At 44.6% G+C, this 72,089-nt stretch overlaps 2 protein-coding genes across 4 annotated transcripts in view; both read right to left on the bottom strand.

Moving 5' to 3' along the window:
• nbl1 (NBL1, DAN family BMP antagonist) overlaps positions 1–2,309 on the bottom strand; it is a 29,133-nt gene extending 26,824 nt beyond the window's left edge. The window contains exon 1 of one of the 3 annotated variants that reach the window (XM_070860952.1): positions 2,186–2,309. The gene's annotated coding sequence lies outside the window, so the exon portion shown is untranslated. Of the gene's footprint in view, positions 23–1,490; positions 2,112–2,185 lie in introns of those variants that run through there. The other 2 variants (XM_070860948.1, XM_070860955.1) reach the window with 2 other exon arrangements.
• Positions 2,310–31,208: 28,899 nt separating this feature from the next.
• micos10 (mitochondrial contact site and cristae organizing system subunit 10) lies at positions 31,209–60,040 on the bottom strand. Its single transcript, XM_070860947.1, has 4 exons — positions 59,932–60,040; positions 33,435–33,482; positions 32,620–32,729; positions 31,209–31,377 (listed from the first exon to the last, which is right to left on the bottom strand). The coding sequence occupies exons 1-4, from the start codon at positions 59,993–59,995 to the stop codon at positions 31,363–31,365; spliced, it is 237 nt and encodes a 78-aa protein (XP_070717048.1). The 5' UTR covers positions 59,996–60,040; the 3' UTR covers positions 31,209–31,362.
• Positions 60,041–72,089: the final 12,049 nt, after the last annotated feature.

Raw genomic sequence — 72,089 nt, 5'->3', positions numbered from 1 at the left:
GGATCGCCCTTATTACAGGTGGGGGGGAAGCTCCTTCGGATATAGAGGCTGTTTGTACTGAAAGTGGCAGAGCAGGAACCCGCTGCTCTCAATCTCAGATTCAAGCTAGAAAATCGGTATAAAGTTTTTCCCTAAAATTAAGGAGGCGAGGGCTGGGAGCCGCGCTCTCCAATGGGGACACAAGCTACCCAAAGTCAGGGGGCAGTCACTCCCTCCCTGCCCTGTACCTGGGCTGGGGAAGGCACGGTGATAGTGTGTCGGACACCTACATTTAACCCTAGCCTCCCCCGCCCTCAAACAGATTCTCTGCTTTTCAGCAGGTTAATGATGCCCTTTGGCCAAGTTCGCTTCAGGCGGGATCTCTCAGCCAGTGCCCACTGCGAACCATTATGGAATCGGGCTGGGCACGGAGGGGAATCGCCGGCTGAATCAAACACGGCGCAGTTTACAAAGCCGAATGGGCAGAGGTGGCTCAGGCTGTTGCAGCGGCCACGGGAAGCGATACGAAGCAGGGTGCGAGGCCGCGATTTCTGAGCGGGTGGGTTCCCAATCTCCGTCGTGCCATCACCGACAGATTCAGTGGGAAAGAACACCGAGCAGGTCACCCAGGCCACATGTTCCTGCAGCCTTGTGACCAGGAGTTGCTGGCAGGCTCCTGACCAGGGCATTTCTCAGCTGGGCCGGGGGCGGTGGGAGACGACAAAACAATCATTGAATGGATTCATAACAACCGCTTAAATTCACATTTTAAGTTCAGTCAACTATTATATTCATCAAAGTGAGGGATGTCAGTGCTGGGGAATGGGCCGTTTTCTATATCTGGGACCAGTGCCAGTATCGGGCACTCCCAAATGAGGTCCAGAGTAAAGCTTTCTCGACACAGCCCCATCAAGCATTCTGTGGTGAGGCGCAGAGTGGGTTAAATGCATTGTAACGCTCCCTGTACACTACCCCATCAAGCATTAACAAGTAAGGGGCAGCATGGGTTAGATGCAGAGTAAAGCTCCCTGTACATTGCCCCATCGATGTGCCTCAGCCCCAATCTCAAAGGTGTACTCTAATGTATCAACTTGACGATTTCTAGTTCCGACACTAATCCTGCTAGATTGCCCGTTAACATTGAATTAGCTTCAGTTTTGTGTTGTGGGCCCATATCCACTAGAATTGGGCTGAGAAGAGGTAGGACCCTTAAAGCCAGCCGCAGATAGAGCGGGCTTTCATCCTGTAACTCTAGGCTGTATTTGAAGCCAAGTGCCAGAGATGTGAGGAGCTACTGTTACTGCTCAGGGATTTTGCTCACTAAACAATGGGATAAGTTCCACAGGTCAGAATGATTTAACATGCTGCAGTTAGCAAAATTAAATATGAAGACAAATGAAAGTAGAACATCACTGCTGTGCATTTAACTCCCGACTGACAGGAATCTGTAGATTGCAGCTCGCTCAGAGAGTCCTTATTTAAAGTCAAATTGTAAAATGTATTCCACTTACCAAAGTTAATGCTCTTGAATCTAGTACAAAATTGCACTCGACTTAACAGGAATTCAAATATGGCTTTTCTCCTTTTTCAGTTTTTCCCTCACTGAGAGTGTTGATTTTTCTGCTGTCAGATGCCCTTTAGTACTTCGACCAAGTGACCATTCGACATACGTGTGCCTGGACAGTGGGCGTCAATAGGCTATTAGACTATAGAGGACACAACAGCAGAATCCAATCCGCTCCTCGCCCTATAAGCACACCCCACACTTCCAGCAGCAGTCACGGGTTGGCGGTCTGGAGTGGGAACCCTGCTCTGCACCCAGGGCTCGGAGACTAGTTGTAGCATTCCTCCTGACAACCGAGTTCGATCAGCTAACTCAGAACCTGGAGCCTGTCTCGTCTGTATGTTCTACCATAAATAGTGGGGGTAATATTCAACTTCGCCGCCTGGGCAGTAATAGAGCGATCGGATCGCTCACCCATTGCAGAACACATTCATTCCATTGATTCTATAGAACGAAACTCAGACGGGTTCTACAACAGGAGGTGAATGACTATATCAGGTTAAGCGAATTTGAAAATCACAACCAGTATTAACTGGATACTGATGGAGTCCATAATCGGAGTGTTAAAAAAAACTCACAAACATTTATAAGGTAAATTATTGCTTCTTGTAGAATCAATCCGTGGTTCTCAGATTCGATTACCTTCCAGTACTGATGATTCTTAAAGCCCATCGGCCTTTACTGCAAGAAACTGCTCTGCATTTCCCCGTCCGTATGGAGTGAGATTACAATAACATTTGATAATTTCTGCCGCCTTCGGTCTGCTCTGGTTTCTTTGCAACCTATTAGAAAGCAACCTATAGATGTAAGCGCCAAGTCTACGACATGTGAGCAGAACCGGATTAAGAGTTCTTGGCGCTCTAGTGGGTGGTATTACAATTCACTAAAGGGTGGGGGAACGAGCCAGTGTTCCCATTCCTGACCACTGGAGAATGACTCCTGCTGGAAACCGTGCATAAGTGGGAGTTGGATGAGGACAGGATTGGGCGCAGTTGTGACGCCCCTCCCAGTTGAATACCCTGCTGGAACTCACCGGCTCGGCTCGCGGATGAAGACGAGTTATTCGGCCAGTCGCTGTTGATCCCAGAGGCCGCACTGCAAGAGGAAGGGCAAGAATCTAGCAAAAAGAAGCAAGCGGTTAGACTGGGAATGTGAAGAGGCTGCATGTATCTCCGGTTGAGGGAAACACTTGATCCTTCTTTGCTTGGAACCAACACAGCGCTGAATAATTTCTCCTCCAAAACGCATCAATGTGTTTCCAGATTGCTTGAATTAAATCGTTTTCTGGGGCTGGGGGCTGCGGTTGAGATTCCTCCAGTTTAGTGCGTTGTATAATCCAGAATCACTGTTAATATATATAACACGGAATCATCACTCTAACAGCGCAGTGTAACTGGGATACATTCTTACATTCTGCTGCAGCCCATCTGGTCTTATTCCTAAAACCCACTTGCAGTGGGCGGTGCTGAAAGTTACTTTGTGACAGATGTAACAAGTCTGAGAGTCCTCTGGTATTACCAATCCCTGATGTGATGCCCCCCTCCGCCCCTCGGGACTGTGTACAACCTGAATGGATTTGTCAAAGGAGGACGGATAATTAAAAGTGCAACAGCTGCAAGGAGCGGAAACGCGCCCTGGAGGAAATGCAAGGTCCGGGACCAGTCCTGATCCTCGCGGTTGGAATGTGCACTAGAGCCTGCTGCTTTGATATCAGCTCCTGGCCTAATCCTCACCACCGCCTTAATGCAGCCTCCGTCTACATGTCATCCAGAAAGTTAATGGCTTTAACATTTCTCAACTTGATCTTACAGGAAGAATCGCTGTTTAACGACCGATGTGGTTTGTTACATTGTTTTCCGACAAAAATGCTCCAATAATGCATGTTAACCACATTCTAGCTTTAGCGAGACCACCAGAAAATACCACTGGGAATGTAACATTCCTTCTTTTAAAATAACGTTTTGTGTTTAGCAAGAGGAGATTTGTTAGTGGTGGGTAATGGAACTATGTTTCATTTCAGGTAGCCAGCAAGCTCTCCCAGGTAAAGCAGGAGTTAGATACAGAGTAAAGCTCCCTCTGCACTCCCACATCAAGCACTTTCATATCATGTACTTGGTGTTGTGCCTAGGCCCCAGTCTGCCTGTTTAGGTAGATGTTAAAGATCCCATGGTACTATTCTGAAGAGCAAGGAATTCTCCAGTATGTTGGATAACATTCCTTCCTCAGTCAAAACAGATTAACTGGTCATTTAACAACATGAACTCATTGAATGGTGGTGCAGGCTAGAAGGGCCGAATGGCCTACTCCTGCACCTATTTTCTATGTTTCTATGTTTCTGATAACAAATTGCATTCACATAGCACCTTCAACAAATAAGAAAATGTCCTGCGGTGCTTCACAAACGGGTGTAATCAAAGAGAGCTGAGCTGGAAGGGAGAGCTTAGCAGGGGCGACCATAAGCTTAGTCAAAGAAATGGGTCTTGAGGATGTTTTTGCAGGTGGACAGAAAGGTGAAAAGATTTAGAAAGGGCGTCGAATAGAACAAAGGTGACTGAATGCTTGGCTGTGAATGGCTAGGCAAAGGGAGAGGGGATGCATATAAATCTGGAATCAGAGGATAGGGCAATTTTAAGAGGATTATGGGACTGGAGGAGATTGCACAGATAAGGTCAGCAAGGTTTTATTAATCAGGACAAGAACTTTAAATGTGATACATTGGGGGATACTGAGTGCAGGGCCAGCAAGGACTATATGATGGGCACAAGGCATTTCAGGTGGGACAGAATGTGTGTGGAAGAGCTGGAGATAGGAGGTTAGTGAGTGGAGTATTGGAATAGTCAAGTCTGGAGGTGAGAAAGGGTCTCAGCAGTGGAAGGGCTGAGATAGGTGGTGAACGTGGGCAATGATGTTCAAGTGGATGTGAGCAGTCTTGGTGATGGATAACTGTGATGCCTGAAGCTCAAGCCTGGGTTGAACAGAATGCTGAGATTATGAATGGTCTGATTCGGCCTGAGAGAGTGGCCAGGGAAGGGAGTGGAGTTTATGACGGAGGTCGAAGAAGATGGCTTTGATTTTCTGTTGTTGAGCTGGACCAGGGTCAAGCAGGGCTGCATCATCGTCCCAACCCTCTTTTCAATCTTTCTCGCTGCCATGCTCCACCTCACAGTTGATAAGCTCCCCGCTGGAGCGGACCTAAACTACTGAATCAGTGGGAAGCTGTTCAACCTTCGCCAACTCCAGGCCAGGTCCAAGACCACTCCAACCTCTGTCGTCGAGCTACAGTACACGTCTGCGTCTGTGCACACACAGAGGCTGAACTCCAGGATATAGTCGACGTATTTACCAAGGCGTATGAAAGCATGGGCCTTACGCTAAACATTATTAAGACAAAGGTCCTCCACCAGCCTGTCCTCCCCACACAGCACTGCCCCCCAGACATCAAGATCCACAGCGTGGCTCTGGACAATGTGGACCGCTTCCCATATATCGGGAGCCTCCTATAAACAAGAGCAGGCATTGACGACGAGATCCAACACTGCCTCCAGTACGCCAGTGCAGCCTTCGGCTGCCTGAGGAAAAGAGTGTTTGAAGACCAGTCCCTCAAAACTGTCATCAAGCTCATGGTCTACAGGGCCATAGTAATACCCGCCCTCCTGTATGGCTCAGAGACGTGGACCATGTACAGTAGACACCTCAAGTCACTGGAGAAACACCATCAGCGATGTCTCCACAAGATCCTGCAAATTCCCTGGGAGGACAGACTCTCAAACATTAGCGTCCTCATCCAGGCCAACATCCCCAGCATTGAAGCACTGACCACATTTGATCAGCTCCGCTGGGCAGGCCACATTGTTCGCATACCAGACACGAGACTCCCAAAGCAAGCGCTTTACTCGGAACTCGTCCACGGCAAACGAGCCAAAGGCGGGTAGAGGAAACGTTACCAGGACACCCTCAAAGCCTCCCTGATAAGGTGCGACATCCTCACTGACACCTGGGAGTCCCTGGCTATAGACCGCCCTAAGTGGAGGAATGCATTCGGGAGGGCGCTGAGCTCCTCGAGTATCGTCGGCGAGAGCATGCAGAAATCAAACGCAGGCAGCGGGAAGGAGCATGCAGCAAACCAGACTCCCTGCCCACCCTTTCCCTCAACGACTATCTGTCCCACCTGTGACAGAGACTGGAGTTCTCGTATTGGACTGTACAGCCACCTAAGAACTCATGTGCTAAGAGTGGAAATAAGTCTTCCTCAATTCCAAGGGACTGCCTATGATGATGATGATGTTGAGCTGGAGGAAGTTATGACTTATCCAAGATGCTGCCAGACAGGAAGTGTTACACCATTGAGGTAGTCAAGGGATCCAGAGAAGTGACGGAGAAATGGAGCTGAGTATTATTTGCATACATGTGAAAACACACCATGTGCTTACAGATAAAGTTGCTGAGGGACAAAATATAGATGAGGAGGTAGGGGACACTCTTTGGGGGATTGCGGTAGTGATAACCTCATTGCTATTTGAGAGTTCTGTATTGTATAGGGTTAATCACATAGGGTTAATTCTGATATTCTGACATTTACAGTGTGTTTTCTGCTTCATGCCTCGTGGAATGTTGTTGATGCAGAGAGAGAGAGAGAGAGAGAGAGAACTTGAGGCGCACACCATCTTGTTTATGGGACAGTCGGTGCCTCGAGGTCTCATGCTTTGTGGAAGAACAGCTGGGGCCTTACAGATTAGGAGTTGGCCATAAGCCACATGCACCCATGTTTGTTCAATAGTATAAAGGAACGGAACTGTCCAGTAGTTCTTTGAACTTCACCTTGGACCGTGATTCGCGAGCGGTGTCGGGACCCCCAAGGCTCCTGACCAGCCATCGTTGTGGAGTTCCCGACGGGCCGAAGGCTGTGAGCTTTGTTGCATCTTATCATACTTCTCTTTTCTTCGTAAATTGTATTATGTTTCTTTTCTCTCAGTAAACGGTGTTTTATCTTTACTTCATTTGTCTTGTCTCTTATTTAACATTCATCCAGATCCCGAACCTGGATCTATTATTATCGATCCTAAACATTTTGGCGTAGTCGGCAGGGTCTGGTAAAATGTTTAAGAGAAAAGACAAGAAGCAGTCTCCTCCTGCGGGAGAGAAGTATAGAATACCAGGATGGAGCACAATGGATGAGGGTTTTGGCTCTCTTGCCAATGTGCTAGCCCGGTTTGGACCCCCGCAACATTGGGATACGCAGTTATTGGAACAGAGCAAAGATAGATCCGTACCCCACGCGGTACTGTCTCTCCTGGAGGAAGCAGGCTTCCCACAGGAGAAAAGTAGTCCCCCACAAATGGGATGGATTTTGTTGACAGCATTAAATGCAATGTGTAAACAACTGAAGGAAAGTGAGGCAGAAAACCTACAGTTAAAAAAAGCTGTTAAGGTCTTGGAAAGTCAAAACTCGACTCTGACTGAAGCAGTCCGCACTGCACAAGAACGGGCGGATAAAGCCAATGAACAATTAGAAACTTGAATATGCCGTCTGGCGACAATACAAAATAAAACGAAAGCCAGACGACGGAAATTACAGATGGATGGGTCAAAGGTACATGCATTGGTAGCTGGACCCACTTGGGATCCGGCTCGTTGGGACGGAGACATCTGGTACTCCTCTGACTCAGAATATGAGTGGACAGATGGAGAGGGGGGGAACGGGAGGAAACTAAAGTCCCTCCCCCATACGCTCCGAGCACGGAAGCTAGACCCCTTATGACAAATAAGACGAAACAGCAAGCTGGGGAACAGCCGGTAACCACTAGAGGGGTGCGTGACTTCACCACTAGTGAGTTACAAGAAATAGGGTCTCGATTTCACCAAAAACCCGGGGAATCATTGTCAGAATGGCTAACCCAGATTTGGGATCAGGGAACATCAGGCGTAATACTGAACCCCGAAGAGTTAACAAAAATACGGGCCACCACATCACAGCAGTGCTACGGAATGTCCAGGGCACAGGTTCGCTATGGGACGTGGTTACTATAGGGGTCCGGCAAAAATATCCCTCTGCCGTTGATTGGGAAGGGGAGGTAAAACCTTGGAATACTATAGCGGAGGGTGCAATACAGTTGCGCAACATGGCAACACAGGGAGGATTATATCACCAACCATATGGGGGCCAGATCAGGAGCTCTTTACGGCAGGAATGCGGAGCAGGCTGATGAAGTGTGGCCCTCCTATGATGAGGGGTGCGCTACTCGCATTATTGGGACCAGCCCAAGGGCAGCGGGTGGGGCACGCTTGCCTATTGTTAGGACAGTTAGAGGATGTAGAAGATAGTGTGCGAGAGTCGAGAACGGCCAATGTAGAGGGGGATCGGGATCAGCGACAAGGTTCGACCTCTGGGAAAGGTACAGGATCAGGAAAGACAAAAAAAGAATTACGCGGAGGGACATGTTCGCAGCTTTACTGAAGGCAGGGGTCCCCAAGGAAAAAATTGATGGAATCTCAACAGGAGCGATGTAACCTATGTGGAAGCAACGCTGTGTCCCGGGAACAGGGAAGGGTGAAAGGAGGGAGGTAAGGGAGACTAAGTCGGATAGTGATAAGTCTGCGGATGTGGAGAAACACCTCCCGCTAGCCTATACCCCAACGTAGAAGAGCTGTGGAAGGCTAGTAATCCCCTTGACTAGAAGTGTGGCCGGGATCCGGGAGTACTCCCCGTTAGAACCACATCAACCCAAGCTCCCGGGGACCTGAGGTCACACATTCCGATTACGATACATTGGCGGGGGGGGGGGGGGAACATACAAAGAGATGTTGCTTTACTAGGTACAGGGGCAGAAGTTACTATTATCCATGAAAATCCTAAGAAACACACAGGGACCCGTATGATGATCAATGGGTTCGGAGGGACAGAAACGTCCGCTGTCCGAACAACTATCAGGATGGCGTTGGGAAATGGGCCTCCGCGCTGGGTAACGGTCTTAATATCGGCAGCAAAGGAACATATTATTGGGATGGACCTTTTAAAGGGAACCACACACAACACCTCGTTCGGGCGATTCTCATTCGGGATACGGGCGATCACTGTGATTGCAGGGGAAGCAAAGTGGGAACCAGTGGTGATACCACGGCCATCGCGTATAGTGACTATGAAACGGTATTGAATACCTGGGGGACACAAAGAAATAGGGGAAACCATACAAGGGCTCTTGGAGGCTGTAATCATTAGACATGCGGTGTCCCCCTACAATAGCCCTGTTTGGCCTGTGCAAAAACCCGACAAAAGTTGGAGGATAACTGTGGACTACCGACAACTGAACAAATTTGCCCCTCCCCTGGCAACCGCTGTCCCAGATGTAGTAACTATAACAGAGCGGCTGTCTGAAGAAGGTGCGGAGTGGTATGCGGTAATCGACCTGGCCAATGCCTTTTTCTCTATTCCAATGGCGGAAGAATCCCAGGACCAGTTTGCATTCACTTGGGAAAGGAGGCAATACACGTTTAAACGCCTACCTCAAGGTTACCTACATAGTACATCCCTGTCTGAAGTAAAATTAAAACGGAAGATGGCTCAACCATGGCTAACAAGGGAAATTAAGGATAGTGTTAAAGCCAAAGAAGAGGCATATAATTTGGCTAGAAAAAGCAACAAACCTGACAACTGGGAGAAATTTAGAATTCAACAGAGGAAGACTAAGGGTTGAATTAAGAGGGGGGGAAATAGAGTACGAGAGGAAGCTTGCAGGAAACATAAAAGCTGACTGCAAAAGCTTCTATAAATACGTGAAGAAAGATTAGTAAAGACAGACGTAGGTCCCTTGCAGTTGGATTCGGGTGAATTTATAATGGGGAATAAAGAAATGGCAGACCAATTGAATAAATACATTGGTTCTGTCTTCACGAAGGAAGACACAAATAACCTTCCGATTGTACTAGGGGACAATAGGTCTAGTGAGAAGGAGGAACTGAAGGATATCCTTATTAGGCGGGAAATTGTATTAAGGAAACTGATGGGATTGAAGGCCGACAAATCCCCGGGGCCTGATAGTTTGCATCTCAGAGTGCTTAAGGAAGTGGCCCTAGAAATAGTGGATGCATTGGTGATCATTTTCCAACAGTCTATCAACTCTGGATCAGTTCCTATAGACTGGAGGGTAGCTAATGTAACACCACTTTTTAAAAAGGGAGGGAGAAAGCAAGTGGGTAATTATAGACCGGTTAGCATGACATCAGCAGTGGGGAAAATGTTGGAATCAATCATTAAGGATGAAATAGCAGCGCATTTGGAAAGCAGTGACAGGATTGGGCCAAGTCAGCATGGATTTACGAAAGGGAAATCATGTTTGACGAATCTTCTGGAATTTTTTGAGGATGTAACTAGCAGAGTGGACAAGGGAGAACCAGTGGATATGGTGTATTTGGACTTTCAAAAGGCTTTTGACAAGGTCCCGTACAAGAGATTGGTGTGCAAAATCAAAGCGCATGGTATTAGGGGTAATGTACTGACGTGGATAGAGAACTGGTTGGCAGACAGGAAGCAGAGAGTAGGGATAAACGGGTCCTTTTTAGAATGGCAGGCAGTGACTAGTGGAGTGCTGCAGGGCTCAGTGCTGGGACCCCAGCTCTTTACAATATACATTAACGATTTAGATGAAGGAATTGAGTGTAATATCTCCAAGTTTGCGGATGACACTAAACTGGTGGCGGTGTAAGCTGTGAGGAGGATGCTAAGAGACTGCAGGGTGACTTGGACAGGTTAGGTGAGTGGGCAAATGCATGGCAGATGCAGTATAATGTGGATAAATGTGAGGTTATCCATTTTGGTGGCAAAAACACGAAGGCAGAATATTATCTGGATGGCGACAGATTAGGAAAAGGGGAGGTGCAACGAGACCTGGGTGTCATGGTTCATCAGTCACTGAAAGTGGGCATGCAGGTACAGCAGGCGTTGAAGAAGGCAAATGGTATGTTGGCCTTCATAGCTAGGGGATTTGAGTATAGGAGCAGGGAGGTTTTATTACAGTTGTACAGGGCCTTAGTGAGGTCTCACCTGGAATATTGTGTACAGTTTTGGTCTCCTAATCTGAGGAAGGACGTTCTTGCTATTGAGGGAGTGCAGCGAAGGTTCACCAGACTGATTCCCAGGATGGCGGGACTGTCATATGAGGAGAGACTGGATCAACTGGGCCTTTATTCACTGGAGTTTAGAAGGATGAGAGGGGATCTCATAGAAATGTTTAAGATTCTGACGGGACTGGACAGGTTAGATGTGGGAAGAATGTTCCCGATGTTGGGGAAGTCCAGAACCAGGGGACATAGTCTTGGGATAAGGAGTAGGCCATTTAGGACTGAGATGAGGAGAAACTTCTTCACTCAGAGAGTTGTTAACCAATGGAATTCCCTGCCGCAGAGAGTTGTTGATGCTAGTTTGTTGGATATATTCAAGAGAGAGATAGATATGGCCCTTACAGCTAAGGGGATCAAGGGGTATGGAGAGAAAGCAGGAAAGGGCTACTGAGGGAATGATCAGCCATGATTGTATTGAATGGCGGTACAGGCTCGAAGGGCCGAATGGCCTACTCCTGCATCTATTTTCTATGTTTCTGTAGCCCTACCCTATGCCACGGATTGGTGACCCGGGACCTGGACATGTGCACATTGGCTCCTAATGTCTCACTGGCACACTACATCGATGATGTACCAATAAGGGGTCCCACCGAGGCAGTGGTGTCAGAAGCCCTAGTTACTTTAGTCCAACACATGCGAGACAGGGGCTGGGAGATAAATCCGAAGAAGGTGCAGGGCCCTAGCCAGACTGTCCAGTTTCTGGGGATCCAATGGTCTCGGGGTGAGCGCATTATACCCGAGCCTGTGAAGAATAAAATTCAAGAAATGGCCACCCCCACGAATAAAACTGAGACACAACGGTTTGTGGGACTACTGGGTTACTGCAGGAGACACATACCTCACCTCACGATGTTATTAAAACCGCTGTATGCCGTACCACGAAAAAAGGCCCACTTCGAGTGGGGAAAGGAACAGCAGGTGGCTTTTGATGCAGCCAAAGAAGCCGTAGCTCAAGCTTTACCCCTAGCCCCGCGAGTGCCTGGGCAGCCTTTTGAGCTACAGGTATCTGTTACCAATGATACTGCAGTATGGAGTTTGTGGCAGGTTCAACATGGCACTCGTATACCGTTAGGGTTCTGATCTAGAAAATTGACAGATGCTGCTACTCGTTACACTCCATTTGAGAAACAATTATTATCATGTTATTGGGCCCTAACAGAAACAGAAGGACAGACAGGGGACGACAAAATCAGTTTAAGACCAGACCTACCAATATTATCCTGGGTTCTCTCAGAAAATGAGACACACAAGGTCGGGCGAGCGCAGCAAAGCTCCATAGTGCGCTGGAAATGGTATATCGCAGACAGAGCAAGTAAAGTCCTGACCCTGCAGTACAGACTTACACGAGGCACATGCTGAAGTCAAGGTCACTCTGGACCTGCACCTTTATTTCACAGCTCTCGAGTGCCTCACTTGCCTGAGACCTGCCTTTATATACCTGTGTGGTACAGGTATGCAGTGTCTCCTGCAAGTGCACCCCTGGTGATAAAGTATGCTTGTGGTTACAGGTCATATCTAATTATAGTCATGTATAGCATGGTAAGATACAGTTATATACAGTAGTGTGAGATACATGACATCACCCTCCCCCAAGGTCTTATTGTCTTTGTAGATTCAGTCTCTCAGGTGGTCTACGCTCTCGCGTGGAGCGTCTTAGTTGTGGTTCAGTTGTTTGCCTTGGTGCCTGTTTTTCTTTCGGTGTGATTGCTGGTATCTCGCCTGGGCTGTCTGTTTCGTTCAGTATGATTGCTGGTATCTCGCCTGGGCTGTCTGTTGAGACTACCCTTTCCTCAGGTTGTTCCCTCTGTCTAGCCACCAGGTGTGGTGTGAGTTCCACATCGTAGTCTGCCTTTGGTTCTGCAGTGTTGTTGGTGAATCTACTTTTTACTTGGTCTACATGCCTCCGGCAGGTTTGGCCATTGTCTGGCAGGTTTCCTTCCTTGCCTGTTACTGTCCCTGCAAGCCATTTGGGACCCCTGCCATAGTTTAGCACAAACACTTTGTCCCCTATCTCATTCCACCTCCCCCTCGAATTTCAGTCGTGGTACTCAGTTAGCTTCCGGCACTTTGCCTCAACAATTTCATGCATGTCTGGGAGGATTAACGAGAGCCTAGTCTTTAAGGTCCGTTTCATCAATAGTTGCGCGGGGGGAACCCCAGTCAACGAATGTGGATGAGATCTGTATGCCAGCAGCAGTCGCGACAGGTGGCTCTGCAGCGTGGGACCTTGGATTTTTAGCATGCCTTGTTTAACGATTTGCACTGCTCGCTCCGCCTGGCCATTGGAGGCCGGCTTGAATGGTGCCATCTTAATGTGATTTATGCTGTGGTCAACTATAAAATCTTGAAATTCTGTGCTGGTGAAGCACGGACAATTATCACTGACCAATATGTCAAGAATTCCGTGCGTTGCAAACATGGTTCTAAGGCTCTCCACAGTGGTGGAGGTGGTGCTCGAGTTTAAAATGGTGCACTCAATCCACTTTGAAAATGCATCGACGACTACGAGGAACATTTTTCCCATGAATGGGCCCACATAGTCTACATGCACCCGCGACCACGGTTTGGTGGGCCAGGGCCAAGGGCTTAGGGGGGCCTCCCTGGGGGGCATTACTGAGTTGGGCACAAATGGTGCACCGTCGGACACAGAGCTCCAAGTCTGTGTCAATGCCAGGCCACCAGATGTGGGATCTGGCTATGGCCTTCATAAGGATGATCCCCGGGTGCTCGCGGTGGAGCTCCCGGACAAACGCCTCTCTGCCTCGCAAAGGCATAACTACTCGGCTGCCCCACATCAGGCAGTCTGCCTGTAGTGATGGTTCATGCATGCGCCTATGGAAAGGTTTGATCTCCTCGGGACAGGCATCGCGGGCCTCTGCCCAGTCACCAGTTAAAACACATCTTTTGATTAAGGATAACGTGGGGTCGCTGGTCATCCAGGCTCTGATTTGGCGAGCCGTCATGGGCGAACCTGTGGATTCAAAGGCATTGATTGCCATGGCCATCTCACAGTCCTGTTCGTCAGATCCTTCCGTGGTCGCCAGGGGTAGCCTGCTAAGCGCGTCGGCACAGTTGTCTGTGCCTGGTCTGTGCCTTATTGTGTAGTCGTAAGATGCCAGCATGAGTGTCCACCGCTGAATGTGCGCCGAGGCGTTGGCGTTTATTGCCTTGCACTCGGATAGCAGGGACGTGAGGGGTTTGTGTTCGGTTTCTAATGCGAACTTGGCCCGAAAAGGTATTGGTGCATCTTTTTGATGCCGTACACGCACTCGAGCGCCTCCTTCTCAACCATACCGTACCCGCGCTCCGCCCGCGAAAGTGACCTGGAGGCATAAGCAATGGGTTGTAATTTACCCGCATCATTGACATGCTGTAAAACGCACCCGACCCCGTATGCTGACGCATCACATGTAAGAACTAGCTTTTGACCTGGGTCAAAAAAGGCTAAAACACTCTTGGAACATAGGAGGTTGCGTGCCTTATTGAAGGCGTGTTCTTGGGTGTTCCCCCAAAACCAATCGCACCCCTTTCTGAGTAGCACGTGGAGAGGCTCCAGCAGCGTGCTCACGTTCTGCATAAAGTTCCCAAAGTAATTGAGTAACTCAAGAAAGGCGCACAGTTCCGAGACATTCCGGGGCCTGGTTTTGATTCTGTTGGGCGGATTCCATCAGCGGCAATCCTTCTGCCCAAAAATTCAACCTCGGGCGCGAGAAACAGACACTTGGATTTCTTAACACTAAGGCCTACCCGATCCAATCGACTTAGTACTTCCTCCAAATTGCGGAGATGGGAGTCGGTGTCCCTGCCCGTGATGAGTATGTCATCTTGAAACACAACTGTCCCCAGGATGGACTTGAGCAGACTCTCCATGTTGCGCTGGAATATAGCAGCTGCCGACCTGATGCCGAATGGGCATCGATTGTACATAAAAAGGCCTCGATATGTGTCGATGGTGGTGAGTAGCTTAGACTCTTCGGTCAGTTCTTGCGTCGTATACGCAGATGTGAGATCTAGTTTCGAGAAACGTTTTCCTCCAGCCAATGTGGCAAATAGGTCCTCCGCTCTGGGCAGCGGGTATTGGTCCTGTAGGGAGACTCTGTTTATGGTATCCCCACAGATTCGTACAGATCCATCAGGCTTCATGACGGGGACGATGGGACTTGCCCAGATGCTAAATTCCACGGGTGAGATAATGCCTTCCCGCAGAAGCCGGTCCAGTTCGTGTTCAATCTTTTCCCTCATCACATAAGGCACAGCTCTAGCCTTGTGATGGACCGGTCTGGCATCCTGTGTGATGTAGATTTTAACTTTAGCCCCTTTGAAAGTGCCCACACCTGGCTGAAAGAGATGTTCAAAACGACTTAGAACTGTTGAGCAGGAGGTCCGTTCCTCTTACGACATGGCGTGAACATCATCCCATTTCCAATTTAATTTTGCCAGCCAGCTTCTCCCCAACAGTGCTGGGAGATCTTCGGGGACAATCCACAGAGGAAGTCGGTTCACCGTCCCTTTGTGTGTGACTGAGAGTATGGCGCTGCCAAGGACTGGGACGATTTCTTTGGTATAGGTCCTTAGTTTGGTGTCGATCCTTGTGAGTTTTGGTCTGTTGCTTTTGTGCGGCCACAGCTGTTCAAATTGTTGGAAGCTCATGAGAGATTGACTAGCTCCCGTGTCCAGTTCCATGTTGATGGGTATCCCGTTGAGTAGGACCCTCATCTTTATTGGAGGCGTCTTGTTGTAAGAACAGTGGACATTGATCGGGTTGACCCACTGTGCCTCGGCATCCCGTGCAATGTTCCAACCGTCTTCTGGTCCGCTTTCCGACCCTTCCGATTCTTATACCAGCCGAGCTGCTGTTTTTCTGCACATGCAAGCCAGATGCCCTGTATAGTTGCAGTTTCTGCAAACAGCATGCTGAAATCGACACCCCCTTGTTGAGTGCCTTCCCCCACATCTCCAGTACAGACCGCTTCCATTGTTTCCGAAGGATGAGCTGTGTCTAGCTGATTTCTCTTGAGCTTCTCTCAGTCTGTAGTTGATTGCTCGCATTGTGGGTTGATGAGGTGTGAACGGCCATTCATGTGGCTCTTGATGGCTTCTGGTGCCACTGCCTGCTGTTGAAAGCCTGCTCTCCTGCCTATGTCTGTATGTGGGGGTAGCGGCTCATTTCACGCTGTGAACCCCTTGTTCCGATATTTCGTTAGTTGTCATACCCGCAGTATAGATCAACCTCGTTTCTTCTTCTCCTGCCAAGAATGTCTGTGCGACCAGTGCTGCTGCCTCTAGGGTCAAGTTCTTGGTCTCAATAAGCTTTCGGAATATGCCTGCGTGGCCTATTCCTTCAATAAAAAAGTCTCTCAGTACTTCTCTCCTTAGTTCATCGGAGTACTCACATAAACTAGCCAGCCTCCGAAGTTCCGCCATAAAGTCGGGTATGCTCTCGCCCACACAGCGTCTGTAGTTGTAGAACCTGTGTCTGGCCATGTGTAGGCTGCTTGCTGGCTTCAGGTGGTCTCTCACCAGTGTGCTCAATTCCTCAAACGACTTGCTTTCTGGTTTCTCGGGTGCCAGCAGGTCCTTCATTAAGGCGTATGTTTTCGAGCCACAGCTGATCAAGAGATGGGCTCTTCTCTTGTCTGCCTTAGCGTTGTCCAACCAATCTTTGGTTACAAAGCTTTGCTGGAGCCTTTCTATAAAGTCCTCCCAATTGTCTCCAGCATTGTACTTCTCATCTGAGCCATTGATAGCCATTCTGTGGATTCTGTGATCCCGTAACTCGTCGCCACTGTAAAGTCCTGTCCCCTCAGTACAGACTTACATGAGGCACATGCTGTAGTCAAGGTCACTCTGGACCTGCACCTTTATTTCACAGCTCTGGAATGCTGCACTTGCCCAAGACCTGCCTTTATATACCTGTGTGGAACAGGTATGCAGTGTCTCCTGCAAGTGCACCCCTGGTGGTAAAGTATGCTTGTGGTTACAGGTCATATCTAGTTACAGTCATGTATAGCATGGTAAGAAACAGTTATATACAGTAGTGTGAGATACATGACAGAGCAAGTAAAGGAAAAGAAGGAATCACCCGACTACATGAGCATGTGGCTGAATATCCACAAACAGCTGAGAGTGAACTTACGCAGCCGTCTGTCAGTTTAACCAAAGAGTCACCGATCTCCTGGGGCGTGTCTTTTGAACAGTTAACACCTGAAGAACGTAGCGATGCCTGGTTCACAGATGGCTCAGCGGTCTGGCGAAACGGCTTTCGGCAATGGCAAGCCGCTGCCTTCAATCCAAAAACCCAGACAATTGTGCATGATAAGGGCATGGGAAGCTCCAGCCAGCTAGCAGAACTAGCAGCTGTAGTCCTTGCGTTAGAAGAGGAACAGCAACAAGTACACATATATACTGACTCATGGGCAGTAGCCAATGGCATGGCGAGCTGGATGGAAAACTGGCATCAACATAACTGGCAAATAACTGGGAAAGACTTGTGGGGAAAGCACCTATGGGAACAAATATGGTCCAAAGCCCAGAAGATGAAAATAACTGTATATCATGTGGACGCTCACATGAAAAACACTTCAAAGACCTCTGAACATAATAACACCGTTGATTATATAGCCCGGGTACAGGCTGTCAAAGAGGCGGAAGAGGAAGAATATGGTATAGGCAAGTGGGCCCACCACAAATCTGGACATTTGGGCATTCAGAGTACAATACAATGGGCACAAAATAGGGGGTTACATTTGACTACGGACGGTGTTAAACAGATCATAAACACCTGTGAAATTTGTCAAAAGGTGAAGCATTTTCCCTTACAACGACAACCTGGTGCCCATATTAAGAGAGGGACTCAACCAGCACAAATATGGCAAGTTGATTATGTAGGACCTTTACCATTGCAACAACGGTTCCAATATTTGCTCACTGCTGTTGATACCTATTCTGGACTTTTGATAGCTTATCCAGTGACTAAAGCAAATCAACAAAGTACGATTAAAGGACTGGAGAATTTAATCACATACTACGGTGAGCCAGCAGAAGTACAGTCCGATAATGGGTCGCACTTCACAGGTCAAACAGTGCAACAGTGAGCGGTAGACAACGGGATCTATTGGATGTTTCACATACCTTACTACCGCAAGCTGCAGGATTAATAGAACATATGAATGGACTACTTAAGCAACAGATTAAAATATTAACTCCCACTAACATATTGCAAGGGTGGTTAAAGGTCTTACCACAAGCAGTGCACAATCTGAATCACCGACCATTGCGGGGGGTGGGGGGGGGGGATGGGGGGAACTTCCATAAGCCACATGTTAGGCAAAGTTAGTGTCCCTACTATTGAAAAAGAAAATCAGACTCAGGACACTGTTTGTGAAGGAGGAAAAATGTGGGTGCAGTACCCCCAGAAACCCTTACAAGCAGGGGAAATCTTAGCGAAAGGAGAAGGAAACAATTATTGGGTGCTCCTGACTGGTCAATATATTCCTCTCTGTGTTGACAAGGGTAAATTGACTAAACGGGGCTGAATTAATATACTTATGCTTCCTCCAACAGGAATTCTGCCCAAAATGGCGACTTACCAACTTGTGCTGGCAAGTCTCTGTGTCTCGTTATCTGTGACTGTGCTTCTTCCATCCTCAAACACAGCATGGGATGGCCGTATAGGGTGACGGTTAGCTAACACTGATCGTACGCAAGACAATTTTACCTGTCCTTCCGGTCAAGCCTGCACTATAGGACACTGGAGCATCACTTGTGACACATGCAGGTGCTGGGGAGGCCCAGGACAGGTGATATTAACAGTAAGCACGGGGGCCAACATCACGTTATCAATCAAGTGGCAAAAAGATATGACAATGATATGCAATGTGCACTCCAATGTGTCGTTATTGCACAAAGTCACATGGTTAAGGAGTTGGGCCCGCAACATTACGTCAAGCAATGACACTATGTCAAGCGAATTTAAGTTAAATGCGTCTCTATGGTATGGATGTACAAATGCCTCCGTAATCACTGGTAGGGGGATAATGGGTCACTTTTGGTCAATGCATGTAGTTAAGCATTCTAAGAGCCCCATGGATCATTTGCAACGACTACACTCTACATGTACACCTGTGCTTACATCCCCACCCATATTAAATCGCACACTACAAGTCCGGTATGTGGACAAGCTGTCTGACACTTGTAATATAACAACAATTAAAGCAAATCTGAAAACGTCAGTGAGACAAAGGCGTGATTTTTAGCCACAATATTAGGAGGCGTAGGAACAGGAATAGGAGCATTAAACTCTATGGATATCGAGACCTTACAAAACAAAATACAAAAGGTAGGGAGACTCACTGGAGATGCAATTCGATTGCGAAATGCATGGGACAGAGGTCTCACTGAACAGATGTTTTCTAGATGGCTGTCGGACGTAATGCGGTGGGAACACATAAATAAAACTACTCAAGAGATACGGAGTGTCACCGGGCGGCAACAAGAATTAGATCATCACACACAATGCATGTTTGAAGAAGTAACCCGGCAACTATTAAGAGCCGAGTTAGAACGTATTGCCATGTCAGGGCATGCAAATAGTTGGAGCAAAATATTCCACTTCGGCAATAGAAATCTAGGGGTAAAACCTGATATGCAACATACACATTGTGATGACCAGTGGTGTAACTTTACTATGAGAGTAGTCAATTATCACAAAAACCAACATTTGGTGCCAGTTTATAGTGCTTCCCCACCTCTATGGCCAAAATCTGTGGGTACCCGAGTTCAAGGGTGGATGGATTGATGCTAGCAATAGAACTCACCAAGCTCAAGATTGTCAAATATGGCCTTTTGGTATGGTGTGTCCTTTGCACACACCTGTGTTTGAACCTTGCTCCCGACAGCATACAGCGGGAATATGTATTTGGACACTTGTACCATACAATGATACAATTTTACATGAAATCGGACAGAATCATGTTTGTATTACTAGTGTCTATCCCATTTATCTTGACGGCGCCCGTAAAGATCCTCCTCTAAATGCTTGCTTTAAAGATGTGTATACCATATATGACCTTCATTCTAATAGGTCATATCGATTGGGACGATGGAAAAATGTTGTGTGACATCGCACCATCCTAGGCATTACTAACCTTCCTCCCACTGTAGACCTAGCTTGTTTAGCTCAATTTCTAAAAGATAACCAAAAGGTCACTGACGAATTGAGCAAACGAGGGCATACTCTTCATACTCTGCAAGTTGCTATGAGTTACAGTGAAGGCGCCTTGGTCAGAGTTGCGACAACAGTCACTGACCTTACGGTACACCATTGGTGGGACACCTTTTACGGATGGTCCCCAAAAACATCTGCCGCTTTGAAGCTGTTAATACATCCTATCGTTGTTTTACTCATCGCGTTATTACTGATATTACTGCTCGTATGTATTCTTTGGTGTAGATTGCGGGCGGTGCTTGCGCATACTCAACGTGTAATTGATGCATTACGCCTTCAACTCGATTATATTACATAGAATGTCTAAATATCAAGGGCTGAATGGCCTACTCCTGCACCTATTTTCTATGTCTAAGTCTATGTCTAACAACCACTGCACTTCAAATAATTAATTGTATGTGAAACATTTTGGGACATTTCTGAGACTTGATAAGTTCAAATCTTTCTTTCATGAAATATATTTTATATTTCACCGAGATTATGTGACAATTGAAAACAGACAGCACTTAAAAATATATTTAATCAGTGTGAGTCTGCACACATCACATTATATTCAGCTGTCGAACACTAACCAATGACTCCTGATAAAAAAAGTACACATATGGACATTGGACTAGGGCAGATTTTGGCTAAACTGTACTGCCATCCACAGTCAAACAGGCTGCCCAGTGAAAAAATGGCACTTAGGTTAGATCTGGACCAGCACCTATGGAACTGTACCCACCCCTTAGAAGAGGAGGGAGAATTGGACCCAAAAATTGGAGTTAGCCTTTATTACAAAAGGATTGGAGTATAAGAGTAAGGAAGTCTTACTGCAATTATATGGGGCCTTGGAGAGACCATGACTGGAGTATGGTGTGCAGTTTTGGTCTCCTTACCTAAGGAAGGATTTACTTGCCATAGAGGAAGTGCAACAAAGGGTTGCCAAGCTATTTCCTGGGATGGGGGGGATTGTCCTATGAGGAGAGATTGAGTAGACTAGGCCTATAATTCCCTGGAATTTAGGTGATCTCATTGAAACACATTATATTCTTAAGGAGCTTGACAGGGTAGATGCAGGGAGGATGTTTCCCTTGGCTGGGGAGTCTAAAACTAGGGGAGGTCACAGTCTCAGAATAAGGGGTCGGCCAATTAATACTGAGATAAGGAGAAAGGGCCCTAGTTACGCCCGTTTTTCACGCTCGAAAGTGCGCCGAAAAAAAACTCCGGTATTCTCCGGCTCCTCGCAGGTCTTCAGCAGCTTGGCGCGGCGCGCACAGAACAGTGGGGGGCGGAGCCAGACACTCGCACCGATTCTACAAGCAGTGGGGGGTGGGCCTAATTTAAATAAGGCAACGTCGTGCCGGCAACCCTGCGCATGCGCGTTGGAGCGTGCGCACACGCGCATTGGGAAATAAACATTGGCACGCGACCATTTTTAAAGGGACTAGAGGAAAAGTGAAGATTTGTCTCGTGGACCCCTGGAAAGGCTTGTGATTTAATTTTAGTGATTTTTTTGTGTGTGAAGGAGTGCTTTTAGCAGCACTGTTGAATAAATCACCTGCTGAAATCAGTGAGTGCAGCTTTTCACTGCTAAACTTGCAGAACAGGTGCTGCATTGGTGCATGCAAATTAAGGACTGTGTGTTTTGAGAAATAAGAGTGTCAATTCAACTTTGCAATGGATCAACGTCCACCAAGAATAAAGAATTTCTTTCATGAGGAAGTGGAGATATTAGTCAACGTCATTGAGCAGAGATGGCAGGGGCTGGATACCAGCAACAGAGGTCGCATAAAAGTGCCACCAAAAGAAATGAAGAAACGCTGGAACTAAGTTGCAGAAGATTACTGCGCAGTGGTGCATACCATGAGTTCTGGAAGCCAGTGTAAAAAGAAATGGCACGACCTTGGTCAAGTAGTGAGTGTAAATAATATTTTGCCATTTTTTAATGTAATCGTAATTGTAACATGACTATCTGTATGTCCCACCTCCCACTCTGTAAAAAGTTATATTTTACTCTTTGCAAAAGAAATTAGCCCACAACAAAAGGGAAGCAACTCGGACAGGAGGAGGCATGCCCAATCTGCATCCACTGACACCCTTGGAACAAAGGGTAGCTGCCATGATGAGTCGTACATGGAGAAAAGCAATCAGTACAGCACAAGCTGGGCCCGCACGCAAGGAAGAGGGTAAGTCCTGAAAATGCATCGTGGCCCTTTAAATCAACCTGCTGCCTAGCCTGCTATGTGTGAAAGTACTCATGCCACCCATCCGGCCCCCTCCCTTGCTGTTAAACATTTGACTGTTCTGATATATTTTGCAGAACATGATGATGATGATGATGATGACGATGCTGCTGCTGCCAACCCTGAGGATCCTGAGGATACAGAACAAGAACCAGTACAACCAGATGCGGACGAACCAGACTGGATGATGGCAGCGATGACTGAAATGTCTGCAGGGGAGAGCTTCCAAATTAATGTTTATGAGCCCCCATCAAGGGGCATCAGAGTTTCAACCCTTAGCATAGGTTCTGGTTCTACCTTCTATGGTTTTGATTCCAATGTTGCAGGTCCCAGTGGTGCTGCTGGTATAATGCAGCATTCTACAGTCAGTGCACTACCGTCCGAGCCCGCGCCTTCCACTTGCATAATTTCTGGTTCTACCTTCTATGGTTTTGATTCCGACGTTGCGGGTCCCAGTGCTGCTGCTAATATCATGGAGCAGTTTACACCCATTCACCCATCATCCCAGCCCACGGCTCACACTCGAGTGCTGTCATTTGGACCACCGAGCGTCCCACCGTCCCAGCCCGAGCCTCTCTCTCTAGTTCTGCCATCTGGAACACAGAGCGTCCTACAGTCCCAGCCCGCGCCTCCCTGTGTAGTGGTGCCGCTTGCAACACCGAGCGTCCCACCGTCCGTGCCCGCGCCTCCCAGTGTAGTGGTGCCACAAGGCAGACCCAGGCAGTGGAGAAGGAGATTGGAGACACGCTCTCCTGAGATGCAGCATGCAACAGATGCGGCTCAGGTTGTGGCATTGGGTATGGAGACCAATGAGCTTACCCGATCACTCATCGGTGGCGTCAGTGCAGTGGGTGAAGAGTTGACGGTCCTGACGGGAGAAATAGCAGTAATGACACGGGAACTTAGGGAGGGAATGTCCGAGGGAGTGCAATCGACGGCACAGGCCGTCAGGGAGGGCATGCAAGTGTTGGCAAAGGCCGCCCGGGAGGGCCTGGTTGAGGTAGCTGCTGCAATAATAAGGGCACACAGCCCGGCCAATCAAATGACACCCCCATGAAGAAGTGAACATTCACTGAGATATGGATGAGACATGGTTGCAGCCTTTCTTTGCTGCTTTTGTTCTTGTTCTTGATGTAGCTGCAGTAGCGTTTTTCACATTGAAACTGTTTTGTAAGTTTTGTAACTTTACAACTTGTAAGTGATCTTAGGGTTTTTAAGTGATCTTATAGTGTAAATGCTCTCACATTTTGTATCTTATTTAATTTTGCACCTAAAAAGTGATCCTGAAGTTTGTGTATTCTTGAGGGTGTAAGATTTTTCACATTGAAACTGTTTTGTAAGTTTTATAACTTTACAAATTATAAGTGATCTCAGGGTTTTTAAGTGATCTTATAGTGTAAATGCTCTCACATTCTGTAACTTATTTAATTTTGCATCTAAAAAGTGATCTTGAAGTTTAAGTGATCTTAAGAGTGTAAGATTTTTCACATTTAAATTGTTTTGTAACTTTTGTAACTTTACAAGTTTATAAGTGATCTTAAAGTTTTTAAGTGATCTTCAAGAGTCATATTAAAAAGTATAGTTTGATACAACAAATATTTTATTACAGTGATGTTAACTTTTCAATAAAATATTTTTTCATTAAAACTGTTTCATGTTCCATTAACACACCACAACGTAGGAACAACTGCAAAGAATAAACATGTCCATGCGCAACAGTGGTCGCAGAGCCCTCAGGCATCAGTAGTTGAAGCGTTCACGGATGAGCTGCTGGCGCAAGGCTTGAGCAATCGTTAAAGGGGCACGATGGATGGCCCTCCTCCGACCTCGTGCTCCGGCATCAGGCACTTGAATGCTTTCCTGATCGTCGTCATCATCCACATCCTGCTGTTCCGTAATATTATCATCATGCACTGGACCCTCACGTGGGTCTTCGGGTTCCACTACCAGCTCCTGCTGCCTCATGATGGCTAAGTTATGAAGCATGCAGCACACAACAGTGAAGTGACCGACAATCTGAGGAGAGTATAGCAAGTGTCCTCCAGAATCGGAATCGCTGTTTCAATATGCCAATGGTCCTCTCAATGATGATGTGCGTCGCAATGTGCGCCATATTGTATTGACGGTCAGTTTCCGTCCGTGTCATGTGTAGGGGCGTCATGAGCCAGGTGGTCAGACCGTACCCTTTGTCTCCCAGTAGCCAGCTCTGCCCTTCTGGCTGTTGCTCAAACATGTCAGATAGAATGCTGTCGCGTAGGATGAACGCATCGTGGGTGCTGCCAGGGTATCTCACATCGACTGACATGATGCGCTGCTTGTCGTCACACTCGAGCTGCACATTGATGGAGTGGAAACCTTTCCTATTTCGGTACTGCTCAGAATCCTCCACAGGTGCTCGCAAGGCTATGTGGGTACAATCAATGCAGCCTGTACCTTTGGGAAGCCGGCAATCCTGAAGAAGCCCACAGCCCTCTCATGGATCGCTTGTGCGGTCATTGGGAAATTGATGAAGTCATTCCTTCACGCATACAGTGCAGTCGTGACCTGGTAAACGCAGCCATGTATTTGCACGTTGAGAAATGGCACACACATCTCCAGTTGTAGCCTGAAACGATCCCGAGGCATAGAAAGAAAGTGCAGCTGTTACCTTCACTGCAACAGACAGGGCAGTTGGCGTTTTGCTTCTGGGCTGCAAATCTGCTCTCAGCATATCACAGATCTCAGCGACAACTTCTCTACGGAAACGCAGCCTTTTGACACAATCAGCCTCGCTCATGTCCAGGTACGAGCACCTGGCTCGATATTGTCAATGTGGGTAAGGTCTCCTGCCCATCAACCTACGGGCTATGACGTTCCTGTTGCCGTGAGCTCTAATCAATTCTCTCCAATGCAGTGAATTGATGGCGAACCATTGCATAATACGTGGTGTTGACAATGCAGCACACATTCTGCAAATTTAAGTTTAAAAGTGTCTATGTGGCTGCCTCTCCCTGTCCCTGGCCTACGGGCCTAAGTCTCCCTTGCAGCTCGAAGGCTGCTTGATTGCTGTGTCTTTGGCTGCCGTCCAGTCACTGACAATGCCCCTATCCCGTGGCCAAATGGCCTCAGTCTCCCTCACAGCTCAAAGGCTGCTTGATTGCTGTATCTTCGGCTGCCGGCCAGCCACTGACGCCGCCCCTATCGCGTGGCTGAATGGCCTTAGTCCCCTTCGCAGCTCGAAGGCTGCTTGCTGTATCTTCTGCTGCCGTCAAGCCACCGACGCCGCCTCTATCGCGTGGCTGAATGGCCTTAATCCCCTTCGCAGCTCGAAGGCTGCTTGTTGTTTCTTCAGCTGCCGTCCAGCCACTGATGGAAGGAAGGCAGGCCTGCCTGAAGCACCGCAGCTTGAAGGCTGCTTGCTGCTGCTGTTGGGCTGCCGTCGAGACACTGACGCCACCCCTATCTCCAACAAAGTGAAACTGTTCTAACTGACTAGAACTGGAGCAAACTAAATGCCGAGAATTGCAATTTCTAAGATACTCCATTCTAAACCAGTTGCTCCAAAAAAACAGGAGCAACTCAGGCCGAAACTTGGGCCCAGAGTGGTGAATCTTTGAAATTATCTACCCCCCCGAGAGCTGTGGATGTTCAGTAGGAATATATTCAAGAGAGAGAGATCGATACATTTTTGGGTGGAGTTGATGTAGATCAGCCATGATTTTATTGAATGGTGGAGCGGACTCAAAGTGCCGAATGGCCTACTACTGCTCCTATTTCTTATGTAAAAATATATTCTGAAAATAGGGATATATTCTGAAAATACTTTAGGTTTGTTAGTGTCCCTCTACTTGGGGGGTGGGGAAGAGGGCAGAGGGAAGGAGTTTTTCTGAAGTCCAATCCACTGTTGTCTAATCCTGTGTTGATGCGATGGGTCATATGGTAAAACTTCTGATGCCACCAACTCAACATTTTCAGCTCTCTTCTGCCCACATTTCATTTGCTATACACCAACTCATCCCCTTTCTCTCACATGTACTGGATATGGCCAGACCCTGTAACCGTCCGTTGCTTGAGAAGGTGTTGGCAGGAGGTGGGCAAAGCTGTTGTGCAGACACCGATACTAGTTCAGGAGCTGGGAGAATCCGAGAGGCACAGTTGAATCCACATTTATACCTTTATTTCAGTAAACACAGTACCATGCTCATTGTGAATGGATAACAGTATCGATTTTTTCTCTTGAAAAAACATGTTACTCAATGTCATTAATAAACATACCAAAACATGTTGGATTTACCAGTCAGGTAGAAATCTCCAACCAACATTACCTGGTTCCTGAACATGAAATGGGCAGAGTTCCAAACCTGCATATGCTTAAAATAAAACCCCATTTACTGAGGCAATTTTATGTCAGTTTTTAAAATCGATTATTTAAAAAAATAATCGAGTGTTGAGTGTCACAAGCTGATAGGTCCGAGCCCAGAATAAGTCGGGGGTTCACTCATTCATATTCTCCGTGTCTAGGAAGCTCTATTTCCAAACAGTTTCTAAACTCACAAAGTTACATTGCCAAGATTTCTCTTCCATTATGACAGCACAGTAATGTATTCAATCGGGTGTGTGGTTACAGTAACAAGAGTCTGGTATAAGGGAGATCTTATGACTAACAATTATGATCATTTCAAATAGTTTAATTTAAGTTTACTTTTTTAATATAAACTGGAAAACACAAAACATAACCAGAAAAAAATATGTTGATGGCCTCAAAGAAAATAGGCAGAAAGCGAGGAAGGGGCAGATAGCAGTGTATCTATGTATCTGGACTTTGCTTTCCACAGAAAAGCAAAAGAAAGCTCCCCAATTGATCAATTGGCAGCAAATTCTACGCATGACTGGAAGGAAAGATATGCAAGAATGAGATTAAGGATAGTAGCATTTTCCGACGTATATGCATACTGCCTAAAAATATCCTTTACAACATCACATATGCTGCCATTGCAACTCTAACTGGATCGCAGCAAGGTCATATCGATTTATTTAAAGGGGCACGTCTGCATATTGTTCTTACAGAAAATAGAAAAGAATCGGACTTAGTGATGGAAAGTGTGTGAGAACCATAGCTAAAGAGGCAGAAACAATGAGAGCAGGAGGCAACTCAAGATACAAACTTAAAACAAAAAACTTTTGTCCTTAAGCCATGTTATGGCGAATCAATTAGTATTTCCAAAAATCTACAGTGTGACGTAAATGTTGAAATCACATTCACAGACAAGTGTCATTTGATTTCATTAGTCATGTGGACCAATCACAGCACAGCTTCCTATTCTCATGTATCTCAATGTTAATGAATTATATTATGAAATGTGATGAGCACAAGTCAAAAATTGAAACATAACCTCAAGCTCCCCCTTTACCTTACAGATTTTAGAATCCCAATATTTAATTCACTTTTTTTCCCCATATGTAGTCCTTTTAAAAAAGCCACGGTTAGGAAGAGCAATTATGAATACCTATTTTTTCAATTTTGTTTTTAATGGGAGATGTTCCCTAGCATTGCTCACAGTAAATCAGAGCGTGCACTGTTTAAGGACACAATGTATTTTAAATTTATTATTCCACTGCTAAAGTGCAGCTGTATGTAATTGGGTATCCTTTTAAGACTACAAGGTCGAATTGTTATGCCTAGCTGTGATCTTTTTAGAGGCTAATTACTCCTGGGCAGAGCCCGAGGTAATTTTCACCCCCATTCATTTCAGAATATGGTGAGGCTGGCAAGGCCTCATTTATTGCTCATTCCTAGTACCTAAAAGGTAGAGACATGTAGGATTTGAACTGTCTCTTATGTGCTAGTCTAGGATCAGAACCACTACATTGCTCTATCTCAATAAGAGTTTTTCTGGAGAAATAATTCCTTTGTTTCTCTTTTTAAAACTTTCTATTTTAAAAGTGTTGCCTAAATTTGCATGTTTAGCACTTGAAGGTCACAATTCAAAACTTTGTATATATAGTTTTCGGTTTTAAATTGTGAGGGATGGGGTGGGGGCTTAATTCAGAATTGTATGGTAGCTGAATTAACATACGAAATAAGACTTAAAAACACAGGATATATCAGCAATCTGAGCATTTGCACTCAGTCTTTAGAATTTCTGCAAGGCAGTTGCTTTAATGAAATACCAGTATGAGTTAATCAAATTATAAACCGAACAAAGTACAAAACCAAAATTATATTGAATTGTCATAATTCTAAGTAACCATTGATTTTCTGTGTAGAAGGGGTGAAAATTTAACAGTTCTGACTCTCCATGGGTAAAGTTGCATAGATGACATTAGCCATCTGGTATCTCACCAAAATAGCCATTATTAAGGTGTGATCCGACGGTGAGCTTCAGCAAGTTATTTCACTATGCAGAGCATCAGAACTGAGCTTAACCTGGTCCTCAGCTACTCACATGCACTTTCCAATAGGATAGCTGGTAGCGGTCTGAATTAGAAATACTGGATTAGTTTTCTCTTAACCCAATAGTAGTACCTGCAGTGCAGCCTTAGCCAAGATCAGCCAACTCAGCAGAGACCAGGATTGGAATCTAGGACCTTCCAGTAGAACTTGGTATCACCCTCAGCAAGCAGCTTAATTTATCAAGTGGATACTTCCTCATTTATTATTGATGCTGCTTTGATTTAAGTTCAGCAGTTTGTAATGTCAGTCAACCTACTCTATTGATAATAAATAGCTGATGTGAATAATCCTGTGCCAGCAATTTCCCTTTCAAAATTGCTTTATAAAAGGGCCCTTGCAATCAGCTCACAGCTTATAGGTAACTCTCATTCACTTTCATCTCTAATTGAGTGTTTTTGTAGTGACTCACAGGCTCTCCATTGCCACGCAGCACCAATCTCAACTAATAAGGCTTGCTGAGGAATGGAAGACTTCCTATTTTGTACATCCGTTACCCAGTCAGTTAAAGGAAAAGGGCAGTATGAAGGTGGATGAGGAGACCTCAGCAGCAAAATATATATTCAGAAGTCTGTTTCAGCAACCATTTACTTCAACTACCTGCTCTGTACAGACATACACCTCAGGAAAATAGCACAGGAATTCATGGTTCCCATAATAAATATTCAAAATCATTTTTTTTTGGTTGCATGTACAATCCTGTAAGCTAGTCAATAATTTTGCTTCTAATAGTGCAATGTAATTCTACGAAAGCTTGGGGTGAATGAAAATGGAAATCTTTACGTAGTTTATGAAGGATTTGCATCTCTAAAGCTAGTGTCTGTGATTGTCCTGCTAAAAGCCCGCATCATCCCGTATGTGTTAAGAAACACACCGTAACAAAAAAGAACTTAAAATCAAACTAAAAGTTTGCAGTAATTCTGCGGGACAACAGCTAGGCAGTGCATTATCCTGGGGTTTAACTCCGAATCACTATCCAGCTCAAAAGCGAGCTTCTGGAGGCAGGGCCGGGCTTGGCAGTGATGCATCCCCTCCAGCAAACAGCCTCCCAACACTCACTGTCTGGCTCCCACAAAAAATGACCCTTCGTCTGAGGTACCAAAGAGCAACTGAGTAAAATTAAAATTAAATGAATTAAAGCACCGGTTAAATCACAAAGGCATCCCTGGAACCTGCATCTGCAACAAGTTACTGAAATATAATTTTTTCTCCAGATTTAAAAGGATACTCTGAAAGTTTAATTTTGCTGTTGTTTCCAAACATTGCTCTGTATAATCATATTCAGTGGCTTTTGAGTATTATTGCTGTTCTAAGCTATTTTCAGGCTCATGGAAACATGCTGTTTCTCACTGCTCCCAATTTTCCAAAGATGTGCATGGTCCTCAGACATCTGGAGCAGCTTGGAAGAGAGGGCCGAGGAGGGAAGATCATTACTGTCTTGGTACTGCTGCATACTTATGCAATAGAGGGTTTTCTGGGGTCTTGCAACTCAGGCTGGTCCAAGTTCCCAGTGAATTCAATAGTATTACTCCAGGAAAAATGAGACACACATCCCTATAACGCACCTCAGGAAAATGGTTCTGGAAGATCTTAAATGACACAATCTCTTAGCCTGAAAATACCCTGTAAAATTGACAGTTACAGATAGGTGTGAGGGATGGTGTATAACATACTTGGAGAGTCAGGGAAAGTGCACTGAAAATGTTTTTCCCCCGTTCTCCACTTCCCTTCTTTAATAACAGAACATCCCTTTAACAGCTATACAAAAATAAAAAAGTTAAAAGACCACAGGCTTATGCAATCTTTGGACAATTTAATTTAACCCTATATGTCGACCGGGGTTTGTTCTAGTAAAAGTGTTAACCAACAAATCATACTTATTAACATACAGGTAATTTATAGACTGGGGAATCCACATGCATGTGGACAGGACACTCAGCAAGAATTATTTGAAAATGTACCGTTAACATTTGACTTATAGCAGGCTGCCTATTACAGAGGTGACTATATAATTTCACTGCAGTAAATCTGCAGTGAACCTTTGCGATTTTGCTCTCCAGTGCAAAGCATTAATTGAGCTGATTTACTACCAGCCTGGACTGCATTTAGCAGCAATACATTATCACACTGTAATTTATTGTTAGCTACACAGTGGTTCTAGATTCCAGAGATTGCAGAGAGGGAACATTCCAAACCAGGAGCTCAGCTTATAGTCTGACTATAAACACAGGAGTGATTTAAAATGCCCTCCAGGGGAAGGCTGTTGTGGGGAGCAGAGGCCGTGTGCTGCACTGCTCCTGCTTCACAAGAAAGCAAGAGCTAGCCTTTCTTTTAATAACTCCAGCTGTGGGTGTGCTCTCCTTCGCTCAGCTCCTGTGTAACAAGTAAAAGGATAGGCTTCCTTAGAAAAAGATTCCTACGACCACAACACTGCCACAAAACAGACAAGAATGTTTCAACAAATGTCCATTTATGGAGATGATCAAATTAAAAAAAAATGTAATTGGATGTTTGATAATTTAACAACTTATTTTCAGAACTCCACCTCACTTGCTCATGCCACCAATGACCATATTTTGAATGATTTCCCAGATGTGGCCATCTGTTAGTCCTTAGTCCTATACCCTTTCTCATTTATATGCACAAATGGATCAAGCTGGGCACAATAAATAGGAGTAGTTAGCTCTTTTTATTAATGACTAGTGTACAAGTTTGAGGAGTGAAATTAAATACAGCACAACAAAAAGAGTCTCTATTATAAGCACAGACAGAATTGATCCACGGGAAACGTACTGTACAGTAAGCACAGTCGGAGAAAATCATCCTAATTTGACTGGTCCTGTAAAAAACCAAAAATGTCCAAAATTAGTGTAATTCTGCAAAATTGAAGGAATAGTGATAATATTTCATTACAATTAATAAAGAAACAGTTATATCTATCTAGTGCTATTCACAAACACCAATCACAATATAGTTTATTCAGGATAAAAAAAACACACCTGATCCAAATGTTGCATTTTAATGTACAAACCACATTCCATGTATTATTGTATAGCTTGATTCGAGAATAAAACATTCAACTGTTCAATTTTTAAAAAATTGACATTTTAAAAACATGCATTGAAACACAGTTCTCAGTTTTAAAAATTAATCAATTTAATGTAAAACACGATTTTAGTTTGGACCCAATTAGTGAAAGAATTAACCAGCCTGTGTTAGAAAAACTTGTAAAATTACTACCACTTGAAATTTGCTGAAACTTACTCATAAAACCCTGGTATTTTGCTAAACACATTTTATGAAGATTCAACTACAGAAGCATGGTTTCACATGGATGCAGTAGGAAAACAACAAGTGGCCTCACTGCCCCTAGGTCTGGGGTGAGAAAAGAGAACTGATCACTATTCAGCAACCCCTTCTGCAGAGCGCATGTGTGTGACCATCAGGTAATGACGAGTAGGTCCGCTTCCAATGATCCCCATCGTTAAATACATCTTTCCTAAGGGACACAGATCTAAAAAGTATGGTTCTGTGGTAGGATGTCCTGCACCTACAGTAAGCAAGGCCCGTAAGGTGCTCCTTCCTGTAAATATTCTACAAACATGGGAGTCAAGGGAAATGGGGGATAACACATGCCCAAGAAAAGGAGATGCCATCTATCCTTCGGGCTAACTGGTCAATGATCCTGGAGCAGAAACGGAGGAGTTGGTCATTGTCCATGACACAAATATGAATTGCAATAGCCGCCACTGAAAGTTGGAGGCAAGTCAGCTAATGGAGCAAGATTCCCCAGGGCACTGGCATCCAGTGCAGAATAGACGGTACAGATAGGATTGTGAGCTGCCTTCCCCATAATCTGGAGCGGTGGCACCCCATGCTGATCAAACCCTATCCAGTAAAATTCATGACAGGAGTCAATCCTGAAATATTAGTGCCTAATTGACAATATAGAAGTTTGGCAGAGATGCAGTGAACTAGTTGGACCAGAAGGAACTGTGGAGATTGTTTGATTACACAGTATTGTCTGTCCTGTAATATTGATCAAACTCAATGAAAATTAAAATTCAGTATCTGTACTCACTTTGACAAACTTTCCATGCAGAAGATATGGAAACTGGAAATCATTCTGGCAGTTAGCATAGGCCATTCCTATACCCATTCCTGCCCCAAATGTAATAGGCCATACGCGCCCTAAACACACAAAACAACATTAGGCTAGTTGTAAATATCTAGAACATGGAGATGCTTAAATACATTTTTACAATCCATTTACTCTGAACTTCTACAACAAACTCATTTGATTTTTATGTAATACCCTCTTCTTCTAAAAGGCACAAACTCATGCTGGGGTACAGTTCCATCCATAGCCACAGACCGCCAGTGGGCAACTCACTCAAGTGACCATTCTTCACATGCGCGATTAGACAGCAAGTGTCAGTACACTATTCAACCATGGGAGGCAAGGTAGCCCAGCCTGATCCTTACATCACCCAGCATTAGCTTGCCAGCAGGGGGTCACTGGATAGTGTTCAGGAGGTATAACCCTGGCAGAATTTTGCCCCTTAGTTGCACTGACATGCCTACCACCACCGAGATTAGCAAACGCAACATAGACCAGGGATTGCAACTGGGTTGCAGGTCTGTATTGCTCAGTTACATAATAGTCAATGCATTTAACTGAGTTATTTGGGGAGCGTACGAGTTAATCATTTTCATGAACGTATCAAATCATTGTTTTGCTTTTCCTGGGCCATAATAGCAGCACATCCCATAATGTTGCTATGTGTCATTTCTTAGGACCCCATCCTCCTGTCTATATCCTCCCTGGATTTTTCTCTCTCAATTATGTCAATCATTTACTGTTCCATACATGCTCCAAAAACAGTAAATACTTACGCTTAAAAGCGATGACAGAAAATACAATTCCTAAGCCAAGGCCAACACCTGAAAATATAACAAAATAGAAGTTAAAAAATTGCATGAAATTTAACTTTCAAAAGCCATAAGCTAAAGTGAACCAGTCCTAAAAACTGCTTGAATCATTGGCATTGCAGCATTTAATATTTCTGTACACTGAACTCAAGTCATTTAAGTTGGTTTTGTAGCTTTTTTCTAATAATCTGGTATCTACCCAATCAATACTGGACTAGTCTATAGACCTCTCCTCTCACTGGCCTCAAAACTCAGGGTGGGGGAGGAGCTGGTGGTAAGTAAGTTTTGGCTTTTCATCTTGAAAGAGAATCTTCCTTAGGGGCAACTAACACAATTACAACTTGGAGTCAAGTCATGGTGTTCAACAAATTGCAGGAACTACTGCAGGGGAAAAAACATCCGCCCGCACAACTGTGAATTTCAGCTTGTCTGGCACTATTAGTCTCAACAGATTGATTGTATAAAGAAAGACAGGTCCCTAACTAAGCCAAACTAATAAATGAACACACTTCAACTCGGTGCTAATTAGCTCCACGTCAAAGACTTTAAGACCAGACCTACCCGCTCCAAAAAAAGTTTACAGTTTTTGTATTTTTATATCAAGGGCTCCCTGATGGCTTGATGAGCTTATCAGGGATGTAGCCGAGACATACAAACTAGGAGGTCTCAGATTCAATCCTTGGTCTATGCAGAGTCAGCTGATCCAGGGCAATGCTCCAGAGAAAGGGAAAGCAGAGCAGAGGGGTCAGGTTTTCCACTTCTGGTCATTATGGAGTGAGAGTCACTGGAAGTGGACAGTGACTTAGGACAGAACCAGGCCGAGCTGGGATGTCACTCGTAGACGAGTGGCCAGCTGAAACTCTCAGTCTATGCTCACACATGAATAATGTGCACTTGGATGAGGTACTGGAGAGCAACCAAACCCATGGTACTGGACCCAGCAAGCAGTCAGAGCCTTCAGGAGGAGGGCAGAAAATTTGACAAGAAAAGGGAGGGAAGAGACTGAGAGAGTAGAAATTAGTTTTCTAATCAGTTACTAGCTAAAAAGGATTTTGAAAACATAATGCACATACAACAATCTCACATCAGACTCTACCACAAGTTTATAGCATAGAATTAGTAATAATATTTCAGTTTCTTAAATTCAACATTTATTTTGTGAAACATGCTGGCCATTTTCAAGCCAGAGTTTAAAAAAAACTCAATATTTATGAATTGAGTACTAAATAGCAGAGAATTTATCACAATCTTTCAATCCTCATTGGATATAGGAGCAATGCCGGAGAACTGGAGGGTTGCTAATGTTATGTCACTATTCAAGAAAGGAGAAGAGAGATAAACCAGTAAACTACAGGCCAGTCAGTCTATCAGTAGTGAAGTTATTGGAAACCATCATCAGGGACAAAATAAACTTCCATTTGGAATGTTATGGGTTAATCAAGGAGAGCCAGTATGGATTTGTCAAAGGCAAATCGTGTCTGACATAACTTCACTGAATTCTTTGATGAGGTAACAGAAGGTTGATGAAGGTAGTGCAGCAGATGTTGTATATATGGGCTTTCGGTAGACATTCAACAAAATGCCACATAGGCTTAATAAGATGAAAGCCCATAGTATTCAGGGGAAAATAGCAGTATGGATACAAAATTGGCTGTGTCAGGAAGCAAAAGGTGGTGGTGGATGTTTCTCAGACTGGGAGGTGGTTTGCAGTGGTGTTCCCCAAGGGTCAGTTCTGGGTCCATTACTCTTTGCCAAGTTTGCATCATCTGAAAACTTTATAATGCTGCTCCCTACACCAGAGTCTAGGTTGTTTATAAAAATTGCAAAGTACAGGAAGTAGATAGTGATGATAATTATAGGCTTCAGGATGACAGACAGGATGGTGAAATGGACAGAAGCAATGCGGAGAAGTGTGAAGTGATGAACTTTGGAGTACTAATATGGAAAGCAGACATTGATGAGGAGATTCAACACCACCTCCAGTGCGCCAGCGCAGCTTTCGGCCGCCTGAGGAAAAGTATGTTTGAAGACCAGGCCCACAAATCTACCACCAAGCTCATGGTCTACAGGGATGTAATAATACCTGCCCTCCTGTACGGCTCAGAGACATGGACGATGTACAGTAGACACCTCAAGTTGCTGGAGAAATACCACCAACGATGCCTCCGCAAGATCCTACAAATCAACTGGGAGGACAGACGCACCAACATTAGTGTCCTCGACCAGGCCAACATCCCCAGCGGTTGAGGCTGGCTCATTGAATATATTCAAATCACAGAGATAGATAGATTTTTAACCAATGGGGGAATTGGGAGTTGTGGGGAGCGGGCGGTTGGGTGGGGCTGGGTTCGCGGCCGGATCGGCCGTGGTCTTGTTGGGTGGCGGTGCGGGCTCGGGGGGCTAGGTGGTCTACTCCTGTTCCTGGTTCTTGTGTTCTTATGTTCTTATTAATGTTGAGGAAGTCCAGAACCAGGGGTCACAGTCTAAGGATAAGGGGTAAGCCATTTAGGACCGAGATGAGGAGAAACTTTTTCACCCAGAGAGTGGTGAATCTGTGGAATTCTCTACCACAGAAAGTTGTTGAGGCCAATTAGACTAAATATATTCAGAAAGGAGTTAGATGTAGTCCTTACTACTAGGGGGATCAAGGGGTATGGCGAGAAAGCAGGAATGTGATACTGAAGTTGCATGTTCAGCCATGAACTCATTGAATGGCGGTGCAGGCTCGAAGGGTCGAATGGCCTACTCCTGCACCTATTTTCTACGTTTCTATGAAGCACTAACCACACTTGATCAGCTCCGCTGGGCAGGACACATTGTCTGCATGTCAGACACGAGACTCCCACAGCAAGCGCTCTACTCGGAACTCCTTCATGGCAATTGAGCCAAAAGGTGGACAGAGGAAACGTTACAAGGACACTCTCAAAGCTTCCCTGATAAAGTGCAACATCCCCACCGACACCTGGGAGTCCCTGGCCAAAGCCCGCTCTAAGTGGAGGAAGCGCATCCGGGAGGGCGCTGAGCACCGAGTCTCATCGCCAAGTGCATGCAGAAAACAAGCGCAGGCAGTGGAAAGAACATGCGGCAAACCTGTCCCACCCTCAACAACTGTCTGTCTGTCTGTCTGTCCCACCTATGGCTCTCGTATTGGACTGCTCAGCCACCCAAGGACTCATTTTAAGAGTGGAAGTAAGTCTTCCTCGATTCCGAGGGACTGCCTATGATGATGATGGAAAGACAGAATATAAATGCCTCAATCCTGAAAAGTGTAGTTGAGCAAAGAGTCCTTGGTTTCTATATACACAAATTCTTAAAAGGTGGCAGGGGAAGTTGATAATGTGGTTAAAAAAGCATATGGGTTACCTGGGTTTATAAATAGACAAAAAGAGACTATAAAAGCAAAAGAGATCATGCTCTAACTTTATAAATCACTGGTTAGGCCTCAGCTGGAGTATTGTGGACAATTCTGGGCACCACAGTTCAGGAAAGTTGTCAAGGGCTTGAAAGGGTAGAGGAGGTTTACTAAGATGTTACCAGGGATGAGGGACTTCAGTTATGAGAGGTTAGAAAAGTTAGGCCTGTTCTCTTTGGAACAGAGAAGGTCAAGAGGTGACCTAATCGAGGTTTTCAAGATGATGAGAGGTTTTGATAGATTGGATAGAGAAACATTATTCCCTCTAGCAAGTGGATCAATAACTAGAGGTCACAGATTCAAAATCATTGGCAAAAGATCGAGGGGGGGGGGGGGATTGAGGAGAGTTGAAACGCTCTACTTGAAAAGATGTTGGAAGCCGATTCCATAAATAATTTTAAAAGGGAGTTGAACAGGTACTTGAGGATGAGGAACTTAAGTGTTACGGACAAAAAAAGTGGGGAATATGGGACTAAGCACGACTGCTCTTTCAAAGAGTCAGCACAGGGCCTCCTTCTGTGCTGTAAGTTTCTCTGATTCTATGAATATTTAATTTGCTAATAAAGTTTAAGACTGTTAGCCAAGTTTATGTGCAGTAATGTTGCAGCTACAAACAAGCCAATTTGCAGCTTCCACTGGAGATTTTGGGCCATTAAATTAGTGAGAATTTGAGAACTTGTTTAACTTTTTTTGTTCCAAGCATTTTTGAACCTCAAAGCCCACTACAATTAACAATTTCCTAAAATACCGTGCACAGAAATTATACCCAACTAGTACAGGTTAACCATCAACAAGAATGTACAAAATAGGGAAACATTTCAACCTTTAACCTTCATCTCTGCTGCACACCACCTGTCTCCCAGACAGGAGATGCATTAAGGTCTTTTTCTGTTGCCCTTAACCCTAGGGCTGGGGCCCACAAGAAGGGACTTTATAAAGAGGTCAAGTCTGCATTTTGCAACACATCTTTGTATATATTCATTCTCCTCTATTGGAAACTGACTTTTACTCTAAATATTTAAACAGCATTATGAAGTTTAGAAACTTTACTAAATTAATATTTGTACAAGGGGTTGTTTAATCAGGAAAAAGGCAACCCAGGTATGCAGTCAGTGTGGCAGTTGGCTAATTTTATTTATGTAGTATTCACATTTGGATTGTGAAGCCATTTAAGTACGGGAGTGGAATCCTATAGAAGTGCACTTCAAATATTCTAAAAGGAAAGGGGATGAAAGTCTGTACTAGCTGGTTAAATATGTTTCAAGGATGGGGCTTGGTTTAATCTTTAATTCAGAGAAACACATTACAATGTGTATGCTCCTGAATAAGGTAGACTGAAAGATTCCAAAATCTCAAAACTCTGCCATCAAGGGGCCTTAGAACAGAATTCAGAGCAGTCCCATGATCTATAACTAAATTTATCAATTCTAAAGTGCTTTAATCTGATTTGCACAAGTAGATTATGCCCTTGGCAAAGTGACTGAGACTCTGATTAGATGAGTGGGCACCACACTACTATTGGTGGATCCTAAACGGCAACTCTACATTATATGCAGCACAGACACAAGGCTGGTAGACAAGGAGAAAATAACTCCAGGCTAATCAGCAAAGACAAAGATCAGAGATTTCAGAGGCTAGTCTGTAAAGCTCAATTGTTTAGAAAAAAAGTTAAATATAAAAATATTTGTGCTGTAGTCTTGAGTGGTGCTTGATCCCTTAATTTTCTGTCTCAGAGATGACAGCTGAACCAAGCTAATACATTTTGAAGTTATATGCCCAAGATAGTAACAATTTTTGATCTGTCTAATCCTCTAGCTCCAGCCCCCAAACTCTGTTCCTCAATGTTTTAGTAGTAGGAATACATGACGGCAGTCTCGGGCTTCAGGTCCTGCTTCTTGGCACCATGTGGAATTATTTGACCGGTGGGGGGGGGGGGGGGGCTTGACAGAGACAACATATGGGGGTGGGGGGCACAAAAGTGCAGTACAAATAGTTATATCCTTATAAAATTGATATGGTGACAGCCAATTTGCACAGCAAGCTCACCAGGACACAGGGGTGAGCTCCCCTGCTCCATCAAATAGTACATTACATTGCATCTGCCATGTGTCTGCCCACATCCAGTTTGGCCCTGTCCTCCTGAGGTTTTCAGCTATCCTCCTCATGGTTTATACTATATTTATGAATTGTGTGTAATTTGAAAACTTTGAAATTATGCCCTGTATACCCAAGTCCACGTGATTAATGCACATTAAAGAGCAGTGGTCCCAACACCAATCCCTGGGGAAGCCACTGCATGCTTCCCTTCAGTCTGAAAAACAACCGCTAACCGCTATTCTTTGCTTTTTTTTTAAATCCAGAGACAAAGCCCCTTTAATCCCATGGGCTTCAAATGTTGCTAACCAGTCTATTATGTGGTACCTTATCAAATGCCTTTTGAAAGTCCATATACACAACATCAACCTCACTACCCTGCATCAACCCTCTCCATTACTTAAAATCGGGAGCTACAGCGGCCTCCCACCCCATTAACTGCTCAGGACAAACACAGCATCACTGTGACCAGCAGCCCATCAATAAGTGCACCTTACCCCCAAACATCAGTAACATCCCATGCATAATGGTATAGTGGAATTAATACTTTCAATCAAGACAGTCATATTGAGACAATCTATCGCAAGTAACAGGCACCCGAAAGAGGGAAATCAGGATATGTGCACCAGAGAAGGTTTCAGGTAAACAATATCAATGCACTAAAAAGGAAGTTTGCCAGGAAGTCAGGAGATTCCAAGCCTACTGATCAAATGGGGAATATTAGGAAATTCCCTCCTTAATCACAACAGTCTTTGCAACCCCCAAATGGCTGCACTGCACCCCACCATAGACAATGCAAACATCTCTGTGATTGCTATCTGATCAGCAGCAGTCCAACAAATGATCGTGCACACAGTTAGTTCTGGGGAACCGAGATTAGTAGAGGATTGCTGTCATCTCGGAGGGAAGGCAAGTGAAATAAACCAAGATGGTCATTCAAATATCCCAGAAGCCACCTGAACAGCACTGAGACACACAAGGTTAGTAAGGAAAGAGATATGTTGCTTTGTGTGTGTCTTCCAAAGCAGTCTTTATAGAGATCTGTATTAGGTCAACTGCAGTACTTGGAGAGTAAAATTATAATTGATATTTATATGACTACTTTCTGAGCCATATTTAAAGTAACCAGTGCCAATCCCTATGTGGAAAATAGGAAATCAATTATAGAACACTGGTGATTGTAGGTTCCTGTACTGGTCTCCAATTCAGCCTGCGCATAGACAAACTAGTCTCCATAGCGGTTAATTAAATAGGTTATATTCTAAACAGTTTCTGTTCAATATAATAAATAGGAGCTTCGATTTGCAAGCAGTGAAAGGGAAATGAGCATTAAGAGCTGCAAAAAAATTTTTTTTAAATTGACTGAAGATTCACCCATTTTAGGATGCAGTTCACTTTTACCATCAGTAACATCTATCAATAGCACAGCAGGACACTCCCAACAACAACATTTTTATTTCTGGATAACTCCACTTAAGAATTATTTTAGAAGCACGACTGCTTCAGTCGATTGCAGAATTATCTTTCGGGAAGCGCGGAAATTCAGTCGCACAATCTGGTTCATCCTTCACCAGAGTATTATCAAATATATGAGCAAGGTCACAGAGAGTGGTCTCGGTAACAGCTTTCATATTTACAGGTCTACCAGGTTCCGGCTTTTACATACTCAAATTCCATTATATGGTAACACATTGCCTAAAATACTGTCCACACGAGCAAGATATAATTAATTACACCACGGCCCTACAGATGGTTTTACTGTGATCTTGCTTCCAAGTCAAGCTTCAACTCCCTAGCAGTCACACAATAAAGGTTAAATTGGCAATAAAATACAAATGATTGGGTTTTGTTTTGGTTTAGAATGTTGGCAGCATTTTGTGCAATGTTTCTCTAAGAAAATACCTACATGAAAAGCCATACAAATAATTTAACGACTGGACACTTTGAGCTCAACAAATTTCCCCGGAAATCTGTAGTGACATGCTCTTTGGAAACAAGATACAAATTTTCAACAGTGCCCAAATCAGTGCTTTTCTGTAGAGTGCAGAGTGCTGGAAGGGTCTGAAAGAACTTGAGAACATCCAAAGGGTCAAAATCTAATGTTGAAGACGAGCAGCAATGAGTGGTTGAAGAAGAGACTCCAATCATAACTTTATGGTCATGTACCTAGCTAACCAAGGCTTGGTTGAGCAATCCCAGGAAAGAAGGTGGCATGCCAGATCGTGAGACGAATGACGTATGAAAAATAATCAGAATCTCAGTGCAAATGAAACGTCAAGAACACCGCAGGGTTGAAATGGATGGTGTCAACTTAACGCTGTCCCACAGATCATCTGAAGCTGAGGAAGGCTAAGCAAAGTTGAAGTATATTTCATTAAAGCCACTTCACTTAAATTTTAGGGAAATAACCTAAACTATTTCAAATACCATAAGAACTAAATTAGAAGGGGCACTTCCAAGACAAATTACTTTGAACAGAAACTAACAAACTCCCTTAATAGTTCACATTCTGTACTTCAATTCATGACTTATGAATCAAAAGCACACACCTCAAATGACTGACCAAAATACCTCTAGGACAGCTACATTCAATTCTTTTGTCTCGTTAAGTTGCATTTCTGTGAAATTCTATAACCGAGTAGCACATGAAACACATGTACATCAACAGACTTAAGCAAGCATTGTCTATTTTGTTCTGTGGGCCCACACCCAGTAGAAATTGGATATAGACTGCCAAAACTAATCCCCCAACCCCGGCTTCCTAAGCAAATCCTAGTTGTTGGGTGGGGTGGGGGGACGAGAAAGAGAGAGAGAAATGTACACATATGCACACAGAGGCAGGCACCACAGACACACAGAGGCATGTTAGGGAGAGGATGAGTGATCAGGAGAGATCAAATAGACAGTGCTCACAACAGACAGCTGAACAACATCTTCTTGCATTTATGTAGTGTCTTTAATGTAGTAAAACGTCACATTCAATGTTCCCAGGGGTTCCACGCAGCTAGTGAGTCGGCTTTTAAATTAAAAATTGTCAAAAGGATGGCGACTGGGAATGGGTGGGAGACGACTGAGGGGGAAGGAGGGGTCAGAGACAGAAAAGGAACGATGGTGAGGAATAAGGACCAGGAAAAGTGGGAGGGGTAGGAGTGGAGAAGGGGAAGAGAGAGCATGAGCGAACGTGCATAAAAAGGAGTTAAGATGTTTACAATACATTCTTTTATTCACTAGTTTAACAGCCATTAACCCAGGAGTTTGATGTAAACGCATTAACCAGCACGTTAGATGGTGCATGAAGAAATTTAAACCATTAGTTCTGAGGGTTGATGAGAGTACTTACCCCATTAAATCTGCCATTCCCCTATGACATGGTTTTAAAATAAAAATATATAGTATAGTGGATTTGGACCTCAATTTCATCAGACTCAGCTGGACTAACATTCCAAGCTAAGCTCTGCCAAGTATAGCAACAGAACAGTGCATTAGATACAGCTACCAGGTCAACAAGGAAACTGGGTCAGTAATAAAGTGACCTGCAACATATTTGAGATAAGCACTCTATTCCTCCCCCCCTCACTCCATTTACGCTGACTTTGATGCAGTTTTATTTACTTAATTTTTTTTCTTACCAAACATCGGCCTTCATGTAGGTATGGCAGAGTCACAATATCCAACCTAGTTTCTTTTTAAATTGACATTTGACATGCATTTCCTTTACTGAGCTGCAATCAATGCCGATTTAATTAAAATTGACCACCAGCATGCCTGGTGTACTGGAGCTATCAGTCTGCCAATGGACTCTCACCTTCATACTTGATTGGCACCCCATCCACCACCTTAAACATTCACTCCCTCCACCACCGGCGCACTGTGGCTGCAGTGTGTACCATCTACAAGATGAACTGCAGCAACTTACCATGGCTTCTTTGACAGCACCTCCCAAACCTGCGACATCTACCACCTAGAAGGACAAGGACTGCAGGCGCATGGGAGCATCATCACCTCCAAGTACTCCAAATGGCATACTATCCTGACTTGGAAATATATCGCCGTTCCTTCATTGCCACTAGGTCAAAACCCTCCCTAACAGCACTATGGGAGTACCTTCGCCGCATGGACTGCAGCGGTTCAAGAAGGCAGCTCACCATCACCTTCGAGGGCAATTAGGGATGGGCAATAAATGCTGGCCTTGCCAGCAACGCTCACATCCCAGGAATGAATAAAAATAAAAAAGGTACAGAATACAAACTGAGAATGATCACCATCATGCTACCTCAATATCGTGAATGGTGTACAGCTCAAACGATTCAACGCATCTTGTAGAATATTTCTGAAGCCCATATCTAGTGACCCGGCTTTCACTGAAACTTCTGACCCATTTCACTGCACAAAGTTGCCAGATGGTTCTTAGGATTTAAATTGTTTTTATAATTTGATACTGATTGATGGAAACAAGTATCACATTAAATTAAATAGTACACGAGCAATTAGCCTGCCCAATAGCCTTAAATGTAAAAGTGGTTTCAAAATGGAACAGAAGGTCTTATTGTGCTCCAAAACATTAATATGCTGTTGAGTGCTCCCACAATATCTGTATTATTTATGAAGTACGCTAATGGTAGTTCTGTGCTGTGGATCAGATTCTATTGGGACTTGATGGAGGATGCCAAAACTCATTTAAAGTGTGACCTTTAGAACCCTTCAGTAAGAGGTGACCTTCATTATCCATTCCCAGGCTGAATTTGAGCTTGCTGCTCCAAACCAACAATGTGCTTATTAAAATACCTTGATAAATATCAAATTGAGTGCTCCAATTTAGGATGTGAACAGCAGAGAATACAATCTTAAATTCAGTTTCTTTCTACGCATTACACATTAATATTTCAACTGATGTACAATAGATAGGATCTTACTGATCTCTTTAAAGACAAGAAACTTTCTGTGACTGGAAAGGTTAATGATGAAATAAAAATAATCATGCTAAAACCAATCCAGCAGTCCTTTTATATTCAGCCATATTAGGTAGAGAGTACATAATCAATCTATTTCTGCCTTTGTGTTGCAATTTGCAATGAGAATTCAGCTAACAGAGTTTTAGTAAATGCAAACAGACTGTCTTATTTCCATATTTATTTGGTGCTTTTTTTGATTTGAATGTGCCATCTGTATAAAATTACGAGAAGTGCGGTGACCTCTACAGGGCATCAGATTACACAAACACTACTAGCTAGCTTTAGACAGAATGTCCTTTTTTCCCCCTAGGTAAGTTTCCCTCTCCCTCGCTCCTGCAATGTTTTCTCCCATTTTTCACTGCCTGGTCTGTCATTCTTCTTGTGCCCAGGCTGGCAATGCCATCTGTAACTGATCAAAGGCCAGAAAACAACCAGGCATGGCTGCCTTCTGATTTTCCTCCTCCCTTCCAGGGAGATGCCACAGTGCACACACTATTTAGATTACATTACTTAGATTAGGAAGTCAATTTCTACAAAGAACATAAGGAATAGGAGCAGGCCATTCGGCCCCTCGAGGCTGCTCCGGCATTCAATAAGATCTTGTACCTCAATTTCACCTTCCCGCCCTGTCCCTTGGTTCCCTTAGTATTCAAAAAATCGATCAACCTCCGTCTTGAATATACTCAACGACTGAGTATCCACATCCCTCTGGGATAGAGAATTCCAAAAATTCACAACCCTTTTGAACAAATAAATTTCTCTTTTCAATCCTAAATGGCCGACCCCTTATTCCAAGACTGTGACCCCTGTGATCCCAAGCCAAGGGAAATATCCTACCTGCATCTACCCCATCAAGCCCCTTAAGAATTTTATACGTTTCAATGAGATCAGCTCTCATTCTTCTAAATTCTAGGGAATGTAGGCCTAGTCTACTCAATCTCTCAGGACAATCCCCCCCATCCCAGGAATTAGTCTAGTGAACCTTTGTTATATTCCCTCCAAGGCATGTATATCCTTCACAGGAGCAGACCCAATTTGCCAACAGGTTGACTAGTAAAGAAAGATTTTTTTTTTTTTTTTTAAATCATCTAGATTCACAAGGCTGAAAGTACTTTTATTAAAAAAGAACTGAAGTTAAATTCCTAAGTAAGGGCAATTAGCTGAATTAAAAGCCAAATGATTTTCCGAGGATATCAGTTGGTCACATTAGTGAGTTGGCTCAAAATCCAATTGGATGAAAGCTTCCCCTCTCTGGTGGCAGTTAAATTGAGTTTGGGTGTTCAGTCTCATTCAGTGTGGAAATCTTACACATTATTCAGGTGTAAAAGAAAAAGATTTGCATTTATATAGCGCCTTATATGACTACCAGATGTCCCAAAGTGATTTACAGCCAAATTAAGTACTTTTTGAAATATAGTCACTGTTGTAATGAAGGAAACGCAGCAGCCAATTTGCACACAGCAAGCTCCCACAAGCAGTAATGTGAATGGCCTGGGAGATAATAATCTGTTATTAGTGATGTTGATTGAAGGATAAATATTGGCCAGGACACCGGGAATAAGTTCCCTGCTCTTCTTCAAAATAGTGCCATGGGATCTTTTCCATATAGCTGAGGGGGCAGATGGGGCCTCAGTTTAACGTTTCATATGAAAGACAGCACCTCCGACAGTGCAGCATTCCCTCAGTATTGCACTGGAATGTCAGCCTAGATTTTTGTGCTCGTCCCTGAAGTGAGACTTGAATCCACAACCTTCTGACGCAGAGGCAAGGGTGCTACTCTGTAACCTCTTGAGACTGGGATAATGTAAGCGAGATCCATTCAACCCCTCACCCATCCTATACCCAACCTTGCAGTGATTGATGCTGGGACTGGCTGCACAAAATGTGAACTATTCCACTTTCCCCCAGTGCCGACATATCCCTGAGCAATTACTAGCAAAATTAAAAGCTAAATAGAATACAGTTACATTTATAAAAGAAAGCACAATTTAAAAGAAACTCTGCAGGGTGTGCAAGCCCAATGGATAGAATGGAGTTTGTAGTTTCTACTGCTGTTACTAGGATGGTCAGAGAAAATAAGGAAATAATTATTTATCACTTAATATATATGCATGCAGAATATCTAAAAGGTTGCACTTATACAGCACACAAGTTGAAACATCTATATGCACTTCACACAATTACATTTTAAATATACTTATGCAGAGAAATAGGACAAGCCATTCTATGCCAGCTCAGTCCAAAAACAGCAACAAGATCAATGACCAGTCAATGTTTGAGGGGATAAGTATTGTCCAGGACACAAGAGAATTAACATACAAGAACAAGCGGAACAGGGAACTGGATCCTCAATTCATCATCATAGGCAGTCCCTCGGAATCGAGGAAGACTTGCTTCCACTCCTGAAGTGAGTTCTTTGGTGGCTGTACAGTCCAATACAAGAGCCACAGACTCTGTCACAGGTGGGACAGATAGTCGTTGAGGGAAGGGGTGGATGGGACTGGTTTGCTGCACGCAGTTTCCGCTCGATTGATTTCTTCATGCTCTCGGCGTTGAGACTCGAGGTGCTCAGCGCCCTCTCGGATGCACTTCTTCCACTTGGGTCAGGGACTCCCAGGTGTCAGTGGGGATGTTGCACTTTATCAGGGAGGCTTTGAGGATTTAACATCTCATCTAAAGGGCAACTCTATCAATAAAACATTCTCTCAGCACGCCACTAGGATGGCAACTTCGACTGCGAGCTGAAACCCAACGGATAGTCCTCAAACCCACAACCTTTTGACCCAGAGGTGGGAGAACTACCAATGATTTATTTAGCGCATGCAGAGCAGCTTTGGTAGGAGCTAGGAGTAGGGCACGAGATCTTACAAATAGATTTAAAAAAGGAGCGCAAAACGTATTAAATGGTGCAGAACTGCAAAATACACAAATCTCCGAGGGAGGAGATAAATGTTGAATGGAATTATGGAAATACTTCCTGAAGAAATAAATAAAGGAACACATTAACATTAATAGTAAATAAAACACTCTCCATTCATATTTGTGGTTATTTGTCAATTGAGCCCGAGAGAATGTCTGAGTTATAAGCAACGTTCTGGATATCTGGCTTCACTCCAAGAGCAGCAAATTTGTTTTTCACCTTTATATCATAGGTAAGTGTCACACACGGCTTGAAGAGACACTGAATAACTTTGAACTCTTGCTTCTGATTCTAATGACCCAGACTGGCTGTTGGGCGAGGACAGGACCAAATTCAATGCTGGAGGGAATCACACCCAAAGCCGGCTCACACACAGAGAATGGCTATTTGGGGATGGTACTGGAGTGCTGCCAGACCGAATGAACCTCAGCACGAGTAAAGACCTTCATGAGAAAGGAAAACTGGGGAAAAATGAATTTAAAACTTTTGTAAAACTATGTTCTGCATCATGTAAATTTCCTCTTTACCTCCCAAAAGCTACGTGGCCTAGAAATCTGTTCCCAAGTCTCTGGTTATTTTTGTACCAGCTGTAAACCTCATTGACAAAACATAATTAACTAAACATAAGTTACGTTTCTAAATGTCATCCAATAGAGCTCGAAACTAAAACAACGTGCTGACACAGCATGAATGCGTCATAATAACTCTCTTTAAAATTAGCAAGAGCTGCTACTGATGTAGTATATTATTTTGGTTATAGCTTCACTCTCAGCAATACACAACACACACCCTGTTATTTGCCTTGTGTCATTTTGAAGAGAAACATTATTCTTACCTCCCTCTTAGTTTAAAAAGACAATTTACTATAAATATTTAATGTTTTGTTTGCAAGTCAAAGGCATTTCATCAGAGCAGATTCATACAGCTGAACTCAAGCAAGGAAATCCTTACTAAGTACAGTATATTCATCAGCTGCCACTGACTGTCACAGTCTTGTTGCCAATTTCTCTGCTCCATTCCTGAAGGTGGAATTCCTCTCCTGCACTCCTGAATGGATTTCTGCTGGGGTTATTCTACACGTACCTTTCATATTTTACCCAAGTGGCCATTATTCACGTGTGAACCAAACTTTAAGTATCGACAGGCTATCCAACAGTGGAGGGCATTACACTGAACCAAATGTAGTCCTCATCCGACGTCCACACATACAGACTTTCTAACATGCACAAAGATAGATCAATATCGGGAACCTCTAGCTAATATTTACCTCTCTAGTTTCGGGGCACTGAAAGATTCAACTAAAACCCTGGCTAAAATCAGCTCACTCAGCAAAGACCTGGGGACCAGCTACGTAGAAATGACAACATGGAAGGAGGTCGTTCTTCTAAACCAGTTTGTATTCACGTTTCTTCTCCATACAAGCAGTAGTAACTTATCCCATGAGCCATCTCTATTCCTGTATCCGTTTAACCCATTTTCTTCAACCACCTATCTGGCCTACCCTCAAAAGTTGCTTTTTGCTTCACTCACTCCGATAGTGCATCCCACAGCCTCGTAAACCTGTTAGAAATGTTTTTCTCTTGTTTTCCATCCTAAAGCTCTTAAATCGATCACATCTCGTTCTAGACTGTTCAAATCAGCAGAAAATTTCGATTGTCTGTTCCTTCGCTTCATGATTTTAAACACCACTATCAAATTACATGTTAATCTCCTCCATTCTAATAAAACAGCTCCAATTGCTCGTCTTCCTTCGTACTTTTAGTTCCTCGTTCCAGTAAGTATCCTAGTTAATCTGCACTGTAAATTCTCATTTGCCTCAACATCCTTAATGTAAAACTAAGAACAGTGCTGTTACTACAGTTTTATGCAGATTCACCATTACATAGACTTTGATATTCTACACCTCATCATAAAATCCACGATGCTAGCTTGTCTAATGGAATTACCTACTTGAAGGTGCTGTTTTTAATGTCTTAAGAACCTGAACCTCCTCTTCCACATCACCTAGCTTTCCCCCAAAAGTATAATTGCTAATTAAAAAAAACCAAAATCAGATTAGACATTCAATTCCATCTACCACTTTTTTGCCCATTCCATCCTCTGCTCAATATCCCTTGCAGCTTCCTTTGGTTCTCAAAATTATTTATTATGCCTCTTATTTTAGTATCATCTGCAAATTTGGACACCACACTCTCGAGCCCTATATCCAAATCAATGATAGACAGTAAAAACAGAAGCTGTCACAGACCAGAACCCTGTGAGGCACTGCTCTCCAGAGAAAGTGACTTGAATCCCCAATCTGTTTCTTACCTTCGAACCACTTTTTAGTCCAATTTCCTGCCCACCCCCCAATTCCATACTCCTTAATTTTCTGAATGTCTATGTACACCACATCCACTGCATTTCCCTCATCAACCATATCCATCACCTTCTCAAAAGAACTCGATGAGGTTTCTCATGCAAAAGCTTCCTTTCTGAACTCCACGTTGGAGATTCTAATTATTTTCTTTTCAGCTATATATGGCTTAGTACTATACAAGGTAGTGAGTCTGCCCACTGGGTCACCAGTGTAGCTCCACAATCTTTCTGTCAGCTTGCCTCAGTTGGTAGCACAATGCATCCGTGAGCCAGAAGGTGGTGGGTTCAAGCCCTACTCCAGAATTTCAGCATATAATCTAGAATACCATTTTAGTGCAGTGCTGAAGGAATGCTTCATTGTTTGAGATGCCACTTTTTTTGCACCAGACAATAATAATGGTCCATGCACTTGAGACGAAAGAAGAAAAAAAACCTTGCATTTATATGCCTTTCACAATCTCAGGACATCCTAAAGCATTTTACAGCCAATGACGTACCTTTTGAAATGCAGTAACTATTGCAATGTAGGAAATACAGCAGCCAATTCACATACAGCAAGCTCCCACAAACAATCTGATATTGACCAGATAATCTGTTTAGAACACCTGTGAACTCATCTATTTGTGTGTGGAAGCAGGTCATCCTCGATACGAGGGACTGCCTAATACTATACTACTGTTTTAGTGATGTTGATTGAGGGATAAATATTGGCCAGGATACCAGGGATAACTCCCCTGCTCTTCCTCAAAATATTGCCATGGGAGAGCAGACGTCTCATCTGAAAGACAGCACCTCAGTGCAGCACTCCCTCAATACTGCAGGCGAGTGGCAGCCTAGATTTTCTCTCTCAAGTCTCGAGGCAACTTGAACCTACAACCTTCTGACTCGAGAGGCGAGAATGCTACCAACTAAGTCACAGGAATGGAAACGGTCCCATGTCAGTTTTTTGACCAGCAGGGAGATCGCTAAACCAACACCATCAAAAACAATTTAACTGTTTCATTCATTTCACTGCTGTTTGTGGAATTGGCTACTGCATTTACCTACAAAACATTGACTACACTTCAAAAGTATTCAATGGTTATGAAGCATTTTTAGATGGCCTGAAGTCATGAAAGGTGCCTATATAAATGCAAGCTCTTCATTCTTTACCAAAGTTTGAAAGAACAGAGCAACTGCTAGTGGGGACAACATTAGGCCAGTCCAAGATAACGACCCTCCACGAAACAGCACGTAAACAAAGATAGATGGCAGGAGGTGGAACAGATGGTGTGATGGGATAGTATTTTCTATTAAAGTTTTCTTACAGAAAGAACTCCGCTGCCCCAGTCCAGTTTTCGCTCCTTTAAGAGTTTTATACAAAAGATTTGACATTGCTTGTTACAGTTACAGCCCAGATTTTGCATTTGTCAAACAATCCTTTATTTAAATTCTGTGATTCATGGATAACAAGCTGACCCAATATGTTCTTACTTATTTTGTGACACAAATAGTTGTCCAACAATAAGTGGTTAGTTTTATTCCAGGTGAAATTTCATATGAGACCAACTAGGTTTCTCAATAAATGTATCATAGCAAATTATGTACTCCAACATTTTGTAATGAGTGACACACAAACCTTCAGTAGTTTGCATGGATGAAAAAGTCGTATTTTCACAACACTGACATGATTTATGAACTTAATAGGAGGCAGGAAATATAAAACAACATTTATATAGCACTTTTAATGTAGAAAAAAAACACACAAGAAGCTTGACAAATGGAGGAGAGATGACCAAAAGCTTGTTTGAAGATGTGGGCTTCAAAGGGGGGGCTTAAAACTGCAAGATAGAAAGACAGACTTGCATTTATATAGCGCTTTCCACAACCAGCGAACATCTCAAAGCGCTTTATAGTCAATGAAGTACTTTTGGAGTGTAGTCACTGTTGTAAAGTAAACGTAGCAGCCAGTTTGCACACAGCAACTTCCACAAACAGTAATGTGATAATGACCAGATAAACTGTTCTTGTTATGTTGGTTGAGAGACAAATATTGGCCAAGACACCAGGGATAATTCCCCTGCTCTTCTTTGAAATAGTGACATGGGATCTTTTACGTCCAAGAGGGAAGTGGAGAAGTGGTTGCCGAGGCAGCTGAAGGTATGGCCACCAACTGTGGAACTATCATTATTGGCGGCCCCTCGTATCGAGGATAACTTGCTACCACGCCAAAAAAAGGGATGAGTTCACAGGTGTTTCAATGAAGGATCTAATATTCCAGTTCCCAAACTACATGTTGAAGGGTGGAAGATGCCTGTGCGTGCATTTTTTTAATATAAACGTGGGGTGGCCATTGCACACCAGCCACCACACTGGTTTGACAGAGCGAGCTCTTGGTCCAGTGGCAAGGATTACAGCTCTGCTGCAAGGACCTGGTGCGCAGAACCAAGGGAGGGGGGGCATGCACAAGAGAACAGTCAGTGGAATGCAGTGCTTGAGGGGGTAGAGTTGTCAGGTTGGAGGAGGCTACTGAGATAGGGAGGGGCACAACCATGAAGGGGTTTTAACAAATGGCAATTTTACATTAGGACACAGAGAACCAATGCAAGCCAGCAAGGACAGGGGTGATGCATCATCAGAATTTGGTACTGATACAGGCAGCAGAGTTTTGGAAGAGCTTAAATTTACGGAGGGGGTTGAGCCGACCAGGAGAACATTCAAAGTCCAGTTGGTGGTAACAAAAGCATGAATGAGAGGTGCTGAGGTGAGGCAGAGGCATGTAATGTTAGAGGTAGAACTCGGCAGCCATTGTGATGCCTCAGAAATACAGCTGTGGGTCGACTCGGATGCAAACAGCCCAGTTATAAGAACACAAGAACATAAGAATTAGGAACAGGAGTAGGCCATCTAGCCCCTCGAGCCTGCTCCGCCATTCAATAAGATCATGGCTGATCTGGCCGTGGACTCAGCTCCACTTACCCGCCCTCTCCCCGTAACCCTTAATGGTTAAACATCTATCTCTGTGACTTGAATACATTCAATGAGCTAGCCTCAACTGCTTCCTTGGGCAGAGAATTCCACAGATTCACAACCCACTGGGAGAAGAAATTCCTTCTCAACTCGGTTATAAATTGGCTCCCCTGCATTTTGAGGCTGTGCCCCCTAGTTCTAGCCTCCCCTACCAGTGGAAACAACCTCTCTGCCTCTATCTTGTCTATCCCTTTCATGATTTTAAATGTTTCTATAAGATCACCCCTCATCCTTCTAAACTCCAACAAGTAAAGACCCAGTCTACTCAATTTATCATCATAAGGTAAGGTGACCAAAACTGCACACAGTACTTCAGATGCAGCCTTACCAATACCCTATACAGTTGCAGCAGGACCTCCCTGCTTTTGTACTCCATCCCTCTCGCAATGAAGGCCAACATTCCATTCGCCTTCCTGATTACCTGCTGCACCTGCAAACTAACTTTTTGGGATGGTCCAGGGTGTCCTTGGAGATGGAGCACGCGGTGTCCACCGGTACGCTCGCGGCCTTCCGCGAGAGGTGGGCACCGGAGGGCCTGGAGTGCATCATCACGCCCGGCAACCAAATTTTAATTTGATTTTACATTTTAAAGTTTAATTTGTTTTAATTGCCGGTGTTTTTAGTGTCCCCTTCCCTTTTATAGGGGGCACTGGGGAAAAAGATGATTTTAGTGCCCAAAAAAAAACCCAAAAAAAAGAAAAAAAAGGGGCCTTGTAAATGTCTGCTGTCATATCCAGGGCGGGTGGCACGGTTTAATGTTTTATGTTTTACAGATAAACTCTAAAAAAGAGTTTCATGCACAAGGACCCCCTGGTCCCTCTGCATCTCAGCATGTTGTAATTTCTCCCCATTCAAATAATATTCCCTTTTACTGTTTCCTTTCCCCCCCCCCCACCAACCAAGGTGGATGACCTCACACTTTCCGACATTGTATTCCATCTGCCAAACCTTAGCCCATTCGCTTAACCTATCAATCTCTTTGCAGCCTCTCTGTCCTCTACACAACCCGCTTTCCCACTAATCTTTGTGTCATCTGCAAATTTTGTTACATTACACTCTGTCCCCCTCTTCCAAGTCATCTATGTATATTGTAAACAGTTGTGGTCCCAGCACCGATCCCTGTGGCACACCACTAACCACCGATTTCCAACCCGAAAAGGACCCATTTATCCCGACTCTCTGCTTTCTGTTCGCCAGCCAATTCTCTATCTATGCTAATAGATTTCCTCTTACTCCGCGTACCTTTATCTTCTGCAGTAACCTTTTGTGTGGCACCTTAACGACTGCCTTTTGGAAATCTAAATACACCACATCCATCGGTACACCTCTATCCACCATGCTCGTTATATCCTCAAATAATTCCAGTAAATTAGTTAAACATGATTTCCCCTTCATGAATCCATGCTGTGTCTGCTTGATTGCACTATTCCTATCTAGATGTCCCGCTATTTCTTCCTTAATGATAGCTTCAAGCATTTTCCCCACTACAGATGTTAAACTAACGGGCCTATAGTTACCTGCCTTTTGTCTGCCCCCTTTTTTTTTTAAACAGAGGCGTTATATTAGCTGCTTTCCAATCCGCTGGTACCTCCCCAGAGTCCAGAGAATTTTGGTAGATTATAACGAATGCATCTGCTATAACTTCCGCCATCTCCTTTAATACCCTGGGATGCATTTCATCAGGAGACTTGTCTACCTCGAGTCCGATTAGCCTGTCCAGCACTACCCCCTAGTGATGGTGATTGTTTCAAGGTCCTCCCTTCCCACATTCCTGTGACCAGCAATTTTTGGCATGGTTTTTGTGTCTTCCACTGTGAAGACCAAAGCAAAATAATTGTTTAAGGTCTCAGCCATTTCCACATTTCCCATTATTAAATCCCCCTTCTTATCTTCTAAGGGACCAACATTTACTTTAGTCACTCTTTTCCGTTTTATATATTTGTAAAAGCTTTTACTATCTGTTTTTATGTTTTGCGCAAGTTTACCTTTGAAATCTATCTTTCCTTTCTTTATTACTTTTTTAGTCATTCTTTGCTGTTTAAAATTTTCCCAATCTTCTAGTTTTCCACTAACCTTGGCCACTTTATACGCATTGGTCTTTGATTTGATACTCTCCTTTATTTCCTTGGTTATCCACGGCTGGTTATCCCTTCTCTTACCACCCTTCTTTTTCACTGGAATATATTTTTGTTGAGCATTATGAAAGAGCTCCTTAAAAGTCCTCCACTGTTCCTCAATTGTGCCACCGTTTAGTCTGTGTTTCCAGTCTACTTTAGCCAACTCTGCCCTCATCTCACTGTAGTCCCCTTTGTTTAAGCATAGTACGCTCGTTTGAGACAACTTCCTCACCCTCAATCTGTATTACAAATTCAACCATACTGTGATCACTCATTCCAAGGGGATCTTTTACTAGGAGATCGTTTATTTTTCCTGTCTCATTACACAGGACCAGATCTAAGATAGCTTGCTCCCTTGTAGGTTCTGTTACATACCGTTCTAAGAAACAATCCCGTATGCATTCTATGAATTCCTCCTCCAGGCTACCCCGTGCGATTTGAGTTGACCAATCGATATGTAGGTTAAAATCCCCCATGACTACTGCCGTTCCTTTTTCACACGCCTCCATTATTCCCTTGATTATTGCCCCCCCACCGTGAAGTTATTATTTGGGGGCCTATAACCTACGCCCACCAGTGACTTATTCCCCTTACTATCTTTAATCTCCATCCACAATGATTCAACATTTTGCTCATTAGAGCCAATATCGTCTCACAACTGCCCTGATATCATCCTTTATTAACAGAGCTACCCCACCTCCTTTCCCTTCTTGTCTATCTTTCCGAATCGTCAAGATACCCCTGTATGTTTAATTCCCAGTCTTGGCCACCCTGCAACCATGTTTCTGTAATGGCCACCAAATCATACCCATTTGTAATGATTTATGCCGTCAACTCATTTACTTTATTTCGAATGCTGCGTGCATTTAGGTAGTGTTTTAATCCTAGTTTTTTAAAACCATGATTTTTAGTTTTGACCCCTCCTGCAGCCCCTTTATATTCAGTGGCCTTTTTTGTTTTTTGGCTTGGGTTTCTCTGCCCTCCATTTTTACTCATCTCCTTTCTGTCTTTTGCTTTTGTTTCCTTTTTGTTTCCCTCTGTCTCCCTGCATTGGTTCCCATCCCCCTGCCATATTAGTTTAACGCCTCCCCAACAGCACTAGCAAACACTCCCCCTAGGACATTGGTTCCAGTCCTGCCCAGGTGCAGACCGTCCGGACTGGTCCCACCTCCCCCAGAACCGGTTCCAATGCCCCAGGAATTTGAATCCCTCCCTGCTGCACCACTGCTCAAGCCACGTATTCATCTGCGCTATCCTGCGATTCCTACTGACTAGCACGTGGCACTGGTAGCAATCCCGAGATTACTACTTTTGAGGTTCAACCAATGACATGGCCAGGGAGGGGCATGGAGTCCCTGGCAAGCATAGAGTTTGTAGTTCGAAGCCTGACGATGGCTTTGATCCTCCCAATATTTAGCTGGAGGAAATAGTGGCTAATCCAAGACAACAACAACTTTATTTATTTATATAGCACCTTTAATGTAGCAAAATGTCCCAAGGCGCTTCACGGGAATATTTGACACCGAGCCACATAAGGAGAAATTAGGGCAGGTGACCAAAAGCTTGATCAAAGAGGTAGGTTTTAAGGAGCATCTTGAAGGAAGAAAGAGGTAGAGAGAGGCAGAGAGGTTTAGGCAGGGAATTTCAAAGCTTAGGGCCGAGGCAACAGAAGGCATGGTTAAGCAATTATAATCAGGGATGCTCAAGGAGGGCAGTATTAGAGCAGCACAGACATCTTGCTGAAATTTTTATCTCATAATACTCCTGTGAAACTACATTAAAAGGTGCTATATAAATACAAGTTGTTGCTGTTGTTGAAACCGAAGAAGAGCCCAAGAGGGAAAAATGGGGAGGTAGCAGGTCTGGAGCAGCAGCCAAAAAGCACATGCAAACCAAGAGCAAATTCAAGTTACACAGACATGTCCTGATCATAAGGACCCCCCACCCATCCCTTTACTTGAAATGCCTTTTCGTGGATCAAATATTGTTACAACCGGCACACTTGGTACCTTATTGTTGCAATAAATGGTAAACTATCTAATTAACCATCAGCCCACAGATGCAAAACTTCTCTGGATCAACAATCTCACCAGACACTGAAGCATTCCACATATGAAGGCTCACAAGTTCAACAAAAGTTGCCCTTTTTTTAAAAAAAAGGAAGTCTCCCTCTGTGGGTTTGGTGGGTAAAGACACCAATGGTTTAGTGACTATACATACACGCAGGTCTAATCCTTTCCTGGTGCCGGTTCCATTTGCTTGGATGCATGCACAGTATCCAATGATATACTACACTTCTTTTCACTTTATCTGTACCTCACCCGGGGGGGGGCAGGGAGTATTGGTGGAGATGCCATCTTTCAAGTAAGACATTAAACAGAGATCCCATCTGTCCCTTCAAGCGGACATAAAAGAACCACGGCATTATTTTAAGTGCCCGAACCAACGTTTGTCCCTCAACTACCAAGAAAAAAAATAGATTATGCTGTGCTCGTCAATATATCCACACGGACACCCTGAAGGCAGTATAAAACAGCAATAACTTGCATTTATATAGCCCTTTTACCATAGTATAACATTCCAAGGCTTTTCACAGAAGTGTAAGAACATAGGAAATAGGAGCAGGAGTAGGCCATTCAGCCCCTCGAGCCTGTTCCGCCATTCAATAAGATCATGGCTGATCTGATCATGGACTCAGCTCCACTTCCCCGCCCGCTCCTCATAACCCTTTATCGGTTAAGAAACTGAATAAATTTAAGACAGAAATAGACAATGTCCCAGCTTCCACAGCTCTGAGGCAGCGAATTCCAGAGATTTACAACCCTCAGAAGACATTTCTCCATCTCAATTTTAAACGGGCAGCCCCTTATTCCAAGATCATGCCCTCTAGTTCTAATCTCCCCCATCAGTGGAAAATCCTCTCTGCGTCCACCTTGTCAAGCCCCCTCATAAATCTTATACGTTTCGATAAGATCACCCCTCATTCTTCTGAATTCCAATGAGTAGAGGTCCAACCTACTCAACCTTTCCTCATAAGTCAACCCCCTCATCGCCAGAATCAACCTAATGAACCTTCTCTGAACTGCCTCCAAAGCAAGTATATCCTTTTGTAAATATGGAAACCAAAACTGCACGCAGTATTCCAGGTGTGGCCTCACCAATATCCTATATAGCTGTAGCAAGACTTCCCTGCTTTTATACTCCATCTCCTTTGCAATAAAGGCCAAGATTCCATTGGCCTTCCTGATCATTTGTTGTACCCGCATACTATCCTTTTGTGTTTCATGCTCTTTGCAATCTTTCTCCATTTAAATAATAACTTGCTCTTTGATTTTTTTTCTGCCAAAGTGCATGACCTCACACTTTCCAACATTATACTCCATCTGTCAAATTTTTGCCCACTCACTTAGCCTGTCTATGTTCTTTTGCAGATTGTGTGTCTCTTCCTCACATTGCTTTTCCTCCCATCTTTGTATTGTCAGCAAACTTGGCTACATTATACTCAGTCCCTTCTTCCAAGTCGTTAATATAGATTGTAAATAGTTGGGGTCCCAGCACTGATCCCTGCGGCACCCCACGAGTTACTGGTTGCCAACCAGAGAATGAACCATTTATCCCGACTCTGTTTTCTGTTATCCATGCTAATAGATTACCCCCAACCCCATGAACTTTTATCATGCACCTTTTATGTGGCACCTTGTCAAATGCCTTCTGGAAGTCCAAATACACCACATCCACTGGTTCCCCTTGATCCACCTTAATCGTTACATCCTCAAAGAACTCCAGCAAATTTGTGAAACATGACTTCCCCTTCATAAATCCATGCTGACTCTGTCTGACCAAAGTTTGCTTTTCCAAATGTCCTGCTACTGCTTCTTTAATAATGGACTGCAACATCTTCCCAACCACAGATGTTAGGCTAACTGGTCTATAGTTTCCTGATTTTTGTCTGCCTCTTTCAATAGGGACGTTACATTTGCAGTTTTCCAATCTGCTGGGACCTCTCCAGAATCCAGGAAATTTTGGTCAATCGGCAATCAGACAAAAGTTGACACTGAGCTAAAGGCTGATTTATTAGGGCAGGTGACCAAACATTTGGTCAATCTTAAAACCTGAGAGAAAAGTGGAGCAGCAAAGATGTTAATGGAGGGATGCCTAAGAAGCCAGAGTTGGAGGAACACAGATCTCAAAGTTGTAGGGATGGAGGTGGTTGCAGAGACAGAGAGGGAAGAGGCCATGGAGGAATTTGAACATGAGGATATATCAAATCAAACAAAAGCAAAATACTGTAGATGCTGGAATCTGAAATAAAAACAGAAAATGCTGGAAATCTCAGCAGGTCAAGCAGCATCTGTGGAGAGAAACAGAGTTAACGTTTCAGGTCAATGACCCTTCGTCAGAACTAACAAATTTTTAAAGTGAACAGATTCTTAAGGCGCACTGAAAGGGGGAGGGGAGGAAAGAACCAAAGGGAAGGTCTGTGATAGGGTGGAAGACAGGAGAGAATTGAGACAAGGGATAATAGGCCAACTTGAGATGGTAATGGCAGAAGTTGAAAGATGATTAGTTTAGATAGGGTGTGAATGGAAGAATAATTACCAGCTGCCAGAGAGAGAGAGAGAGAGAGAGAGAGAGAGAAAATGAAAATACCAAGAGCAAAATATGGGCAACAGTTAAGGTCTGAAATTGTTGAACTCTTTATGTTGAGTCCAGAAAGCTATAAAGTGCCTAAACAAAAGATGAGGTGCTTTTCCTCAAGCTTGTGTTGCACTTCAATGTAACAGTGCAGGTGTCAGAGGATGGAGAGATCAGAGTGGGAGTGGAGCAGAGATATATAAAAATCAAAGCTCTTTCATTTCTTGACTGTCAAGACATCAGTCAGGCCCTATCCTCAAAAAACAAAATACTGCAGATGTTGGAAAATCAGAAACAAAAAAAGTAGAAAATGACAGAAATACACCAGCACATCTGTGGAGAGAAGACATGTTACTGTTTTGGGTGTGAACCTGAAACATTAACCTGCGTGCTTTCTCCATAAACAAGGGTGCTTCTCGAATATTTTCTGATCCTGTCCTCATTCCAACATCCACAACTAACAGGAGGCATCAGATAGTGATCAGGGGCAGAATATGTGCATATTTCCCCTTTCGAAGCCTCCAAGGTCAAAGGGCCAAGCAACACTCACCATCAAGGGCAACAGGTGAAGAATGGCCGTTAGATGGGGTACCGAAAGGGGCCGAAATCGGTGGACTCTCAGCCAAGCCAGAGCCCATGAGGAGAGAGAATAGTTAGTGAGGAGGGCAGACACCCGTCAGCAAAGGCATTTAACCCCTTGTGCTAGAACTGTCTCAAGTAACTGGGGTGGCGGGGGAAATAATAACGCGCCTGTCCGTTTGCTCCGCGGCACCGTTATTGATAACGGGCTGAGCTGGTGCTACGAATTAAAGCGACTCAGTGACAGGACACCTTGCCCAAGGCCTGCAACCTAGGCCCCGGGCTCAATCTCCGACCGCCCTGCAACATACCCCTCCACCAAACCATCCGCCAGCTCAGGAAGCAACGGTCCCCGAGGCATCGGCTGCGCTCCGATCAACTTTACCTAATTTCATCACCGTGTCCGCCAAGCAGCGCTCCACCTTCTTCTCGAGTTCGGCCTCCGCCATCTTATTCTGCCCCGCGCCCGGCTCTCGCGAGAACTGGCCGCGAGGGGCAAGAGGCGGGGCCCGACCGAGAGCACGTGACCCCGGAGGAGGCGGAGCAACAGCCACAGACTGAGCAAGGCACACAGCTCCATCAGCAACCCGACAAATGCATCAGTAGGCCAGCCAATTCCATCAATAGCCACATACAAATCATTAATAGCCCTGCTAAATAATCCACAACACGACAAAGCCTCCCTCATCAGCCCTGCAAAACTCATCAATAACTCTAAAAAGTCAAATCAATAATCCAACAAACCCATTAACAATTTTGAAAACCTATCAATAATTCCGCAAATTCATTAGTAACCAAGCAAACTCATTGGGGTCAGCCGTGGCTCAGTGTTTAGCACTCACGCCTCTGAGTCGGAAGGCTGTGAGTTCAAGTCTCACTCCAAAGACTTGAGCACATAAATCTAGGCTGACGCTCCAGTGCAATACTGTTGGAGGTGCTGTCTTTTGGACGAGCGGTTGTCATCACAGGCAGTCCCTCGGAATCGAAGACTTGCTTCCACTCTTGGCATGAGTTCTTAGGTGTCTGAACAGTCCAATAGGAGAAGCACAGTCTCTGTCACAGGTGCGACAGACAGTGTTTGAGGGGAAGGGTGGGTGGGGAGGCTGGTTTGCCGCACGCTCCTTCCGCTGCCTGCACTTGATTTCTGCATGCTCTCGGCGACGATACTCGACGAGCTCAGCGCCCTCCCTGAAGCACTTCCTCCACTTAGGGTGGTCTTTGGTCAGGGACTCCCAGGTATCAGTGGGGATGTCGCACTTTATCAGGGAGGCTTTGAGGGTGTACTTGTAACGTTTCCTCTGCCCACCTTTGGCTCGTTTGCCGTGGACAAGTTCCGAGTAGAGCGCTTGCTTTGGGAGTCTCGTGTCTGGCATGCAAACTATGTGGCCTGCCCAGCGGAGCTGATCAAGTGTGGTCAGTGCTTCAATGCTGGGGATGTTGGCCTGAATGAGGACGCTAATGTTGGTGCGTCTGTCCTCCCAGGGGATTTGTAGGATCTTGCGGAGACATCGCTGGTGGTATTTCTCCAGCGACTTGAGGTGTATACTGTACATGGTCCACGTCTCTGAGCCATACAGGAGGGCAGGTATTACTACGACCCTGTAGACCATGAGCTTGTTGATAGTTTTGAGGGCCCAGTCTTCAAACACTCTTTTCCTCAGGCGGCCGAAGGCTGCACTGGCGCACTGGAGGCGGTGTTGGATCTCGTCAATGCCTGCTCTTGTTGATAGGAGGCTCCCGAGATAAGGGAAGTGGTCCATGTTGTCCAGGGCCATGCCGTGGATCTTGATGTCTGTGCAGCGAAGACAGGCTGGTGGAGGACCTTTGTCTTAGTGATGTTTAGCGTAAGGCCCATGCTTTCATACGCCTCGGTAAATACGTCGACTATGTCCTGGAGTTCAGCCTCTGTGTATGCACAGATGCAGGCGCGCCCGCATGCTGTAGCTCGACGACAGAGGTTGGAGTGGTCTTGGACCTGGCCTGGAGACGGCGAAGGTTGAAGAGTTTCCCACTGATTCTGCAGTTTAGTTCCACTCCAGCGGGGAGCTTGTCAACTGTGAGGTGGAGCATGGCAGCGAAGAAGATTGAGAAGAGGGTTGGGGTGATGATGCAGCCCTGCTTGACACAGGTCTGGACGTGGATTGTGTCTGTGATGGATCCGTTGGTAAGGATCACGGCCTGCATGTCGTCATGGAGCAGGCGGAGGATGGTGATGTACTTTTGGGGGCATCCGAAACGGAGGAGGACACTCCATAGACCCTTGAGGTTGTCAATGTCAAAGACCTTTGTAAGGTCGAAGAAGGCCATGTATAAGGGCTGGCGCTGTTCCCTGCATTTTTCCTGCAGCTGGTGCACTGCAAAAATCATGTCCGTTGTGCCCTGGAGGGAACGAAATCCGCACTGCGACTCCGGGAGGAGCTTCTCGGCCACATGGAGAAGACGGTTGAGGAGGACTCTAGCGACGACTTTCCCAGTGGCTGATAGCAGGGAGATTCCTCTTTAGTTGCTGCAGTTGGACTTGTCCTCTTTTTTAAAGATGGTCACGATCACTGCATATCTAAGATCTCCCGGCCTGCTCTCCTCCCTCCAGATGCGAGAGATGAGGTCGTGTATTTGCGCCAGCAGTGCCTCTCCGCCATACTTCAGTGCCTCAGCAGGGATTCCATCCGCTCCCGTGGCCTTGTTTTTTGGCTGTCATGGCTTTTTCTTCCTCGTGCAGTGTTGGGGTCTCACTGAGGTGGTGGCGGGTAGCATGCTGTGGAATGGAGTCGAGAACACTCGAGCCAAAGGCAGAGTCCCGATTGAGGAGATCTTCAAAGTGCTCCTTCCAGCAGGCCCTGACTGCCTCGGTGTCCTTGATGAGTGTTTCCCCGTTCTTGGACAGCAGTGGGGTGGGGCCTTCGGTGTTTGGACCGTATGTGGCTTTGACTGCGATGAAACATCCTCACACATCATGGCTGTCGGCCAGCTACTGTTTCTCCAATGCTTTCACCATCCACCATCTGTTCTTTAGGTCCCGTGTTTTTTGTTGGACCTTAGCCTTTAGCCATCTGTAATGCTGCTTTGCTGCTCCCGAGTTGGGTTGCTGTTTAAGGCTCAGAAATGCCCTTCGCTTGCAATCTATTAGCTCTTGAATCTCCTGATCATTCTCATCAAACCAGTCCGGGTGTTTCCTGGTTGAGTGACCAAGCGTCTCTTTGCAGGCACTGGTTATGGAGGCCTGGAGGGCAGACCAAGCGCTGTGGGCATTCAGCATCTCGGGGTCATCAAGGCACGCCAGGTTAGCTGAGAGGCGCTGACGCAAAGGGCTCTCTTAGTTGGGTCCTTAAGTGCCCCGGCATTGACTTTTTTGCGACACTGCTTCTGCTGCCCCCTTCACTTTGGGGCTATGTTGATGTCAATGATGGATCGGATTAGGCGGTGGTCCGTCCAGCAGTCATCAGCTCCTGTCATGGCACGGGTGATGCGCACATCCTTGCGATCCCTGGCTCGGACGATGACATAGTCGAGCAGGTGCCAGTGTTTGGAGCGAGCGTGTTGCACACGCCTTGTATTTGTCCCTCTGTCAGAACAAGGTGTTTGTGATGACAAATTCATGCTCTAGACATTTTGTCAGGATACCGCTGGAGTTAACATAGAAACATAGGAAATAGATGCAGGAGAAGGTCATTCGGCCCTTCGAGCCTGCACCACCATTCAATAAGATCATGACTAATCATCAGCTCACTACCTCTTTCCTGCTTTCTCTCCATACCCCTTGATCCCTTTAGTCATACGGGCCATATCTAACTCCCTCTTGAATATATCCAACGAACTGGCATCAACAACTCTCTGCGATAGAGAATTCCACAGGTTAACAACTCTCTGAGTGAAGAAGTTTCTCCTCATCTCGGTCCTAAATGGCTTGCCCCTTATCCTTAGATTGTGTCCCCTGGTTCTGGACTTCCCCAACATCGGGAACATTCTTCCTGCATCTAACTTGTCCAGTCCCGTCAGTATTTTATATGTTTCTACGAGATCCCTCTCATTCTTCTAAACTCCAGTGAATACAGGCCCAGTCGATTCAGTTTCTCCTCATATGTCAGTCCTACCATCCCGGAAATCAGTCTGGTGAACCTTCGCTGCACTCCCTCAATAACAAAAACATCCTTCCTCAGATTAGGAGATCAAAACTGAACACAATATTCCAGGTGAGGCCTCACCTGTACAACTGCAGTAAGACCTCCCTGCTCCTATACTCAAATCCCCTAGCTATGAAGGCCAACATGCCATTTGCCTTCTTCACCGCCTGCTGTACCTGCATGACAACTTTCAATGACTGATGTACTATGACACCCAGGTCTCATTGCACCTCCCCTTTTCCTAATCTGCCGCCATTCAGATAATATTCTGCCCTCATGTTTTTGCCACGAAAGTGGATAACGTCACATTTATCCACATTATACTGCATCTGCCATGCATTTGCCCACTCACCTAACCTGTTCAAGTCACCCTGCAGCCTCTTAGCATCCTCCTCGCAGCTCACACTGCCACCCAGCTTAGTGTCATCTGCAAACTTGGAGATATTACACTCAATTCCTTCATCTAAATCATTAATGTATATTGTAAATAGCTGGGGTCCCAGCACTGAGCCCTGCGGCACCCCACTAACCAATGCCTGCCATTCTGAAAAGGACCCGTTTATCCCGAATCTCTGCTTCCTGTCTGCCAAACAGTGTTCTATCCACGTCAATACATTACCCCCAATACCATGTTATTTAATTTTGCACACCAATCTCTTGTGTGGGACCTTGTCAAAAGCCTTTTGAAAGTCCAAATACACCACACCCACTGGTTCAACTGGGCCTTAATACATTGGAGTTTAGAAGGATGAAAGGGGATCTCATAGAAACATACAAGAATCTGACGGGCGGGACAGGTTAGATGTGGTTAGATTGTTCCCGATGTTGGGGAAGTCCAGAACCAGGGGACACAGTCTTAGGATAAGAGGTAGGCCATTTAGGACTGAGATGAGGAGAAACTTCTTCACTCAGAGAGTTGTTAACCTGTGGAATTCCCTGCTGCAGAGAGTTGTTGATGCCAGTTCATTGGATATATTCAAGAGGGAATTAGATATGGCCCTTACGGCTAAGGGGATCAAGGGGTATGGAGAGAAAGCAGGAAAGGGATACTGATGGAATGATCAGCCATGATCTTATTGAATGGTGGTGCAGGCTCGAAGGGCTGAATGGCCTACTCCTACACCTATTTTCTATGTTTCTATGTTTCTATATTTCTATGTTCTTCTCTGTCCACTCTACTAGTTACATCCTCAAAAAATTCTAGAAGATTTGTCAAGCATGATTTCCCTTTCATAAATCCATGCTGACTTGGACCGATCCTGTCACTGCTTTCCAAATGCGCTGCTCTTTCATTTTTAATAACTGATTCCAACATTTTCCCCACCACTGATATCAGGCTAACCGGTCTATAATTCCCTGTTTTCTCTCTCCCTCCTTTCTTAAAAAGTGGTGTTACATTACCTACCCTCCAGTCCATAGGAACTGATCTAGAGTCGAAAGACTGCTGGAAAATGATCACCAATGCATCCACTATTTCTCGGGCCACTTCCTTAAGTACTCTGGGATGCAGACTGTCAGGCCCTGGGGATTTATCGGCCTTCAATCCCATCAATTTCCCCAACACAATTTCCTGACTAATAAGGATTTCCTTCAGTTCCTCCTTCTCACTAAACCCTCTGTACCCTAGTATTTCCGGAAGATTATTTGTGTCTTCCTTCGTGAAGACAGAACCAAAGTATTTGTTCAATTGGTCTACCATTTCTTTGTTCTCCATTATAAATTCACCTGATTCTGACTGCAAGGGACCTTCGTTTGTCTTCACTAATCTTTTTCTCTTCACATATCTATAGATATGCAGTCAGTTTTTATGTTCCCAGCAAGCTTCCTCTCATACTCTATTTTCCCCCTCATAATTAAACCCTTTGTCCTCCTCTGCTGAATTCTAAATTTCTCCCAGTCCTCAGGTTTGCTGCTTTTTCTGGCCAATTGGCTTTCTTTACCCCCTCTCTGCCAATCACGCCCCCCCAGAGGTCTGTGTCCTTGCCAACCCTGGAGTTGAAGTCGCCGAGGAGGATCAGTTTGTCGCTCGCAGGTCAGGGATTTTTCGAGGTTGGAGTAAAAACCCTCTTTGACCTCATCTGTTGCATTGAGTGTTGGGGCGTAAGCACCGATGACTGTGGCGCACTGGTTCCGGGATAGGGTGAGTCAAAGCGTCATTCGTTAGCCCCACAGGTGAGTACAATGGCTGTGAGCCCCCTGCCCCCCCATTCTGAACCCCAGTGCACCATTAGCCCCCCCCAATGCCTGCCCCCAACCAAGCCTTGGACCACCTACCATCAAGGGCGCTACCCAGTGCCGAGCCTGCGGCCAACATCTCGCCGTAGGCAACTAGGCCCATACAGCAGTGCCTGGTGTTCAGTCATCTTGGACCCTCTTGCCACTGGACCAAGACCTTGCTCAGCTTAGCCCGTGTGGTGGCCGGTGTGCAACGACCACCCCATGTTAAAAGAAATCACGCACAGGCATCTTCCACTCCTCTAACATGAAGTTCAGGACCTGGAATGTCAGGACCCTCATGGACAACCCCAACAGCGACAGACCAGAACGCTGCACCGCCATAGTTGCCCGAGAATTTAGACGCTTTGATATTGACATCGCCGCCCTAAGTGAGACCCGGTGGGCAGGGGAAGGCCAGTTCAAGGAACAAGGTGGAGATTACACCTTCTTCTGGAAAGGGAAACCAGAGGCAAACCGCTGCCTCCACGGAGTCGACTTCACCATCAAAAACGAGCTGGTCGACCGCCTCAAAGACGCCCCCTGCGGGGCTAACGCATGCCTCATGACGCATCGACTCACCCTATCCCGGAATGAGAGGTTAGAGTGAGGTTCTGTCTGCTCTCTCAGGTGGATGTAAAAGATCCCATGATGCTATTTTCAAGAAGAGCAGGGGAGTTAACCCCAATGCTCTGGTCAAAGGTTGGTGGAGTACAGCTAGACTGCATATGTTGCCCAAGCAAGACAAGATTAATAACACGCAAAATCTAGGTTGACACTTCAGTGCGGTGCTGCAGTGTTAGTGGTGCTGTTTTTGGATAAAACATTAAACGGAGACCCTGACTGTCTATTAAGGTGGACATGAAAGATGTTATGGCGCACTGTTTGAAAAAGAGCAACAAAGATCTCACATGTTCCCCAGGGACCTGTACTGGGGCCTCAGCTTTATAATGTATATATTAATTACTTGGATAAAGGAATAGAGAGTTGCAGATCCAAGTTTTCAGATGGCATTAAGTTAGGAAATACAGAAAGTTGTGTGGATGGGAGCAGAAAGCTGCAAGTGAACATAGACAGACCAAGAGTGGGCAAAACAATGACACATGGACACATGTAGGGAAATATGAGGTCATATTGGATCTGAGAAAAACAAATCAGAATATTTTCTTAATGGCGAGAAACTAGGAGCTATAGAGGGGCAAAGGGATTTAGATGTCCATGTACACAAATCACTAAAAGCTAGTTCGCAGGTACAAAAAGTTATCAACAAGGCTAACTGAAAGTTGGCTTTTAACTCTCCCTATCTTTGTAACTTTTTCCAGCCATTAAAATATTTGCATTCCTCCAATTCTGGCCCCTTGCGCATCTCCGATTTAATTGCTCCACCATTGGCGGCCATGCCTTCAGCTTCCGAGACCCTAAGCTCTGAAATTGTCGACCTAACCCTCTTTGCCTCTATACTTCTCTTTCCTCCCTTAAGACGCTCCTTAAAAGCTGCCTCTTTGACCAAGCTTTTGGCCATCTGTCCTAATATCTTATGTGTGAGAAGTGTGAGGTAATGCATTTCAAGAGAGCTAACAAGACAAGGGAATACACAATAAATGGGAGTGCAGGAGAGAAAACAATCAGGGAAAAAGTAATTTGGTAAAATTAAAACATAAAGCAAGAAAGGCTGAGAGAAAGGTTTAATGCAATCATGGTAGAATAGCTGAATCCCACATTCCAGCAATTAGGCTGATACACAGAACAACGGGTCTCACAAGGGCTAGGACTAAAGGTCAGAGAAATTCTCTGAGGGGATAACATTTCTATGAGCACCCACAAGATTTATGTAGATAGCTCACAGAAATATTGAGCTTGAGGCCGCCATGTTCCAGTCACATGAGATAACAGAAACAAGGCCCATTTGAATTAAAATAAGCCAGATGGATCTGTCAAGGACAGAGTCTGAGGGCTAGCCTGGGAACACGTTCACAGAAATAGGGGGCTTTTCCCTACCAACAGTGGCCATAACTGAATGTACCAATGAAATCATTAGCAATTACTGTAACCAATGAAATTAATGTAACTGTAGTAACCAATGATATTGCTGTAATTGTATGAACCAATGTATTAGTAGCAGGTGGGTGGGGACTGGTGGCAAATAACTAATGGAACACTTCCACCATTTTGGAAGTTTCACCATTTTGACTGTATTTCGACTGTATAAATTATAACTGTGCAGCCTGTCCCACGAGACCAGTGCTTAGGAGCATTCAGTAGGGGTATTGATGCAACCGGTTCTCCCTTGATTAATCAGGTTTTAATAAACAATTCTTTTCTCTATATACGGACCTTTGTGTCGAGTGTTCTATTTTTAATACTCCACAACATTTTGGCATTGCGAGCAGGGTACAACGGGTTGCCTACAGACGAGTGTATATGGATCCATCACGAGTGAGTATATTTAACTACCACTCATAATCCAACGTGAGCTGTTACGAGACGTGTTGGTTGTCCGGGGTACCAGAATCTGTGAAAGGTCTGTTATGGTGTAAGAGACTTGTGGGAATTAGGAAGTCACGATAGACACTATCATTAGATATCGATGTGAGTATTGCCTCTAAGTTCAAGGGGAACCAGGTAGAGGGACAATCAGTATCTTAGAATACAGATAAATCGATAAGGGTGTCAATGGGATTGCAGGCTCTAAGGGGAGGGGAAACCAATTAGGTGGACAATCATAATCTAAGAGTACAGTTTAAATCGATAAAAGGTCAGTGAGACTGTAGACAAAGTGAAACCAAGTAGGGGGACGGTCAGTATCTGAGAATACAGTGAAACCGATATAGGGGTAGACATACCAAAAACTGAGTATGGCGTGTAAAGATATGCTGGACACTGCTCCCTTATGGGGGCCGGGTAGATATTTTTCGGATGACCATAAGAAACTGATAGTGACTATGTTAAGTGACGTATGGGATCCAAAAATAGAGCCGGCCAAATAATAGGAGTAATAAGCTTTGTTGAATGAAAAAAAAACTGGTGTGAATGTCTGTCTTTGAATGAAAAGTGTTAGTGTGATTTTTGACTGTGGAATATTTGAGATGGGAATTAATGAATTGTTCATTTGTCTGAAAGCCTGTTTGAAACAATGGTGGCACTGACTGTTTGTTTTAGCTCCACCCACTTTTCCAGATGGAGTTGAACGTTTTTTTAACCCTTTGTAGTGTTGTCCTAGATGTGGAAGTTTTAAGAAAGTGTGAACCTAGAATTGAATTACATTTTAAGTTAGAAACGCAGGTGCAGATTTATTTTTAAAAGTTGCGGAGCTAGGAAATGCACAAAGGATAGGTTTGTTTAACAAGAGATAAAATCATTGATTACATTGGGTTGAAAGACAATAAATTTAGTCTAGGAATGAGATAAAGAATGGAGAAGGGAAATGGTAATGCCATTAAAAAAGCCTGCGAGGCTGCGGGCTGGGGAAGTTACGCCCCATTTTCCTTTGTGTCAAATCTTACGTTAAATGACGTGAACGCTTCTAGCTCAGTAAAAAGAGTTTTACATAAAAGATTGACAGTACAATATTTGAATTGGGATTTTGAGATATTTCAGGTGATTCTCCCTGATAAACATTTTGGTTGTATTGAAACATAGAAACATAGAAAATAGGTGCAGGAGTAGGCCATTCGGCCCTTCTAGCCTGCACCGCCATTCAATGAGTTCATGGCTGAACATGCAACTTCAGTACCCCATTCCTGCTTTCTCACCATACCCCTTGATTCCCCTAGTAGTAAGGACTTCATCTAACTCCTTTTTGAATATATTTAGCGAATTGGCCTCAACAACATTCTGTGGTAGAGAATTCCACAGGTTCACCACTCTCTGGGTGAAGAAATTCCTCCTCATCTCAGTCCTAAATGGCTTACCCCTTATCCTTAGACTGTGTCTCCTGGTTCTGGACTTCCCCAACATTGGGAACATTCTTCCTGCATCTAACCTGTCTAACCCCGTCAGAATTTTATACGTTGCTATGAGGTCCCCTCTCATTCTTCTGAACTCCAGTGAATACAAGCCCAGTTGATCCAGTCTTTCTTGATAGGTCAGTCCCGCCATCCCGGGAATCAGTCTGGTGAACCTTCGCTGCACTCCCTCAATAGCAAGAATGTCCTTCCTCAGGTTAGGAGACCAAAACTGTACACAATACTCCAGGTGTGGCCTCACCAAGGCCCTGTACAACTGTAGCAACACCTCCCTGTCCCTGTACTCAAATCCCCTCGCTATGAAGGCCAACATGCCATTTGCTTTCTTAACCACCTGCTGTACCTGCATGCCAACCTTCAATGACTCGTTGCACCTCCCCTTTTCCTCATCTGTCACCATTCAGATAATAGTCTGTCTCTCTGTTTTTACCACCAAAGTGGATAACCTCACATTTATCCACATTATACTTCATCTGCCATGCATTTGCCCACTCACCTAATCTATCCAAGTCGCTCTGCAGCCTCATAGCATCCTCCTCGCAGCTCACACTGCCACCCAACTTAGTGTCATCCGCAAATTTGGAGATACTACATTTAATCCCCTCATCTAAATCATTAATATACAGTGTAAACAGCTGGGGCCCCAGCACAGAACCTTGCGGTACCCCACTAGTCACTGCCTGCCATTCTGAAAAGTCCCCATTTACTCCTACTCTTTGCTTCCTGTCTGACAACCAGTTCTCAATCCATGTCAGCACACTACCCCCAATCCCATGTGCTTGAACTTTGCACATTAATCTCTTGTGTGGGACCTTGTCGAAAGCCTTCTGAAAGTCCAAATATACCACATCAACTGGTTCTCCCTTGTCCACTCTACTGGAAACAGCCTCAAAAAATTCCAGAAGATTTGTCAAGCATGATTTCCCTTTCACAAATCCATGCTGACTTGGACCTATCATATCACCTCTTTCCAAATGCACTGCTATGACATCCTTAATAATTGATTCCATCATTTTACCCACTACCGATGTCAGGCTGACCGGTCTATAATTCCCTGTTATCTCTCTCCCTCCTTTTTTAAAACATGGGGTTACATTGGCTACCCTCCACTCCATAGGAACTGATCCAGAGTCAATGGAATGTTGGAGAATGACTGTCAATGCATCCACTATTTCCAAGGCCACCTCCTTAAGTACTCTGGGATGCAGTTCATCAGGCCCTGGGGATTTATCGGCCTTCAATCCCATCAATTTCCCCAACACAATTTCCTGACTAATAAGGATTTCCCTCAGTTCCTCCTCCTTACTAGACCCTCCGAACCCTTTTATATCTGGAAGGTTGTTTGTGTCCTCCTCAGTGAATACCGAACCAAAGTACTTGTTCAATTGGTCCGCTATTTCTTTGTTCCCCGTTATGACTTCCCCTGATTCTGACTGCAGGGGACCTACGTTTGTCTTTACTAACCTTTTTCTCTTTACATATCTATAGAAACTTTTGCAATCCGTCTTAATGTTCCCTGCAAGCTTCTTCTCGTACTCCATTTTCCCTGCCCTAATCAAACCCTTTGTCCTCCTCTGCTGAGTTCTAAATTTCTCCCAGTCCCCGGGTTCGCTGCTATTTCTGGCCAATTTGTATGCCACTTCCTTGGCTTTAATACTATCCCTGATTTCCCTTGATAGCCACGGTTGAGCCACCTTCCCTTTTTTATTTTTACGCCAGGCAGGAATGTACAATTGTTGTAGTTCATCCATGCGGTCTCTAAATGTCTGCCATTGCCCATCCACAGTCAACCCCTTCAGTATCATTCGCCAATCTATCCTAGCCAATTCACGCCTCATACCTTCAAAGTTACCCTTCTTTAAGTTCTGGACCATGGTCTCTGAATTAACTGTTTCATTCTCCATCCTAATGCAGAATTCCACCATATTATGGTCACTCTTCTCCAAGGGGTCTCGTACAACGAGATTGCTAATTAATCCTCTCTCATTACACAACACCCAGTCTAAGATGGCCTCCCCCCTAGTTGGTTCCTCGACATATTGGTCTAAAAAACCATCCCTTATGCACTCCAGGAAATCCTCCTCCACCGTATTGCTTCCAGTTTGGTTAACCCAATCTATGTGCATATTAAAGTCACCCATTATAACTGCTGCACCTTTATTGCACGCACCCCTAATTTCATGTTTGATGCCTTCCCCAACATCACTACTACTGTTTGGAGGTCTGTACACAACTCCCACTAA

This window comes from Pristiophorus japonicus, chromosome 18, assembly GCF_044704955.1.
Source record: "Pristiophorus japonicus isolate sPriJap1 chromosome 18, sPriJap1.hap1, whole genome shotgun sequence".
Classification (NCBI taxonomy): domain Eukaryota; kingdom Metazoa; phylum Chordata; class Chondrichthyes; family Pristiophoridae; genus Pristiophorus; species Pristiophorus japonicus.
Note: the sequence above shows the minus strand (reverse complement) of the source record. Positions and strands in the feature narration are given on the sequence as shown.

Coding starts and splice junctions, on each gene's coding strand:
- micos10 (XM_070860947.1), bottom strand. CDS start 59,995: ATGGCGGAGGCCGAACTCGAGAAGAAGGTGGAGCGCTGCTTGGCGGAC. Junction 33,483..59,931: donor GGACACGGTGATGAAATTAG/GTAAAGTTGATC, acceptor TTATATTTTCAG/GTGTTGGCCTTGGCTTAGGA. Junction 32,730..33,434: donor TTCTGTCATCGCTTTTAAGC/GTAAGTATTTAC, acceptor TTGTGTGTTTAG/GGCGCGTATGGCCTATTACA.